The sequence below is a fragment of the Rhinopithecus bieti genome, unplaced genomic scaffold, assembly GCF_001698545.2.
Source record: "Rhinopithecus bieti isolate Rb0 unplaced genomic scaffold, ASM169854v2 scaffold_12653, whole genome shotgun sequence".
Lineage (NCBI taxonomy): Eukaryota > Metazoa > Chordata > Mammalia > Primates > Cercopithecidae > Rhinopithecus > Rhinopithecus bieti.
Genome location: NW_016807437.1, coordinates 1,875,823 through 1,941,611, shown reverse-complemented (window position 1 = coordinate 1,941,611; position 65,789 = coordinate 1,875,823). Strand labels below are relative to the sequence as shown.

Below are 65,789 nucleotides of genomic sequence, written 5' to 3'. Positions count from 1 at the left end.
GTCTCGGCCTCCCAAAGTGCTGGGATTACAGGCTTGAGCCACCGCGCCCGGCCGTTAATCTGTATTTTATCATTTTAGTTTGCAGGCCCCAGCTCCTGAATCTAAAGAGTTGTAGATTTTGCAAAAATCTTTGATATGAAAAAATAAAAAATAAATTAAAAAAATAAAAGAGTAGTAGAAAAAGTTTTCTACCTCATGACAAAAAGGATCCGTAGAGATCTGAGACCTTCTTAGTGACCAAAGAGGAGTCTCTAGCCTTTATAGGACTCGTTGAGTCTGTGAAGTAAAACCAATCCGGTTTCTCTAGAAGATGCATTGCTTTTCCTGCTGGAAAGACCTGGCGCCATGGGAAATACTCCCACGACTCCTCATCAGAAAGCCTTGTTGTATGCAGTGTGGAAGATGGTCCTAAACAATACCCCATAAAAACTACCATAGGATTTTGCCCAGGGCTGCTTTTCGTGATATTCCACAGCGGAGAACAATTGCCTACCCTTGGGCAACTGTTCAGTAAAAGTTAATCTATGGGCATCCAACTTATTGGTCTAAGAGCACAGCTATTTCATGACCTAGTTTGATCCAGTGATAAAATTCATAATATGTAGATGAATGAAGAAATAAGAAATTTTTATTCATTGCTCCATTAACTTGATTTTTCATAAATCAGGCTCTTATAATGACTAGAATGTGGAAAACCTCATGGTTGTAGCCTTTGGCAGGACCTTGAGGTGTAACTATTAGAAGTGGCTACAAGGGGTAAATTCCTGTGCTTTGCCAATTCTTATGCTGCCTGGAGAGTGCAGGGTTAAATTTATCCTTTGAACATTAAGGGATTGAATTAAGACATGTGCCTGGAAGGGCCTTATGTGCCTGGAAGAACCCATAAGCACGAAATCTGCATTTACAGGAGATGTGAAATGAAAGAAGGGGGAAGGGAACAAACCTTAGCCAACCTCACTACTGCAGATCTGTTTGGGGTTACAGTGAACCTAAGGGTAAAAATGATATTTGGGTACCTAAGGCTATGAATTAAGCATTGTCCCACTGTCATTCATGATGTAGGAAATGGTTGCATTGCTCTCTCTCATGCACCCAAAATATGAAGAAACCAAACAGAAACTGATGCAAATTGATCTTGCTTGTGTCTTAGTCTGTTCTGTGCTGCTATAAAAGAATATAACAGACTGGGTAATTTACAAAGAATATAAATTTATTTCTCACAGTTCTTGAGACTGAGACGTCCAAGATCAAGGTATCAACATCTGATGAGCTGCTGCTTGCTTTCAAAATGGTGCCTTGAATGCCATGTTCTCTTGTGGGGAATGCTGTGTCCTCACACGGCAGAAGATGGAAGGGTAAGAAGAGGGGTCAACTCCCTCTGTCAAAGCCTTTTTAAAGGGCATCTAATTCCATTCATGAGGGCAGAGCCCTTATGACTCAATCACCTCCCAAAGGTCACATCTCCCAATACACTGCTTTGAGGATTAAATTTCAACATGAATTGTGAAGGGAGACAAAAACATTCAAACCATAGCAGCTTGCTTGTTTTTTGTTTGTTTGTTTTGAAAGGGGAAGAAAGTATGTAATCACTTGCCATATTCAAGCAATTAATCAAACACTGAGGACCCTCTATTTTTCTTAGGGGTGGGAGGAGATGAGAATAAATAACACTAGGACTCTGTGAGAGGTCAGGGGCTCATAATGTGGTATGGAAGAGTTAGACCCATGAGATCCCTGATACACCAAAAAGAGAAAATACTGTGGAAATATGAAAGGAAAGGTGCTGATTGTATAATTGGCATCTAAGAAAGTTCCTGAGAAGATAATAGATTTAAGCTGGACCATGGAGGAATGAGCATAACTTGGAAAGACAGTTTGGGATGAGTGAAACGGCAATCAAAGGAGAAGGAATAGTTTGAGTGAGGTCAAGAAGCAGGGAGAGTGACAGAATACCTGAGAAACTACAAGCAGACCAACATAGGGCCTTAGTTAAATGGCAGTATTATTATCTTGAACAACATTATTGAGGAAGCAGGGAATAGAGAGGCTTGGAATAAGCCACAGGTTTCAAACATTGGCCTCTCTAGACAACTGTTCCTAATGTAGCAGGATTCTCAAAATCAAAGCCTTTAGGGTTGAAAGGGGTAAAGATCCTCTCTCCCCTCCCCAGCATGCTGCACTTGAGTGCCCTCACCCAGAAACCCCACCTGAAACCATTTAGCCCACAATCTGATTCCTCACCAGCACACAACATTGCCTCCCTGCCCCTTGACAGCCCTGCCCTCAGATGGTGCTTTCTCCCCCCAGGCTGAAATCTGTCTTTAAGTCCAGACTCATCAAGGCTCATTGCCTGTCCACACAACAGTCTTCCAGACAGATGAGTACAGGCATCAGTTCCCTTCTAGCCAACCCCTGAATATTCTGTTTTCTGGATTAAATATGGGGTTTCTTCAACAGCCCCCTAAGTGGTAACATTTTAAATCCATTCTCCATTCTTCTTGTACTTTCTAATTTACTTATTTATTTTTAAACTTTTATTCAGGCCAGGTGCAGTGGCTCATGCCCGTAATCGCAGCACTGTGGGAGGTGAAGGTAGGAAGATCTGTTAAGACCAGGAGTTCAGGAGTAGCCTGGGCCACAGAGTGAAACCCCAACTCTACACAATGTAAAAATTAAAAAATCAGCCAGGCATGGTGGCATGGGCCTGGAGTCCCAGCTACTTAGGAGGCTGAGGCGGGAGGATTGCTTGAGCCCAGGAGTTTGAGGTTGCAGTGAGCTGCAATCACACCACTGTACTCTATCCTGGGAGACAGCAAGACCCAGTTTCTTAAATTTTTTTTTCTATATTTTACTTATATATTAGAGACCTGGTTTTGCTCTGTTCCCCAGGCCAGAGTGCAGTTGCTATTTGCAGGCTCGATTATAGCTCACTGCAGTCTTGAACTCCTGGTTTCAAGGGATCCTCCTACCTCAGCCTCCCATGTAGCTGGGACTATAGGCGAGGGTCATCACACCCAGCTTCTTGTACATTCTTGTTCTCCTCTGAATATGTTCATTTATTTCTTCTAAAGTGCAGCTTTACTATTTGACACTCTGCCTTCCTCCTACATGCTACTTTGCACTCCTTTAAGCACTGGGAATACAGCAGTGAAGAAAGAAGATAGGGCTATTGTTAATATGAGGGATGGGAGTAGGTGGGGTGGAGGCAGGAGTGAACTAAGATTTGCTGATCATTTACTAAATACCAGACAGTATACAGTATGCAAATAGCTGTATATATGTTATGTCTTATTCTTACAAAGATGGGATAATTATACTCATTTTGCAGATCAGTAAACTGAGGCTGAGGGAGATGAAATAGCTGGGCCAGTAAGTGGTGGAGCTGCGACTTGAATCCACCTCTATTTGATCCAAGACAGGCTGACAGTCATGTCAGAAGACAACATTATGTCTTAAACATCTTAGAATCCCCACATTTAGCATATGGTGTCTTGCATATAGCAGGTGCCCAGTTTTAGAACACACTTTTAGGCCTGCCCTCTAAAGACAGTGGTGACTCACTGTTATAAGCAAAGCCCCATTCCAACTGCATTTCCTCTTTCTCCTGCTGTCTTCCTCTTTCTCCCTCCGTCTCCCTCCCTCCCTCTGCTTCAAAACCACAAACTTTTCCACACAAACGATCTTTTGCTTTTCTTGGTATGCTGCTGGGCCTCGATATTCTTAGCCTTCTGACAGCCTCTTAAGTTATTATGTTCTGCCTTCACATGTTTTATGAGCTTTTTTCCAACGACACAGTTCGACAGATAATGGGAGGATGGATGTAGTTGTGTTCATCCAGGGCTGATGGATGGGTCTGCTAGTCTTCAGTAATTTTCAAGTGTAAGAAAAACAGAAACTCAAGGGAACCTTTTTATTTTCTTCTCCGATTTAGATGACCTCAAACAACTCTATTTCCTTCAGCCAGGCTACAGTCCTAAGCTGCATAATTGCCTCCAGGCTGTTCTGACCTGAAGTGCCTTGTTGCTGGTGGCAAGAGAGTCAAGAGCCCAGTCTGCTTCTCACTACACATCCACATCATCGCCTGACTCATCTTGCCTCTCACTTGAGTCTCAGTCAATGACAAAGTGGTAAAAGGTATCAATTCTGAGTGTCACTTTCCTCTCAAGGCTCTCACACTTGGTTTAGCTGTCTAAAGAACATTTTTTTACCTTAATTGCCAGCACATTCTCTTTGATAATTCTATGAACTTTTTTCCTAAATTGAGGGTTTTCTTACTTTAGAAAGGAAAGAAGAAGGAAGGAAAGGAAGGAAGTGAGAGGGAAGAAGGGAGAGAGAGCTAACATGTGCGGAACACCTAAGCTTCTTAAATGCATAAGATCATTTAAATCCCCACAAAAATTCATGTTCCCAGGAAAAATACAAATGAAGAAATGGCAGTGCTGCCCAAAGTCACGGTACTGGATGGAGAGATGAGGGGTTATATTTTGGAGATGTTTATTGAATTTTCAGGGCTTTTGGGCCATAAGTGGAGATGCTCAGTAGAGATTTGGAAATAAAGAATAAGAGTTTGGAATGTAGATCTGGGCTGGAGACATAGAGATCAGTGGCATAAAACTTGTGTCATCGTCTTCTGAAACAGCTTAAACCAAGTGGATAAAACTTCTTCCCGTTTCCACTGAACCTCCTTGTCACCCACAATTCCCTAAGTTGCTGAATTTTCTTTTATTTATTTATTTATTTATTTATTTATTTATTTATTTATTTATTTTGAGACGGAGTGTCGCTCTTGTTGCCCAGGCTGGAGTGCAATGGTGTGATCTCTGCTCACTGCAACCTCCACCTCCTGGGTTCAAGCTATTCTCCTGCCTCAGCCTCCTTAGTAGCTGGGATTACAAGCATGGGCCACCATGCTTGGCTAATTTTTCTGTATTTTTAGTAGAGACGTGGTTTCTCCAAGTTGGTCAGGCTAGTCTTGAACTCCCAACCTCAGGTGATCCACCTGCCTCGGCCTCCTAACGTGTTGGGTTTACAGGCGTGAGCCACCGCGCCCGGCTGGTTGCTGAATTTTCAAAACCCAGGGGACTGTGACCTGGCTATTCTATGTGGATCTTGCTCACAATGTTAAGGGTAGGGGAGGCAGCCTAGGGAAACAGGCAGGAAGGGCTTAAGTGGAAGAGGCAATGAAATGAAAGGTCAACATCATGGAAAACCCTCATTGGAAGTGTCCATGCAAGGCATTCTCAAAACTTGAGGCAGCAAGTCCCCTTTTTTGTAGCATGCAAGGGAACAAGAAGGTTGTCGCAGCTGGCGGTGATGCCTGGCATTCCTCTGTTCTCCTGTCCAGCCAGTACTTTGGTGACTGCCCAAACCTCTTCAGTACAGCACTGCTCAAATCCTCTTTGAGTTTATTACCGCATTGTTCATATGAGGGGGAAACAGAAAAGAAATAGAAAAAAGAAATAAAATGAGCACTTACTCAACAGGTGATTGCTTGTATAAATTATTGTAAACTTGCACCAGTGATATACCGACTCCCTGAAAAAACTGAAGACCCTGATTTATAGTATTTTCATTATATAAAAACTGAAAAGCAAAAGGAAGGTGAAGGATCTAAAGCTGAAGAATATAATGCCAGGAAAGGATGGTCTGCTAACTTTAGAAAGACATTTGGCTATAAAATGCCAAGATAACAGGAGAAGCAGCTTCTGCCTGCCAAGAGGCAGCAGACGAGTTCCCAGACCCCGTTTAGAACATCACTGAGGGCCGGGCACGGTGACGTATGTCTGTAATCCCAGCACTTTGGGAGGCCAAGGCGGGAGGATCACCTGAGGTCAGGAGCTCGAGACCAGCCTGGCCAACATGGTAAAACCCCACCTCTACTAAAAATACAAAAATTAGCTGGGCATGGCGGCAGGTGCCTGTAATCCCAGCTACTTGGAAGGCTGAGGCAGGAAAACTGCTTGACCCCAGGAGGTGGAGGTTGCAGTGAGCCGAGATGGCGCCACTGGACTCCAGCCTGGGCAACAGAGCGAGACTCTATCTCAAAAAAACAAAAACAAAAAACCCCCCCACACGTTTAAATGGACTATAACATTATTAAAAATACATTTGTAGACGTGGGGCCGGGCATGATGGTTCATGCCTGTAATTCCAGTACTTTCAGAGGTCAAGGCAGGTGGATCCCCTGAGGTCAGGAGTTGGAGACCAGCCTGGTCAACATGGCGAAAACCCATCTCTACTAAAAATACAAAACTTGGCTGGGTGAGGTGGTAGATGCCTGTAGTCCCAGCTACTTAGGAGGCTGAGACAGCAGAATCACTTGAACGGTGGGGCAGAGGTTGCAGTGAGGCGAGGTCGTACAATAAATCACTCCAACCTGGGTGAAAGAGTGAAACTCCGTCTCAAAAAAAAAAAAAAATTCTGTAAATATGAAAAATTAATCCGCATAGTCACAAAATCACTAAATTCCAGAACTGAATTTTTGGGAACAAATCACTTAGTTACCTTAGGTACAACGTTAGTGAGAGAATGCAGAAGCAATACAATTTTCCCCTGACCTTAGAACATTGTCTCAGGGTCAGAAACATAGATCTCCTAAGGCCTTTGTGCCTCTCTGTGGATCCAGAATTACCACACAAAATGTAGTTAGTGTACCTCTGGACAAGCTATGCTTGGGGTTTAACCAGTGAATTAACTTTGAAGAACGCCTCAGTGTGAGTTAAAAATACATTCAGGACCTATGTGTTTTCTTTTCTTTTTTTTTATTTGAGATGGAGTCGCGCTCTGTCACCCAGGCTGGAGTGCACTGGCGCGATCTCGGCTCACAGCAAGCTCCGCCTCCCGGATTCACATTCTCCTGCTTCAGCCTCCCAAGCAGCTGGGACTACAGGCACCGCCACTGCGCCCGACCGGCTAAATTTTTGTATTTTTAGTAGGGACGGGATTTTACCGTGGTCTCGATCTCCTGACCTTGTGATCCGCCCGTCTCGGCCTCCCAAAGTGCTGGGATTACAGGCGTGAGCCACCGCGCCCGGCCAGGACCTATATGGTTTTCTAACATGATAGAGCATCTTATCCTTGCTGTTCTAAAAAATGCATTATAAATACCAAAACTGCATGAATTGCTGGAGGGAAAGGCAGAGTTGAGTTTGGTTTTCCACCGTGCCAACTCTAACCTCACCATCCTCCCTGGGATCTGGGGAGTCCTTTCTGTCTGTCCTTTCTTAGGGAGTAGTTAGTGCAGCCGTGGCATCATGCCACCTCCCAGATCGTGGAGAAACAACTGGGATGGTAAGATCTTCATGCATTGTGGCAATTTGGGATAGGCTGAAGAAAACAGATTGTGTATGTATGTGCATGAATGTGCAGGTGTGTGTGTGTGTGTAGAGAGAGAGAAGCAGAAAACAAGAGGATATATGCATATGGGTGTGTGTGCCTGACTGTGAAAGTATTTCATGATGTCTCCTTTGAACCCAGACTAGCCTGTGTATACTTGCCCTGGTATCTAGACTGAAACATGCAGAATTCAATTTTTTTTTAAAATGACTTATGGGTAAAACACAGTGCTGGGAACTTTAGAAGGATAACACGCAATTTCTTCTTTCGAGAAGTGAGAAATACGGTCTACTATATGACAAAGGCACAAATAAACTTTTATAAAAGATGGAATATATATGTTAATATATGTATTGTATCTGAGCCAATGACATCCCATTTCTGGGCTCCATAAAGAAAGTTAAAATGAAAACCAAAATGTTGACGACCTCACTTCAAAATGAATAATTTATTCAATAGATGTCTTGGTTTAAAAATAATGACCAAGCACATTTATCTCCTCTTTCTAATAAGTAATGTGAGAAAGATTTTTTAAAGTTACATGTCTAAACCCAGAACTGAAATAAGTTTGAATTGACTGAGACTGCATTTCTTATTTTGAAGAATAGGGGTAGGAAGCACAAATTAAATTGAATTATGGTAAAACAAAAGTAAATGTATTTTTGCATGCCTGAGTGTGTGGCCTGAGAATTAGTTACTACATAGAGGGCAGGAATTGTGTTTAAACAGATTTTAATTTTATATATGTATAGTATACACATACGCATACACACACAATACTGATTAAAAAGATTTTGGTAGTAGGTCTAAACCATAGGCAGAATTATGCAAGTTTTCAAACTAGGAAATGATGCAGTGGTTTCAAACTAGGATAAGTATTAATATTAACTGGAGAGCTTTAGAAAATATTGATGCCTGGGTCTTATCCCCAAAGATTCTGATTTACAACTGACCCCCTCCCTCCCCTGGGCAGTTGGAAATCTGCATATAACTTTAATTCTTCTAAAACTTAACTACTAATAGCCTACTCTTGACTGGAAGCCTTACCAATAATGTAAATAGTCAATAAACACATATTTTATATGTTATATATATTATATACTATATTCTTACAATAAATCAAGCTAGAGGAAAGAAAACCATAAGAAAGAGAAAATATATTTACTGTTAAGTGGAAGTGGACTGCTATAAAGGTCCTCATCCTTGTCATCTTCATGTAGAGTAGGATGAGGAGGAGGAAGACGAGAGGTTGGTCTTGCTGTCTCAGGGGTGGATGAGGCAAAAGAGTTGGAGGAAGTGGAAAGGGAGGCAGGAAAGGTAGGCACATTAGGTGTAACTTTGTGGAAATACAGTGTAATTTCTATCTGACTTTTTTTGCTTTTGTGTGTCTTTAAAAATGTTTCTATGCCATACCGATCTTTTCACTGTTTGCTTTAGTTTTGGTACCCACATCATAGAAGGGTCCACGTTGTAAAAGAAGTCAAAAGCAGTCTTGAATAATCAGAACCCTGTTGACAGATTGCTTGATGTCAATTTACTTTTTGGCTCTGCCTCTTCTATGTCTTTCTCATCATCCGGCACTAGTTCAGAAGCTCTCATCTCCATCAAATTGTCTCCTGTTAATTCCTCTGGTATCCATTAGCTCTTGAAGTGCCCCAAGATCCACATCTTGAAACCCTACCCACCCTGCCCCCAACCTTTTTTGCTATATCCACAATCTCTTTCATGATTTCCTTGATTGGCTTTGTCATAAATCCTGTCATGCACAACATCTGGACACTTCTTTTTCCAGCAGGAATTTATTGTTTTGGGCTTAATGGTTTTCATGCTTTTTTTTTCTATAAGAATAACATCTTCAGTGGTATAATCCTTCCAGATTTTCGTGATGTCCTCGATCAGGGTTTTCTTCCATAGTCTTGCCCGTCCTTTCGATACTGTACCATGTGACATGAACCTTAAAGGCCCTGATGACCCCCAGTTTAAAGACTGAATGAGAGATGTTGTGTTTGGGGGCAAGTAGACCACTTCCGGTGTTGAACTCATGGAGTTCTGGGTGGCCAGGGGCAGTGTCTAATATCAAAAGAATTTTAAAAGGTTGCCCCTTACTGGCAAGGTACTTCCTGACTTTAGGGACAAACGTCGATAGAATCAATTCAGAAAAAGGGTTCTGGTTGTCCAGGCCTTCCAGTCTAAAAGACTGGAAACTGGTGTTCATCTTTTCCCTTCAAGGCTTGGGGGTTAGCAGCTTTATAGATAAGGGCAGTCCTGATCATAAACCCAACTGCATTTGCACAGAACAGTAGAGTTAGCCTACCCCTTCCTGCCTCAAATCCTGTTGCTAGCTTGTTTTCCTTACTGATAAATGTTCTTTGTGACATTTTTTTTTTTTTTTCCAGAATAGGGCACTTTTGTCTGCATTAAAAACCTGTTCAGGCAGATATCCTTTCTCCTCAGGGATTTTTTTTGTTTGTTTGTTTTCTTTTTTGAGACGGAGTCTTGCTCTGTCACTCAGGCTGGAGCGCAGTGGCCCAATCTCAGCTCACTACAACCTCCGCCTCCTGGGGTCGAGCAGTTCTCCTGCTTCAGTCTTCCAAGTGGATGGGATTACAGGTGGCTGCCACCACACCCAGCTAATTTTTGTGTTTTTAGTCGAGAGAGACAGCGTTTCACCATGTTGGCCAGGCTGGTCCCAAAATTCTAACCTAAGGTGATCCGCCCACCTTGGCTTCCCAAAGTGCTGGGATTACAGGCATGAGCCACCATGCTCGGCCCTCAGTAATGTTCTTAACAAGTCTGGGAACTCGTCTGCTGCCTCTTGGCAGGCAGAAGCTGCTTCTGCTGCTATCCTGACATTTTAAAGCCAAATCTCTTTCTAAAACTATCAAACCATCCTTTCCTGGCATTACATTCTCCAGCTTTAGATCTTTCAGCGTCCTTTTGCTTTTAAGTTATCACATAATGACTTTGCTTTTTCTCAAATCATATTAGAGTCTATATGTATGCCTTTCTTATAGCAATCCCGTATCCACATAAAAGCAGCATTTTCAATACAAGATGAAGGAGTACTTCACAAAAAGTACAAGGCTGTTGCACTTGGTGTCATAGCAGCAGCCATGACTTCACAAATCGCTCTTTTTTTTTTTTTTTTTTTTGAGAAGGAGTCTTGCTCTGTGGCCCAGGCTGGAGTGCGGTGGAGCGATCTCGGCTCACTGCAAGCTCCGCCTCCCAGGTTTACGCCATTCTCCTGGCTCAGCCTCCGGAGTAGCTGGGACTACAGGCACCCGCCACCAGGCCCAGCTAATTTTTTGTATTTTTTTTTTTTTTTTTTTTTTAGAGACGGGGTTTCACCGTGTTAGCCAGGATGGTCTCGATCTCCTAACCTCGTGATCCGCCTGTCTCGGCCTCCCAAAGTGCTGGGATTACAGGCTTGAGCCACTGCGCCTGGCTCTTTTTATGGTACCTACTCTGTATTCACTCATCTTGAAATGACTGATACAAGCAGCTTCAGACCTCAATCTACAGTACATATCAAAAAATTCAAACTTTTCTTGTAATGTCATCACTTTGCTTCTTGAGAACACTTCCAGCACTGTTAGTGGCACTTCGTATGGGTCATATATTCAAGCTTTATGGTACTGCACTAAATATGATGAAAAATATTCAAGAACTGAGAGATTACTTTTTATTGCAACCTGCAATTTACTGGAGACATGAATTGCTCAAGAGAAAATGATCAGCATCACACAGCACTTTAGGTGGATACTAGCAACATTTGAGCTCTCTGCAGTAGCAGCAGGAGGTGACTAAAAATTATTACAGTAGTTCAGTATGTACTACAGCTAATTTTATGCAGCTATAATTTAATACTACATCTTTATGTTTGTTTACATTTCTCTTAACTGTGAATGGCATAACGTATGGTCTGTTTGTGTAAGTTTTGATCAATTTTATCTTTTTAAAATAGATTCATGTACAATTTTTGGTAGTAATTTATAAAATAGACTAGTTTTTGTCTATATTTTATGCATTTATGACACACATGACATTTTCTTAATTTTTTGCTATTTCTAGGCTATACAGTTCATCTGTGAGTTTTTTCAGGTTGTTACATGTCTCTACAATTTTTTCCAATATATTTATTGAGAAAAACCTGTGTATATATGGACCTGTGCAGTTCAAACCTGTGTTGTAATCAGTTGACCTGGGGTGTGGCCTTAGCATCAGAATTTTTTAAAGTTCCCAGGTAGTTTAAGTATGCAGCCAACGTTGAGAATCACTGGAATAATAAGAGAGGTTCAAAGAATAAGAAAGAAGTCTTGACAGTTTTAAATCTGAGTACAAAAGTTAATTGAAATAAGTAATTAAGTGCAATAACTGGAATAATTAGAAAATACCCTAGAAAGTTGAACAAAATTATCGAGACCAAAACATGAGGAAAAAAAAAGACAGATGTTAATCTACAAACCAACTGAAGTTCTGAAAGAGAGAACAGAGGAAATGGAGGAGATATTATCAAAAACATGAAAATTTTTCCCAGAACTGAAACCTATAAATCCTTGAAGAGCTTACTGGGAACCAAACATAATAAGTGGTAAAAGACTCACGACTAAAAAAAAGAGATGATCCCAACAGATTACAGATTCAAAACAAAACTAGAATATATATATATATATATTCTAGGAGAGCATTAAAGGCAGTTGCATAAATGACACTCATCCCTAGGCCACAGCTTAGACTGGATGGTTCTGGAAAAGAGAGGACTTGAATATATATAGAATATACAAAGAAATATAAAGCAGGTTGACATCAGCTTTCAAGAGCAATCCTGAAATTTAGAAGAAAACATAGCAAAAGCTTTCAATAATAGGATAAATTTTTTTTTAACCTATATTCAGGAAAACTACCGTGTGTGTGTGTGTGTGAGATGGAGGAGGGGTAGCAGAATAAACTTAGATGTACACATACAAGGGCTCAATATGTTAAGTCTCCTTCATTCTTTCTTAGAAAGTTATTTTAGGATATACTCCATGAAAAGAAAGGAGCAAATCAAGAAAGAAGAAAACATGGAGTACTGGAAATTTAGGGGATTCTACATAGGAGAGCATTAAAGGCAGTTGTATAAATGACACTCATCTCCAGGCCACTGCTCAGACTGGATGGCTCTGGAAAAGAGAGGACTTGATTGTGTATCTGATATAATTTGATTTGTTTTTCTAAGACCACCAGAGTGGGCACAAAAGAACCAGCGAGTAGGCAAGTGTAGGAGCAAAACTGCAAGTTTATTTTGGTCACCTAAGATGTGGGGAAGAGGTCTGTTGGCCTCCTGGCAAAGAAGGCCGACAGAGTCCCCCGGTGGGGCTCTCAGAGGGAGTTCCTGCAGTCCCGACATCCCCACAGGAGTGGAGGACTGAGGAAGGCCGCGCGTGGGGTCGTCCCGAGCGGCTTTTCTAGGAGTGGGAGGGCAATAGGCGGGGCACAGGTGTGTCGGGGGGCGTTCCGCAGGTGCGACCAGGTAAATCTTGGTCTCTTCGGATTGACGTCACCTGGCGCATGCTTGGTTGGTCTGCACCCTACCTGGGCGCTGGCTGCATTTTCGCGCGTGGGAAAAGTTGGTGAAGAAGAACCCGGAAGTGCACCATCTTGCCTCCGTTCCTCCAAACATAATTGTCATGTGCGTCCCTGTGAAGAGACCACCAAACAGGCGGGCTGAGTCTGAAAAGAGAGTCAGCGAAGGGAGATAAGGGTGGGGCCGTTTTGTAGGATTTGGGTAGGTAAAGGAAAATTACAAAGGGGGGTTGTTCTCTGGCGGGCAGGAGTGGGGGTCACAAGGCGCTCAGTGGGGGAGCTTTTGAGCCAGGACGAACCAGGAAAAGGAATTTCACAAGATAATATCATCGCTTAAGGCAAGGACCGGCCATTTTCACTTCTTTTGTGGTGGAATGTCATCAGTTAAGGTGAGGCAGGGCATTTTCACTTCTCTTGTGATTCTTCAGTTACTTCAGGCCATCTAGGCGTATCTGTGCAAGTCACAGGGGATGCGATGGCTTGGCTTGGGTTCAGAGGCCTGACAATAATGAAACAATCTTTTAAAATAAAGAGAAATATATGAACAAATTACAAGAAGAAAGCCAATCAAACATTTTAAGAAAAAAAGCTGAAAAGGAAATTTAATCATAATACTGGCATTTTAAATTCTTTGATCCACAAAATCTTTCTGTGTAATCAATTTACCTGTTTGTTTTTCTCTTACGATTTCTGCTTTTGATACCATGCTTAGAAAGGCCATCCCAGCTCAATATTAACACATATTTACCCATTTTTTTTTCTCGAGTACATTTCTTTTCCTTCAAAATTTTCAGACCACATGCAGCTTATCCTAGAGAACTTGTGAGGTAGCAGTAGGGGAACAGCCCTGTGCTGGCACCCATGACTTCATAGCCATCTCTACAGGCTGCATAGGCAAGATGTGAGCTACAGCTGGCGTGAATTTTGGCAGAACACTTTGTATCTCTCCTGGACCCTAAGAACATAGGATAATTAGGAGGAGCTGCTGCAAGGGGCATTACTTTACTTGCTCCCCATCTCCTGGTTCTGGCCAGGTAGGAGGTGTTCTTCCTCACCACCCTTAGGGTACACCTGGAAGCTATAAAACGTTAGCTGCAGTGTCACACTAGGGCGTCCAATCATTAGAGTCACTGTCACTTGGTCCCTTTTGTTTCTGTGTTGCCCTATACCAGAGTCACAGGGACTAGCACATTTGGCTACTTTCTTCTGAGTCTGACAGTACCGAACGATCTAAATCTAAAAGGGTTTTGTTGTTTCCTTATTCACTGAATCTGTTAGCCTTGCTTGGCCTTGTGCTTGACAGTAACAACCTATTTTCTAGAAAATTATTGGTAAATTTTCCTGATACCATTTACTAAATAGTTCATTCTTTTTTCCATTGTTTTTCTCATTTCTTCTTTTAGAATTTTTTTCCTATATACTAAATTATTTTGTAGCTGTGCTAGTTTCTGACCTTTTATTATGGTCTATTTTTCCTTCATCTCTCTATTCTGGGGACAGAACCACACTATTTTTTGTACGTTTATACTGCATTTAAAAATTGGTAGGGAAAACCCCTCTCATTATTCTTGCTTGCAAGATTTTTTTTTTCTGGATGTTCTTACAAATTTATTCTAATGAAAAATTTTAAAAGAATTTGGTCAAAACACCAATCATGTGGGTTAAAAAATATCCCAACCTATTTCATAATTTCTTCTGGATAGAGAACTGGTATCTTTATATCACTGAGTCTTCTCATCCAGACATAGGTATTCCTCCACATTCATTAAAGTCTTATTTAATGCCCCATCAGAGAGTACTGGCGTTTTCTTCAAAGAGGTCCTGTACATTTCTTCTTCAGTTTATGACGATGCATTTTACATTCTCTGTAGCTATCATGAATGGGATTGTCTGTCCATTATATTTCCTAAATGGTTATTGTTTATTGAAGGGTCTACAGGGATGGTGGGGTCAGGGTGGCCTAGCAGGAGGCACAAGGCCAGCTCAGGAACTGGGGCATCTGTGCCCCAGGGAACATGCTTGGATGCTCTGCAAGCTTTGCCATGTCTGCTATCCCAGTTTTCTTCTCGTTAGCAGCTTTTTCCTCCCTTGTGACTTCTTTGAAGTAAACTCTTCAAGAGAGTGACTCACCTCTCAGTTCTTACTGAAAATACTCTCTGGAAATAGACCTCTGAGACCAAGAGTTAGACTTTGAAGGTGTGAGTGCTGAGGAAATCTCAAGATGACATTAGAATCCTCTTCTCTGAAAAAGTCAAAATATTATTTGAGCCCCCACCCCTCTTTCCCCTTTTCTTGGGCTCCAGCACATATGGAGATGGCTGAGCTCCCAGGAAGCTGCTTGCAATTAGTCTAGGACTTTTAGGAACCATTTCTCTGCCTCTTTCTGAAAAGGGAGGCTGTTTGAGACCACCCTGGAGAGGAAACCTAGCAGACACCTCTCTCAGGAGTGTGAACACATCAGGTTTCTTCCTTCTCCTCTTCTCACCTCCTAAAGTGCCTTTGAGAGCTAGGTCAGGTGAGAGAGAACAGGACATTAAAAAAAATTCAAAACTCCTAAAAGGGCCCTGTATAAAGATTTCAGGAGCATAGATGTATGTGGAGGCCCTGTGGGAGTGTAATTTAGGAAATATGCTAGTGACACATCTACAACATCACCACAAATAACAACAGCACCACAAATAAAATGACACCAAGCATTTATTAAAAGATGACTCCAAGGCGAATCCCATTTCTTCCATGCTTGACCTTGGTCAATATCCCACCTTTCCGAAGCTCCCAGCTGTCTCCTCTCCCAACATGAGTGGCTCCATTTAATTAGTCCTATTTCTTTTCTTTCTTTCTTTTTTTTTGTACTTTTAGTAAAGACAGGGTTTTACCATGTTGACGAGGCTGATCTTGAACTCCTGACCTTGTGATCCGCCCGCCTTGGCCTCCCAAAGTGCTGGGATTACAGGCGTGAGCCACCGCATCCGGCCTAATTAGCCCTATTTCTAAGGTGCTCTAAAGACAGGACAAGCCCTCCCCAGCCCACTGGTGCCTGTGCTTCCGGTATCCAGCAGGAAACTGACCCAGCAGGGCCTGCTCCTGGCAGGAATCCCCAGGCCTCTGCTGTTTAGGTTGCAGCTTTTCCACCCTGCCTGTGTGGATACCTGCCCCTCCCCAAGCCTATGCCCAGGCCTGCACCAGAAGTAGGCAGTAGAGAACCTGTCCTGGGGAGTCCAGGAGGCAGGACCTCATGTGACCCAAGCCTCCACGCCCTGACATATGCTCCACTGTTCCATAACATTTTATTTACAAAGCACACATTCAAAGATAAAATTATGAACAATTTTAAGACAGTAGTGGCTGAGCATTGTATCTGAAGGTGGACTCCTGAGTGTGGGGCCTGAGCAACTGCACTGGAGCCAGGATGCTGATTTGGATCCTCAGTTAACACTTTTCCTCTGTGTTTTAGATGATTGGAAATTTGGGTGAGGAGGACAAGGGAATAATCACCACCACCCTCCAAGAGCCCCCAACAATTCTATAAACTAGGTACTTGTATCACCTCTAATCTTCAGCTTTTGGGGGGAAGTGTTGTTACTGTCACTGTACAAAGGAGGAAACGGGCTCAGAGATTTAATTTGTCAAGGCCATAAAGCTATCAAGTGGCAGAACTAAAATTTAATCTAGTTTCTTCGGGCTCTTGTGCTGTTTCTACTCTATGCTTCCTCATAAATACCAAACATTGAAGCCATCCAGTTTTTAGACAGGCCTTGCTGTGTGCCCAGCATGGTGGAGAAGATGCGGGTACTGCCCCTGAGGAGTCCGGATTTACAGAGGCAGTATCTTTGGTTTCCAGGTTTTATGTAACATGTGTACAGCTGAGTATGTCAAGCCATGTCTGTACTAGAGATTGTACCATCAGTGTCTTCCTGTCCGTGCCCACATTTGTTCTAGGTAACCGGGTTCCTGCCCACTGCCCACAGGACCAGCTTTGTCTCAGGATACAGAGGCTCTATTGGCCAGTGGAGCTATAAAGACATGAAGTCCTCCTATCAAGGAAGCCAGGAGCATGAATGAGTGACCTCCACTTTTGTGGTACAGAAACCAAGTCTTGCAGAAAAAGTGGAACAGACAAATAGAGGGAAGCCAAGAAAGAGCTGAACAGAGGAAATGCCTTTTAAGTTTTTTAAACATAAGCCTTGATTTTACTTGAGTTGCTATGACTGAGTTTCTAATCCTAGTGACCAGGAAATGCCTGTCTGGGCCATCCCTATGGCCCAACACAAGTTCTGAGGGGTCAGGGAGCCTCTTAATTCAGAATCAATCTTTATGACAGAACATAACAATAGGCTTTTGAACTTTTACACAGCCTCTGCTAAATGCTACTAGAGATAGGTGAATAGACATGCATGAAGTTTACTATGTGCCTGCCGGATATTTAAACCTTGTTATTATTTAATCCTCACAAAACTCCCTCATGATTGTCCTGTTACTATTGTTCCATAGGAGAGAAAACAGTCAGAAGGGCTCATTAACACAGAGAAGCAGTCAAGCAAAGCAGTAAAGAGGATGGGCTTAGAATACAGTTCTAGGTTTCAATCTTCGCCCACCTCCCTTATGGGTTTATGACTTTGTTTTTAAACTTCTTACAAATGTCAGTTTCCTTATCTATAACATGGGGAAAATAATGTCAGCTACCTAACAGGGAGTGGTGTCAATTAGATGAGTAAAGTACAAATACAGTTGGTGAACATTCAATAAATATTTCTTAGTTCTTTTTTTTTTTTTGAGTCTCACTCTGTCACACAGGCTGGAGCGCAGTGCCACCATCTCGGTTCGGTGCAACCTCCGCCTCCCGGGTTCAAGTGATTCTCTTGCCTCAGCCTCAGTTGCTGGGATTATAGGCACCAGTCACCATGCCTGGCTAACTTTTTTTATATTTTTAGTAGACATGGGGTTTTGCCATGTTGGCCAGGCTGGTCTCGAACTCCTGACCTCAAGTGATCTGCCCGCCTTGATCTCCCAAAGTGCTGGGATTACAGATGTGAGCCGCCACACCTGGTCAATAAATGTTCGTTCTAATAAAGCTTGAAGTGGCACAGTTAGGCTTCACACCAGGTCCTCTTGGCTTCAAATACCTCTCTTTCCAATCAGCATCAGCTTTTGAAGGGATAAAACAGATTCCACAACCACTCCAACAAGAGGTATTTTACAAGGAGGGTGCAAGGCAATTTAGCTAAGTATGCTGTTACTTGTGCTGTAAATCTGAAAGCTAACAACACATTTATGTATCTCCTGGGGCTGACTCATGTTATAGGATGTTTTACATTGAGAAACCACAGGGAAAGGAAGAAAGAAATCAATGAAAACAGCTTTACTCTGATTCTTCCTAAACCGTTCAGGCTCAAATAGGGAATCTGAAACAAGTGGACCCTGGAGCAATAGTGCACCTCAGACCCTTGGCCCTTGAGATGCTAAAAAGAGCAATTTCAAGAACTACGGTTTTAGAAGTCTGATAATGCCCATTACATCTATAAGCATATTTTTACGTAATTGTAAGGTGCTCATACATGATCCACCATGTATTAATCCTCAACGAGTTACTTGGCTTGAGCTTCATTTTCCTCAACTCTGAGTAACACAGCACTTCCTAAGGTTGCTATGAAGATAACCAAAAATAAACGTAAATTTTCTTTTAAAAATTTTTATTATTTTGAGATGTAGTTTCACACTTGTCACCCAGGCTGGAGTGCAATGGCATGATCTCGGGTCACTGCAACCTCCGCCTCCTGGGTTCAAGCAATTCTCCTGCCTTAGCCTCCTGAGAAGCTGGGATTACAGGTGCCCACCACCACGCCTGGCTAATTTTGTATTTTAGTAGAGACAGGGTTTCATCATATGTAAATGCACTTTCTAAGTTGTAAAGTTGGAGATAAAAGGTTTTAATATTTTAAAAATTTTTATTATTTTGAGATGTAGTTTCACACTTGTCACCCAGGCTGGAGTGCAATGGCATGATCTCGGGTCACTGCAACCTCCGCCTCCTGGGTTCAAGCAATTCTCCTGCCTTAGCCTCCTGAGTAGCTGGGATTACAGGTGCCCACCACCACGCCTGGCTAATTTTTGTATTTTTAGTAGAGACAGGGTTTCATCATATGTAAATGCACTTTCTAAGTTGTAAAGTTGGAGATAAAAAGGTTTTAATATTAAAAGCTTCTTAAAAACACTAGCTGAAGTATCCAAGTTTGTTTAGGAGCTCAGTTTGAAAAAATGTAGAACATAAATGTTGAATCCAGACCTGGGCTCTATTTCCAGCTCTACTCTGGACTCAGGATAGATATAACCAACGTCCAAGCTTCCACTGGGAAAAGGGAACTTTCCATTTAATTAGGAAATAAGGTATTGAAAAACTTAAATGGAAACATATTATTTTGCTTTAAAATTTCTGTCTTTAACTTTAGGAACCTCAGTATTTTTCATGGCTGAGGAAGCCCATGAATGGCTCTCTATCTATAAAAGGCTCAATTTCTAGTCTCAAATTTTCTATCAAAAGTGGCCTTCTGAAATCACAGCCTAGGTTCACAAAAACTTCATTTTCCAGAATTACTGCTTTTAGTATAGCCTAGCTCTTCCTCTCACTTCCCACAGATATATCCTCCAAGATAACAAAACATTATTTCCAAAGGTTTTATTTTATATATTGTTTGAAGCTTTCTCAGGCTTTGCACTAAGTGCACGTCAGTGTGCATATTCAATCTCTTTCAAAAGAAACATGGCGGCTGAGTATCCAGGAGAACACAAGTGAGTACCGTATACTTTTTTTTTTTTTTTTGAGATGGAGTCTCGCTGTCGCCCAGGCTGGAGTGCAGTGGCTGGATCTCAGCTCACTGCAAGCTCCGCCTCCCGGGTTCACGCCATTCTCCTGCCTCAGCCTCCGGAGTAGCTGGGACTGCAGGTGCCCACCACCTCGCCCGGCTAGTTTTTTGTATTTTTTAGTAGAGACGGGGTTTCACCGTGTTAGCCAGGATGGTCTCGATCTCCTGACCTCGTGATCAGCCCGTCTCGGCCTCCCAAAGTGCTGGGATTACAGGCTTGAGCCACCGCGCCCGGCAGTACCGTATACTTTAAAAGAATGCTTATAGAGCTCTCCTCTTGGGCCATGAGAAAAAAACAAGTGCCTGCAGAAGCGAGCGATACCCAGTGCTCTCCCAGACACACGCTTAGGGTGCTTACTGTCGATGACACTTCTCCACACCAACATGTGGTTCAAAATGGAATCCCTCTCATCTTTCATTATACTCTTTTAAAAAGTGTAGAGAAAATATTACGGATTAACTCATCTTAAATAAACGTGAGAGAAACGGGGAAAAGGGCAAGTTAATGCACAACCACAATACACAACGGTAATTTTTCTTTTCAGAAGAAATTATGGAACGTATTACTAGCAGTATAAATTCCAACAAAAAGTTGGGCACCCAGATTTGGTTATTTAGATTAAAAATATTACAGGCAGGTTTGCTTTTCCCAAGAAAACATACCACTGGAAACATTCGGAGAATGCAAATTGGGTTAAACCTATTCCCAAGTCCATTCTCAAGTAAGGTGTCACTAAAGAAAAAGATAGGAGTTTAAAATTGGGGAAGCCCACACACAATTTAGACAGGGAAAAGAAAAAACTCATAAAAATAAGTCAGAATGATCCTTTACGTTTTACAGTCTTTAATTAAGCACATAAAACTGTACTACTTAATATATTTCTCCATGAACTTTTTGTGAAATTCAGATCGCAGTGTGTCATTTACGAATCTTTTGTCTTTCTTCTGGTCATCTACACCTTTTGCACAGTTCTTGAAGACAACATCATCATCCCACCTGAGGGAGAAAAAGCAAACAAAACGTCTTAAAATGTTTGTATCAGGTGACAAGAATACTACGTGCTCTGCAAGTCTTAGTCAGTTACACAGAAAGACGCTCAACATGTGTATCATTTGATGCAGCAATTACACTCAAAAGAATAATGTCATCCTTAATACATAATCTTGCTTTCTTATAGCAAGAATGGCAATTCCTACTTAGAACATGTAAAACATTCTTACTATTTCTCCAGTAAAAGAAACTTTTGAGTTAAAAAATAGAAATACATAGATTTTAATTGCATAAATATTTAATGCTTTTAGGTCTAATACAAAGAGGCAGCACCTAGGACTACCCTAATATTAGTATAGGCATTTGTAGATGATAGTAGCCAATCAATTTAATGTAGTTTAGATTATGTGATTTTGAGGACTGTAGATATTCCTCTTTTATCAGTTAATGTTTAGTAATCATCTACTGTAATATTTGCATTATAGGCCAACAAAAGTAGAAGCAATCATTGGGGTATAATAATTAAGGCTCAGATATGGCGCACATGTATGTTAACCACAGAGAAGTACCAGCCGAAGAGCTCAGGGCACAACTCTGGTTGGATTCCATAAGGTATAAGCGTGATAAAAAAATATCGATAAGTAAGTTATAAAATACATGTGTTATAGAAAATAAAGAGCATGATTTCAGAATATCATCTAGCGTATAAAATAGCTGCCCATATACATAATATAGATACCCTCACAAATATACATAAAACACAAACCCATATCGTGTGTATGTGTGCATGCGCACATACAGGAGAAACTGCACATGGGAACAAATGTGGGAAACTGCACAACGAGCAACAAACGTGGGCACCTTTGGAAAATAGTGCAGTAAAGTTATCACTGATGCAGTATACAGAGAAGCATAAGAAGCTGAGCAGATCAATATGACTGGGATATAAGACATGTTTCTATCTCTAATTCCATTTGCATTCAAAAAAAGCAAAAAAAAAAAAAAAACTATATAGCTTTATTTTTATATATAATCAGTACAGTTTTTTCTGTATTCAGTCTTTCCTCGACTCCAAACAGGCTTTTTGTCCCTCCTTCCCAACACCAAAATGCTCTTTCCTGACATTAGTATTTGTCCTCGATGATCACTCCTCTCCTCCTGAAACACTGTTTCACTTCTTTCAGTTCTCCTCCCTTCCTAACTGGCTGCTCCTTGTCAGCCTAGACTTTTTCATTCAAAATTCATTCAATCAATATTTATCAGGCACCTGTATAATGTTTAGAGGTTGGGTAGATGATTAGAACAGGTATTGGTAACTAATCATCTACCTAACCTCTAAACATTATACTAAGCTCAGTTCTGACTTCTCCTCTCTAGCTATACCCTTCCCTAGGTGATTTCATCCTGTGTTATGGCTTTAAAAAGTTTATCTGAGCTGATAACTTCCAAATCTACTATCTCCAGCTTGGACTAATTCCAGAACTGTATCAGCGGTACTGCATTACTCCAGAGAGGAAAGCGGTCAGTAGTACTGCATCACTCCAGAGGGGAGGGCAGGTAGCAGTACTGCATCACTCTAGATGGCAAATAATAGCAGTAGAGGTGGTGAAAAATAACGAATATGGTTTAAAAGTTAAGCACTGTGTTTCCTTGATGAATGCATATAAAATAACAACCATTCTTCCTCCCTCAACATTTCCTATAAGCTTTTCTGTTTTATTTTACATATCACCATCCGAAGGATTTACAGTATTTACAATTTATACTTCCTCCCTTTTCAGCCCTCCTTTGTACCCCTCCAAACACACACCCTGTACAGAAAGAATTTAAAAAGCAGGCCTGGGACCACAATCCTTAGAAATGCCTGCTTCCAAGGTTGGCCCCTGGCTGGCATTTGAAAATTTGGATTTAAGAAATCTTCTCACCGTCCCTTGCCTACAATTTACAAATAATGTGGTTTATGCTGAACACCTACTATCCTTTTACGAGTCTGGATTTTGCTATGTGCTAAGCAAAAGCTGCACACATGACTAGCCACCCCCAGTAAAAACCCTGGGCATGGGATCTTTAATGGGCTTCCCTGGGCAGAAGCATTGCACACGTTGCTGCACTGCGGGAAATAATGTGCTGTGTGACCACTCATGGAAGGGATAGAGCACAGTGAAACCTGCATATGGATTCCTCCATTCTCCGTGTCTGTCTTTTCCCTTTATAATCTAGCTGTGTCTTTATTACCTTAGCCAAGCATGTAACTATACGCCAACTCCCCTGAGTTCTTTTAGTGAGTGTCTGAATGTAAGAGGCCATCTTGAGAACCCTTGATATGCACACCTAAAATGCAAGGGCCTCAGTTTATTACTCTGTCCCTAGTGCTTACATAATTATCTAGTACACAGCTGGTTATTGCAACTATCTACTCAAAATAAGTACATAATTATCTAGTACACAGCTGGTTACTGCAACTATCTACTCAAAATAAGTTAATTTTCTTTCATCTAGCTTCTTCCATTATTCCTAATTGAACAGAGAAGAGTATCAGTGAACGGACAGTGGACTTTTAGAAGCTTCATATAATGCACCTTGCTATCCAACTTATAATCTGCATGCCTGTGCATATAGACACACACACACACAGACACTTCATTACTCTGTTACTGTATAGTACCTTCTTTTAACTTTGAAGTTGGCCTGAGGCTGGGATGGGCCAGTGAGATTAAGGAGAGGGTTTCCGCTCAGAATGTTTTCCATACGAATCCTCTCTTCTTCAGCTTTTTGTTCTTGTTCCTGTCAATAATAAAGGAAGATTAATATTTACTTATTTTAACTCTGGGTTCAATTTTTTTTATATTAGCTCACTGAAAAAAAAAACAGATCATTAGGATTTTACGGCAAGAAAAGCAGCAAGGCAGGCTTTTTTTTTTTTTTTGGTTTTGGGGCATACTAGAAAAGTCTCCCTCATCAAAATAAAGTAAGTTGGTATTTTTATTATAAATATTTCATGGTTGATATCACAGTCTCTTCCAACTGCGAAATATTAGAGATTCATATTTAAATCTATTTTCTTTCTTGAAGTACATGTAAAATTAATAGCTTTAAATTTTAAGCATATATCAATAAGCATATTCTAATAATTTAAGAACATATTAAATATCAAAAAGACACATTTAACAAAACTATTACCTCAATTTTAAAGGGTCATACATAACTGTGATTAAATTTAATCTTATTTTGAATTACTAACAATGTAAACTTGCATCTCTAGGTTTGGTGACAAGTTATTAATGAAGAAAACTCCTAAAATAGGAAAAACTACCATGTACAAAATTATATCCAGTTAACAAGAAATTCTACTAATTTACCTGAGGTTGATCTATTTTGTTTTTATTGACTTATTATTGAGTTTCTTTTCTTTTTCTTTTTTTTTGAGACGGAGTCTTGCTCTGTTGCCTAGGCTGGAGTGCAGTGGCGTGATCTCGGCTTACTGCAACCACACCTCCCAGGTTCACATGATTCTCCCGCCTCAGCCTCCGGCATGCGCCACCATGCCCGGCTAATTTTTGTATTTTTAGTAGAGATGTCATTTCACCATGTTGACCAGGCTGGTCTCGAACTCCCGACCTCATGATCCGTTCACCTCAGCCTCCCAAAGTGCTGAGATTACAGGCGTGAGCCACCGTGCCTGGCCTCAGTTTCTATTTTTATACCTCCCATCCTTTATCAGTTACAACACTGTCTTTCTTCACTTTTATTTTAGCATCAAATTCTTCAGAGTCAAATCACCCTGAGTTTTCTTCTCAGAATTTGGAATATAAAATGTCTAAAATCCTTAGCTATCACTTCTAGATCTACCTGTTAACATGTTATCTTAAGCTAAATATAAATCCCATTTTGCTGTGTTTTGGGGATGACAGAAATTGATGACTTAATAGATCAAGGAAAGAGATGGTGTGGAAATCATTTAAAAAAAAGTTATTATTTTAATAACCTAATTTTTAATACAGATTACTGATACTTCATTTCAATATTCAAATGTAAGCAATGAATTTCATTTTATGGAGAAAATAAAATGAAAATAGGAGGTGAGAAGATCTAACTTGTAAGGAAATAGGAAAATTCCTTTACATCACTGGTCAGAACTTAAATAAAATCAGGAACTATCCATCACAGATTAAGTACAAGTAGCTCTCTAAAAGCTATATATTTATTTGTAACAAATTATACTGATGCTTAAAGGGAAAAGATGTTTCTCTGAAATACTAGAAAAATAGGAGCTTAGGTATACGATACATCCAAATTTATAATATAATGTGTATGACATATAAAGGTCATGGACATTGTATGTTTGGAGTATTATTTCCTTTGGAGTTACTGAATGATTGTCACACACAGCACTGGGAAAAAAGGCATAAACTCTTTCAACATTCAAACAGCAGGCACACTATGTTTCATAATATAAGCTAGTTGTCAGATGGCATGTAGGTCAAATCCTAACTATCTGTTTTTGCAGGTATTTTATTGGAACATTGCCACACTCGTTCATTTATGTACTCTGTGGATGTTTTTATGCTACAACAGTGGAGGTGAGTAGGTGCGATAGAGGCTCCATGACCAGCCAGCCTAAAATATTTACTACCTGGCCCTTTACAGAAAGTGTGCTGACCCCTGACAAGAGTTAAATGGTTTGAAAATCTTAAATTTGGGGAGTGGCAAAACCCAGCCAATAGAAAGGGAAATGGGGGTAAAAGAAACAAAACTATCATTCAACTCCAAGAAATATCAACACGTTTTATTAGATGAAACTCACAAAACTGCAAGGCCTTCTGTCTAAAATGCTTATCCTCCCTCAAGGTCAACCAAAAGCATTTAAATTGCTCATCTCTTTATGTGTCCAGAACTATTAGGCAAGCTAAAAGAATTTGGAACAACTGCCCTCTAGTGGTATGCAAGTGGGATTGGGAATGTTTTTATAATTCTTTGACTTAAAAACTACATGCAAAAACTCTTAAGTTATTATAGGAGTTATGCTCTCTTATAGTACAAAACTTTGATGAGAATTGTATTTTAAAATGCCTTCCTTCTTCTAATCTGAATTCTAAGTCTTCAAAGTCTATCCCAAATTCTACCTCTTTTCTGAATTCTTCCCTGGCCCTCCTGATTCCCATGAACTCACTTCCCTAGATTCCTGGTATTGACCTTGTAGTATCTTTTCTTACTTTCTTTTTTAAAAACAGAACAATTCTTGCATCAAATAAAATTTTACATAGAAATCTACAAAAAAGCTGTGCTGCTCTGGTTGAAAACACCCCTACCTGAATGTCTCATAATGTGTCAAATTTAATATGTTCAAAACAGAACTCATCAACTACCTCTTCTCTCTGCATAAATATGGCAATTCTTTTGCATTCCCTGTATTGATGTATGGCACCAACATTTACCTACAAAGTGAGGGTCCTCTCTGCTGCCACAATCAATCAGTCACTTTATTTGTCAACTCTACCTCCTTTGTTTTTTATTTTTTCCTGCTCCCCTTCCCACTTTGACCTCCTTGATAATCATTTCTATCAGCATCTAATTACTTATCTTAATTCCAACTCCTATCATACAAGCTAAGAGTCCCTTAATTGGTAAGATTACTGAAACAGCCTCCTAACGCAGTTTTTTTCCAATCCGTCCTCCATATTTTTGCCAGAGTAATCTCTCTAAAATGCATATCCAGTTTTATCAATGTCCTGCTTAAATCAAACAGCTCCTCATGTCCTTTAGAAAAAAATCTAGACTCCTTCAGCATTGTTTTGCAAATCTCTAATGCTCTGACTTGCACTTGCCTCCTCAGTTTCACCTCTTATTATCACTCTGGGTAATGCATTCAGAGTTTTAACTACCTTTGAGTTTTATATTTTTTCCTCATATTGTGTAACCGGAAAGACTGTGGGGGCTCAGAGAAGTTAGGTAGCTTGACCTTGGTTATATAATATCTACTGACTAATTGCCTTAATAGTACCTAGGCAGGAGACAGAGATAATCTTTGTAGACCATGACTATATCTTGACCATCTTTGATTCTCCTGTCAATTAACAGATATTGACTAAATGTTGAACAAATGAATAAACAAGTGAATGACTAGCAAGCTGGTGAATATTACTCAATGTATCTGAACTATTTGGAAAGAATTTCTTACATAACCAGGATACCTAGGATGTCACAAAAATAATAAGATTTATAGATCTACAAGTGCTATAATATTTAGACATGGTAAGGGAGATTTCTAATATAAGAAGATATTACTTATATTCAAAAAAATTTCTACTTTAGTATATGTGAGAAGAGAGATGTAAATATTTAACACTTTGGTTTTACCTTCCTGGCCTGCTCTTCAGCTCTTTCCTTTTTAATTTTTTCCAGTTCTGCAAGAAGAGCTGCAGTATCATCATCATCACTTTCTTCTTCAAAATCTTCATCTTCTTCCTAAAAGAACAGTGAGAGCCCAGAAGATTGGAGGGAATATATACATTACCAAAACACAGTACATATATACAATGTATCACCCTAAGAAAGTCAAAACAATTTTATGTAGCTCAAAATAACTTTAAGCTAGCAAGTAATCAAAAGTGAAAAAACTGTGCTAAATTCTCAGAAGAAAATAATTTCAAATAAATAATCATTAAATTTCACTTGAAATTAGGTTTCTTGTTTTAATTATTATGAGTAACTCCATCATTTAACTCTAGAATTAACTGCTAATATGTATACATAGTTAGATATTACTCATTGGATGCCACTCAGGTTTTTCCCTGTCCTGTATGTAGAAAACTGCAAACTGATTATAGGCTCTAGGGTCCCACAGAATTTTAACATTAACTGATGTGCTAATCCTTAAAAACCTTCTGCTTAGATTACTTCCCTCACTAAGCACAGAGGGAACCATTAAATGTACTTCACTTATAGAAGGGGGCATATCTAATGTGGAAAGGCCTCCAGGTACAACTCTAGAGGGCACTGTTTATAGGAAACCCAGTGTGAAGAGTGCCCTGTAGAGGTGTGTAACACACCATAGTGCAGTAATTTAGTACAGGACATTATTTTGCGGGAAAGCATGTCCTTTAATAGATTCCTTCCATATTTGGTTCTCTAGAGACCAAATTTGTTCTTAAAAGTCCCACAAAATAATACTTTTTGTTTTAAAATCAACTATGAAGTTTAGCACTGAGGTCAGGGTTATATTTGCATAACAGCAAGCAAATATATGTCACTTCTTAAAGCCAAAGGCGTAACAAGTATTTTAGAAAAACACGGTAAATCAGTTATTAGAGATGAAAGGAGAAAACAAAACATACATCTGTTAGAGGGTCATCTGCATCAAGGTTGGCAGCAGGAATCTGGTCTAACCGTGGCTTTTTTGACACTGAAGAGGAGGTTGTATGTTCTGGGGGGAAACAAAAATCACTTAACTTAGTAAAATAAATACTGCATTTCTTAAAATGTTTTAGGGACCTGTGGGCACGAGGAGCCCACATTGAAAGCATTATCCACAGTGAAATCATATCCACAGTGCCTGGGCAAATAAGCCTTTGGTAAATATTTGTTATTGTTATCTCTAATGACTTAAGAAAGTATTACAGTTCACATCAATCTGTAAAAGCAAACAAATGGTTAATATTTTCCAGTTGCTACATAAAAGAAAAACTATCAACAACATAATTTTAGAGACAAATGTCTTGGATAGTGTTGGTACCTCGGGTTGGACGATCTCTATTTTTCTCTCTTGCAGCGGCTCTCTCTCTTTCTTCCAACTCTCTCCTGAAGTCACGGTTACGAACCTCTTCAGGGGCATCCTGAGTAGTTTGTCTAAAGTAGAAACAAACCAGGGCAAAAATGTTACTTAAACACACACACACACACACACACACACACACACGACTGTGGTAATGGAAGACAATTCAGGAATGAGACTTTGTCCTTCAAGCATAAAAAAGGGAAGTAGATAAGATCATAATCTAATCTGAAGGTTACTAACAGCCACTCTTGTGATGTTCCCAATATTTCAAGAAGTCCAAATTCAATCATGCATTTTCCTATAATAAGGCCTTACAGTGATTAAAATGTCTTTAATTTTTATTGGTATTATCAACTCAGAACTTAACAGTAATACTTTTAATATATTCACTGGTGTTGATAGTGCATAATCTCTCTGAGGCATTATTATTTCTGTTATTTATTGTATCTACATACAAAAATTTCTGGTTAGTAGGAATTTTGCATTTTAAAATCACAGGGCAGAATTTTAGTGTTAAACATCCTATTGCATTCTAATCCTATGATAATAGATAAGTGACATAACTCGAACATACTACTATATCATGACCATGCCATTTAACAGATTTGGTCTTGTTTTGTGAACAAGAAAAAAAAGAAAGTCTTACTACCTGTATTTTATCTTTGTGTGAGAGGGTAGGTCTCTGCTTGAATACTGCTTTGAAAGTTGGCTCAAATCACCTTCTCCTTTTCCCCTTCCACCTCTTGCAGGTTCAAAGGTTGGCCTGGCTGCTGTTGTCATCTTTTATGCTTTGAAGAAAAATATAATCAAGTTATTTCCAACAATACAAACACTCATTTTACAGAGTATTAACATCCATACTAGTGAAATAAATTCTAAAACTCATTCCCCTAAACCTGCGTAATCTTCTTAAACAAAAGTTTTCAGGAAAACAAATTATGAGGCTTAGGCCGTACAAGGAATATGGCTTCTTAGGCTTGTCTTAGTACAAAAAATTCTGTCATGAAGATTTGAGTTTGCATCCCTATTCTCCTTCTGACTATATGGGCTTGAGCAAGTCACCTGGCTTAACTTTCTGTCATCTGTGGAATGGAGATGTTCCTCATAGGATTACTATAAGAATTATGACACTTGACATGTCAAAAGCCTTGAAAAATACAGTACTACCATGACTAAGTTTTAAAAATTTCCAACTCAACCTCACTCTACCAGACTCTCTAAGGTTTGCATTTTATGTAAACTTCACACAATAGCAAATAGGCTAGTAGAAACAAAAGCTAAAAACAAACAAAAAATATCACTGACAAAATTACTAAGTGTCTGAGAAAAAAGCTACCAAGGAAAGTGTGTTAAACTTCAATGACAGTTACATAGAAAAAAATTCTTAACCTTTTGCTGAGCCAATTTTCTCCTACAACAGGCATCACATTATAAATCAGATCGTTTGTGAGTTATAATTTAAGGACTGTTCAAAAAAAAAAACAAAAACAGGAACCTCAGCCCCAGAGGATTCTGATGCCAAAAATCAGGGACCCATTCCTTAAGTTACTTTCTGCTTGGAGCAGTCACAAGAATACTGTCTAGCAGATGCAGTCACTAAAACCCTGTTAATGTCGGAAAAGCAAGGGTGTGGGGAGGGTTGGCGAACTGGGAGGATTGTTTTTTGGGGGAAGGTGCTTTCTCCTAATTTTCAAAAAGGGTAAGAGACATGTATACAAAGAAGAAACGGGGTTATCTGGAGCTAGGGATCCGCCCCTTCCCACACACCAAGGGAATTATCACTCCGGCCTCTCGTGAGCTAGTCTTTGGCTATAATCAGAAACTCGTTGCCCCTTAACCCGTGCCCAGCGCTGCAGGGGTGCGAGGGGTAGTGAAGGGAGGACCTGGGGTTCGCTTTACGCGGTAGGCGAGCTGCCTTTATGCTGCGATCTCCTCTGCGGGCCCGAGAGCTCCGGACACGCCTGACAGGCACTCGGTTTCGCCCCTAGCCCGCTGCTCCAGGTCCTCCACCGCCCGCACTCCGCACTCTGCACTCTGCCGCCGACTCCGACCCCAACTGCCCTTTCCCGTCCCACTGGGATGAGGAAGATAACCTATCTTCCTGCCGCTCACACTGGCCGAGGTCGGATGCAGCAATCTCCGAAGATCATACAAACGCCATTACGACTCCGGGCTCCCAGAAACCTCTGCGCCCAGGGCTAGCGCCTACGACCCGGAAGCAAAAGCCAAGGGCTTCGGAGGCGGAAGCAACGACCAATCCGCAGTGGCCGAAGTGGAAGTCGGCGTAACGGCACTAAGGGGCGGGGCCGAAGCGGCCCAGGGGGCGGGCGTTTGAAATCAGTGTCTTAGAGTAGACCCTAAACATCATTTTATACCTTCAAGAACCAATTACTTAATGTCTCTTCCGTCTTTTCCGTCCCCGACCCCCTCCCAGACTCCTTCATTCCGGTACTGCGTGGACGGAAAGCCCCGGGTAGCCGACACCACGTCCCCGGCTAGCGGGAGAGAGCGTGGAAAAGGATTATACCAAACTGTTTAAATCCAACGACTCCTGCTTCCATCCTTTCTCCTGAGCTAGAACCAACAAACCTAGAGAGTTGAGCTTCGGAAAAACTAGTGTTTTCATTTAATTGGATATGAAGAAAGAACAAATATGTACGGGGCAACCACGATCTTTACAAAGGTACCATTCCTGCACAAATATTAACACTTCAAAGCAAAGGTTGTATTCGTAATGTTTGCTGAAATTTTTTTATTTAAAAAACGTTAGTTTTAGTGGGAGGGAAAATGTCAATATTTACGACAGCGTTCAGAACGGTGGGCCCAACTGCCAGGAGCACAAGATGTAATTACTAAGATGGCTACTTAAGTGTTAAGTTTTAATAAGACAACGAAAAGGAGAAAACCCAAAACCCCGCCAATCCTGTCTCCTCCCTTCCATAAAAAAACATCCTGAGAACAGAGATCTTGATTGTTTAGCTCATCTTAGTATCTCATCACATAGAGCTTGACATATAGTAGCTGCTCAATTAATATTTGTTAAACAAATGAAAATTCAACTTCCCCAACTTAGTTTAAAATGTAAGGAACTCACAAAGTTGAATATTTAAATGCTTTCTTACCCCTAAATTCTTTGCAACTTTTAAATGAAGAAAGAAAAGCAGAAAAAGCCCTTTCACTCATAGATTTCAAGATGAAAATCTTGATTTTTCTTACTAAAGGTATCCCTCCTCCAGTCTTACACGTCTCACTAAAGGACATGAGCATCATAGTAGTTACTCAAACCAAAATCCCAGAGTGCCTACTTAAATTCCTTTTCTTTCACTCTTCACATACGGTTCATTTACAGGTCTTAACAATTCTACTTTTAAAACTTACCCGAAATTTTATTCTACTGCCACTACCCTTGTCCTGGCCAACACCATCTCCTACCTGGATTGTAATTGTTTCCTATTGTATCTTCCTGCGTCATCTTTTATCCTACAGTCAGTGCTGCATATAGCCAAGAGAGTGATCTTTTAAAATTAATCAAATGGTGTTACTATCCTGTGTAAAATTTCACTGCACTTAGAATAAAAATCACATTTCTTAATGTGACCTGAGACCCCACAGAGTCTGGCTCCTGCCTAACTTCCAGACTTCACTTCCAATCAGTCACTCGCTTACACACTAAGCTCTAGACACAGCCAAGTGGGCATTTCTGTTTTACAAAACAGGGCAAGATTCTGTCTATTTTAGGGCCTTTGCACTAGCTTTTCTCTGTTGCCTGTGCCCCAAGATAACTGTATCACCATCCTTCATGTCTCAGGTATCACAGTGAAGTTTTCCTACCCCCACCCCTCCAACACTTGTGTTTGTACACCATCACATCACCCTGTTTCATTTTTTCATACCACTGAACATTACCAGAATCTATTCATTTTTTATTTCGATGTTTCTTGTCTGAGAGACAGCATAGGAAAGTCATTAAGAGAAAAGGATTTTCAGCCTGCCCATTTTTGTTCTAAATTCCAGTTCTGCCCTTTCCTAGCTCTAACCTTAGGCAAGTCATTTTCCCTTTCTGTGCCCTCAGTTTCCTCATGTGTAAAATGGGCATAACTCTAGTACCTAACTTATAATACTACTCTAAGGATTAAGTGAATTAATACTTGTAAAGTGCTTAGAACTGTCTCAGCAAATAGTACTTGCTAAATAAATGTTAGCTATTATGGTTATTAATATTATTTTTATTATTATTGTCTATCTTCCTATATTAGAACATAAGTTCCAGGAAAGCAGGAACCTTGTCTCTCTTGTTCACTGGGTGTATCCTCTGCATATAGAACAGTGCCTGGCACATAATAGGTGCTGAGTAAGTATTTGTTGAATGAATGAATGAATGAATGAATGAATGATGCACTACGAAGTAGAGGAATGAAGTAACAATGGTAAGATGGTAACACAATTATAGGAAATACCCACAGTTTTTATGTTCTAACTGTTCTCATTAGCCTGGAGTGAATCACCTTAATGGATTTAACTCCCAACCCACTAACTCAATCTTTTGGTTGCCAATGGTTATCAAATAACCACCCTATAATTTCATTAACAGCAATATGCAATATAGTGAATCCACAAAATTAAAAGCTTTTGACTTAAATGGTCTGAAAGTGCTAATAAGAAAGTGAAACTAAAGCTTTTGACTTAAAAATGGTTTGAAAGTATTAAGAAAAGGAAACTTAAGTTTACTAAAATCTTGAAATTCATCCAATCAGTTAACTTAGCTGGCAAAAATCGTATAACCTCCCAAGAATTCTTATTTTAAACCTGTTACCACAAAATCTAGTTTGGCCCTTAATTCTGCCTGCCAGTCCTCTTACCCTCTCCTAATTGTTTATTTTCCCCCTCTGCAATAATGTAATTTCCCACATTCCCCTTTCTTCAAGTCTACATGCCGCTTTTACTCCTTTTCCCTCCCCATTCTCTTTCCTGGTAGTAGATCTCAGTTCTCTGAGAAAATAGAAGCTCTTAAACAAGGACTTCTTATCTCCTCTTTTCTGCAGATCTATTGAGTTGCCTTTGGCTATTCCTGTATCCTCAGATTCCCATGGAGATGAGGTGACCCACACTCTCTGTTGTGCTCTGGGTCCTAATTCCTCCAGATTTCTTAGTGACTGGCATTTTGCTCTATATTTTCTGTTTCTTATGATCTATGAGACCATCCCTTTCAGATCATTTTTATCAGCTTTTCGACATGGTATAGTATATCTTAACCTTTAAAAAGGCTCTTTCATTTTAATATGCCAAAGGTAGCATTTAATTAAATGTGAAAGGGATGTAGTTTGGCCCTTTATTGCAAAATGTATATTCTTATGGCAGGAGTAACACAGGAATTCCAGTTTAAAGCTTACGCAAAAATCGACATCTAAAAGGGAAAATAGAAGCCATAAAAACCTAAGGAGAAAATTTAAGAAACTATTTATAGAACCTAGAATTTGGAAAGACCTTTCAATCGAAGCAGAACACCTTAAGAGCTTTATAAGAAATACTTTAAAAAATTCATCTATCCAAAATTAATTTTATAGCAGAAGATGCCAAAACAAGTCAATAAATGCCAGATTAGCAAATTTTGTAATTCCTATAACATATAAAGAATTACTGCTACTACTAATGATACACATAAAAATCACAAATTACCCAATTAAAAAATGGACAAAAGATATAAACAGGCCATTCAGAAAAAGCAATTTCAAATAGACAATAGTCTATAAACATGAAAGACACTCAACCTTCTAATGAGGAAAATGAAAGTAAACTAAAAATGGATTATCACGTTACAGCATCAGATTGGCAACAATTAAAAAATTAATGACATAGTTGGATGGGATTGAGAGAAAAGGGGATCCAGTCAGACAGTGGGGGACATTGGTCCCCCATTACCCTCACAGGAAAAGCCAAGGTGTTCACAATGGTTTCCAAAGTTTTCTGTGGTCTATCCTTTCCCCTACCTCTTTGACCTCATAATTTGCTCATGCTTTTCATGGCTACCTCCTTCCTATTGTTGCTTGGACACGCACACAGCTGCTCCTGCCTTAGGGCCCTCACACTAGCTGTTTTCTCTGCCAAGGCTATTCTTCCCTGTCTTATTCAAGTCTTTGTTCAAATGGAGGCCAACCGCCCTTGGGCATCTCTACTTAAAATTGCAACTGTTGGCGGGGCGCGGTGGCTCAAGCCTGTAATCCCAGCACGTTGGGAGGCCGAGACGGGCGGATCACGAGGTCAGGAGATCGAGACCATCCTGGCTAACACGGTGAAACCCCGTCTCTACTAAAAAATACAAAAAACTAGCCGGGCGAGGTGGCGGGCGCCTGTAGTCCCAGCTACTCGGGAGGCTGAGGCAGGAGAATGGCGTGAACCCGGGAGGCGGAGCTTGCAGTGAGCTGAGATCCAGCCACTGCACTCCAGCCTGGGCGACAGAGCGAAACTCCATCTCAAAAAAAAAAAAAAAAAAATTGCAACTGTTCTCCCTCTCTGTCCCCTAACATTCTGTACTCCATATCTCCCTTCCTCTGCTTTCTTTTTATTTTTAAAAATTATATTATACATAATTACATGCCATGTATCATCTTCCATGACCCGATATAATTTAGTTATGTTACATTTATTGTCTCTTTCTCTACTTCTCCCATGTAGAATGTAAGTTCTAAAAGGGCACGGATCTTCTTTTTGCTCAGTAATATAGGCCAAGCATTAAAACAATGCCTGGCACCAATAGCTACCCAATAAACAGTTTCCATGTGAGTGAATAAAAGAAAGAAAGAATGAATGAGCGAATGAATGAATGAATTAGTTTTAAGAGGAAACAATTATGTTCTGTTGTAAAAAGTTGTTGCCTTAATCTATTTTATATTTTAAAGGAAAAAAAAATAACTTACATTGTACTAGTCTGAAATCTTGATTTCAAATGAAGATATGATAAGACTCAGAAATAAGCTTTTCTTTCGGGAGAGAATCTCTAAATGAAAAAATCATATGAGATCAGGCTTTATATGTACCATCAAAATCCTAATTAAATCAGCCCTAATCCAATCACAACTCTAATCCAGCTCTCTCCATCTCTTCTAATTGAATCACTCTCTCCAATTCTACTAAACTCTCATTCACCAAGTTATTAGCCCACAAAATGTGAACATTTTGCTTAAAAATGTTTATTTGTGGCTTTTAAATAGGAATATGAAAAAAACCAATGCCCACATGTCAGAAATTACATTTTAAAATAAAGTAATATAAATAATGAAATCTTTAAATTTTTAACCTGAAAATGACACATTTTCTAATATGAAAAGCTTTCTTTGATGTTTTGACAAGTGAGAATATAAAAATACAGTAGCTAGCCCTCTACCAACAAAATCTTCATTTTTAAGTGAAGACATTCTAGGGCTTAGAGAGATCGTTTCCTGGAGACAGCCTCAAAATGAAATCTCACTTGCTGATATTCCAGGCCAGGTTACTGGATAATATCATAAGTTAACCACCTCTCATCTAATACCCGCTAATAATAATCTAATAATCACATAAATACCCGCTGACCAGTGTACTACTGGGAAGACAATTAAAATCAAACATATCAAAAATAGTTAAAACTAAAAAACTAAAATACAGAAAACAAAGAGATAGAAAAAGACATGCCAGGCAAATTCTAATTTAGAAACCTTGTTGTAGCAAAATTAGTTAGCAAAAGTATTCTTTAGGTTGAATAACACTAATAGGGACAAAGAAGGGCATTTATTACATTATGAAGAAAAATCCACTAGGAAGATTACTATCAGGGACACGTATGCAGCTGACAACATAACTTGAGAAAATATGAAGCAAAAAGAAAAAGTGACAAATCTACAATCATGGTGGGAATTTTTAAAGATAAATTTCTCTCATACTAGTAGATCAAGCAAACAACAACATTGATCTACTATATAAGTTATATGTGTATACATATATATGTACATTATATATGTATGCTTATTGTATTTATATGTGCATGTAAAAAGTTCACTGTAATCAGCAGATTATATATTCTTTTCAATAAACATTGAATATTTACAAAAAGTAATCATGTATAAAGCCCCCCCAAAATTTCAACAAATGCCAATGTATGCATTTCTTTTTTTATTTTTATTTATTTATTTATTTTGAGATGGAGTCTCACTCTGTCGCCCAGGCTGGAGTGCAGTGGCGCAGTCTCACCTCACCGCAACTTCCTTCTCCCAGGCTCAATGGATTCTCCTCCCTCAGCTAACCGAGTAGCTGGGATTATAGGTGCGTGCCACCATGCCTGGCTAATTTTTGTATTTTTAGTAGAGACGGAGTTTCACCATGTTGGCCAGGCTGGTCTCGAACTCCTGACCTCAAGTGATCCACCTGCCTCAGCCTTCCAAAGTGCTGGGATTAAAGGTGTGAACCACTGCACCTGGCCCAATGTGTGCATTTCTAAATGATAATAGTCTTGTCAATTTTTGAATTTTATATAAACGTTCAAAGTGTTTATATAAATGAATATGTATTCCTTTGTGTTTTTGCTTTATTCCTCCCACTTAATATGTGCTATCTGTAGCTCTGATATACTATTTAGAGTTTCATTGTATAAAAATACACACTATAACTTGTTAATTCTAGTAATTATCTTTTCATTGTAGTGATATTGCAAATAATGCCACAATGAACATTTTTGTAAATGTGCAGAGTTGCATGTGTGTGCATTTTTCATATCTATATATTTCATCAACAGGATGAGAGTTCTTGTTCTATAATCTCACCACACTTGATATTGTCCAGCTTTTCAATTTTAACTCATTTGGTGGGTGTATAGTGATATATCAGTGAGGTCTCACTTTGCATTTCTCTGATTATTAATTCACATGTTAATTGTCAATTTGGATTTCTTCGTCTGTGAGGTATTTGTTTAAATCTTTCTATTGAATCATCTTTTCTTTATGGATTTCTATGATTTCTTAAATTTAGGCATAGTTCCCTGTCACTTACTTGTGCTGCATATACAATTCGCTACTTCTCTGCTTCTCTTTTTGGTGTATTTTGATATACAACAATCTTTAATTTTAGAGTGGTTCAGATTATCATTCTTTTCCTTTTTGCTTAATGCATGGTATTTCTTGATTATGAATGTCCCCACTTTGGAAGTCATAATTATATTCTCAGGTATTATCTTTTAAAGGTTTCATAGCTTCCCATGAAATTCATTTTTGTGCATGGCATGCTGGAAAAGAGGCCTTGAAATCTGATGGAGCAGATATTCTTACCTTGTTCCTCTTTTATAAGAGTGGCTTTGCTATTCTTGGCCCTTTGGACTTTACTATAAAATTCAGGAGCCAATTGTCAAGTTCCACAACAATACTTTTGGAATTTTAATTGTGATAACATTTAATTTACAGATTAAGAAGACATTCTTAAAATGTAATGACATTTTACAATACTAAGTCTTCAAATCTATTAACAGGTTATATCTTTCCATTTGTTGAGGATGTCTTTAGTTTATATTAATATGCTTCTCTAAGTACATTCATATTGTTGCCTTCATAGAAATTTTGCAAATTTTTGTTAGCATTAGTCTTGTTACTTAATGCTTAATGTTATTATAAATGGCATCTTCCTTAAATTTTGTTTGTCTCATTGTTGCTGGTGTATAGAAATATTATTGATTTTTTATATGTAGCTATTTTAAATTCAGAGAACTTGCTAAGCTCTCTTATTAATTCAAATGGTCTATTCAGAGATCTTTTGGATTTTGTCACATGTACAATCATGTCATCTGCCAATAATGACAGCTTTGTTTCTTCCTTTTCTGTTTTCCTTCTTTTTTCCTTGCCTTCTTATGTTGGTTGGGACTTCCAAGACAATGTTGAATAAAAATGCTGATAGCAAGCATCCTTATCTTTTTCCTGATCTGCAAGGGAAAACTTATAACTTTCATTATTAAGTATGATTTGGCTGAAGGTTTTGGATAGATGCATTTTATTATATTAAGATTTTGCCTACTATTTTAATTTGCTGAAAGGATGATGAATTGATGAATTTTATCAAATACTTTCTCTGCATCTAATGAGATTCTCTTTAGTTTGTTAATATGTGCTATTATACTATTATTTTTTAAAGTTTCATCCTTTGATTACTGGAATAAACCCATCTAGGTCATGATGTATATATTGCTGGAATCAATTTGCTCAGATTTTATTTAGGATTTTTTCATCTATGTTCATAAGCGATATTGACCTATTTTCTTATAGTATCCCTGTTGGCAATTTGTACCATAAAATGAGTTGGGAAGTATTCTTTCTTTTTCTATTCTCTGAGAAAATTTATCTAAGATTGGAAGTATATCTTTCTTGAATGTTTACTAAAATTTCTTGGTGTGGCCATCTGGGCCTAGAGTATATTTTCTGGGAAGAGTTTTACCTATTGCTTCAGTGTCCTTGAGGGTTATGGATATATTTATTGTTCTGTTTATTCTTTTGTCAGTATCACTGTTATATTTTTCTAAGAATTTATTTACTTCATTGAAATGTTAAACTGTATTGGCATAAAGTTGTTCATACTTCTTTGTTGTCTCTTTTATGTCTGCAGCATCTGTAGTGATGACTTCTTTATCTTTGTTGATATTGGTTAGTTGTGCCTTCTATTTTTGTTCTTTCCCATTTTCACCAGTCTTTTAAATTTTACTAGACTTTTTTTGAAAAGCCCAACTTTTGGTTTTGTTAATCATATTTTATATTGGCTTTATATTTTATCAGTTTCTGGTCTTTTATTATTTCTCTTCTTTTTCTATCTTTGCATTACTTTTTTCTGACTTCCTCAGATGGATGCTTAGCTCATTTAGTTTTCTTAACCTTTTTCCCTTTCTTAAATATTTATTTAAATTTATAAATTTCCCTTTTAATGCTATTTAGCTGCATCCTACAAGATTTGAAATGTAGTATTTTCATTTAGTTCAAAGTATTTTCTAATTTCCATTTTTTATTTTATTCTCATTAAAGGTTTATTTAGAAATACACTTTTATTTTATAAATTTGGGAAATTTTAGTTATCTTTTTGATATTTCTCACTTCATTGTGGTCAAATAACATATTCTGACTGTTCTTGACTGACATTTGTTAGAACTTGTTTCATGGCCACAGTTATGGTCAATTTTGTAAATTTTTATAGAACTTGGAAAAATATATATTCTGCAGCTTGGGAGTACTGAGTTTTATATGTCTGTTGCTTTTTAACTGCTTAATCAGTAGGGTCCTGGTTTATGCCTGTCATCCTTGGGTCTCGTTTATTCTCACAAGTGTCTCAGCTTAGATGGTAAATGGTAGGATATAATTAATGTCAAAGTTTAGAGCCACTTTTATTAAAAATCTTAAATGAGTATAGAATTTCTACCAACTCAGTCAACATTGAACATTTTGCTAGAGATCATTACTTAAGACTTCCCTATTTTTAAAAAAAAAAAAAAAAAGTAAGATACGTGACTATTAAAAAAGAAGAAATATAATTTTAATGATTTTTTCCCTAGGAAATATTATCTACATGGAAAATTCTAGAATTGATGGCCAAGCTAATAGAACTAATAGGAAATAAGAGGTACAAGGTTTGAAAAGGGATGTAAGATCAATACATAATAAGAAAACTTAATAGAAAAAAATTTCCATTTACAGTACACTCAAAAAATTATAAAGTTCCTGAGGTTTTATTTAAGAAAACAGATTCATTATCTTTTTGATGCAAATCTGAAGCTTCATTGATATACACACAACAAGATCTGAATAAATGGATAAATATACCAATTAATAGGTGGGAATGATCAATGCAGGAGGTATGAAAATATACCTCTAATTTTCCTTTAATTTCAATGCATTCCCAATTTAAATTAACAGTATTTGACAGAACCTGACAGATTTATTCTAAAATGAATACTGAAGTTTTACTCTATAAATATACCCAAGATAATTTTGAAAAAAGTTGAATAAGTACATGGAGACTTGCCTTAGTAATTATCCTAAGTGTAAAGCTTTAGTCATTAAAACAATCTAACATTGGCATAGAAATGTACAAATAAATAAATGGACCAGATGAAGAGTTTAGAAAGACATTTATCCTTACATTGTAACTTAACATATGTGAGAAAAGGATTCCAACTGAATGGGGAAAATGGTGGCAAACAAGTGGATTTCTTTTTTAAAAAACGTTCTCTGTCTTACAGTAACAACACAATATTCTAAATGGCCAAAACAAATACAAGTGAAAAGTAAAGAAAACAATGATAAGAAAAATATCTTTTTGACCCCAAAGAATACATGAATTACTTAAATAGTACGTAAAGGCACAAATTATAATGGAAAAGATCAATAAATTTGATTACATTTAATTTTTTTCAAATATTAAAAAAATCATAAACAATAAATGGAGGTGGTGTGCTGAAATAAGTTATTTGCAACAATACAATAGACATAGAATTATCCCAAACTTTTAAAGAACTTTTAAAAATCGGTAGAAAAAGAAAACAATCTAACAGAAAAAAATGGGCAAAAGATATAACTGGTAATTCAGAAAACTGAAACCTACAAAAGAAATAAATCGGTGAAAAAGTACTTGACTTCACCAGTAAACAGGTCATACAATAACAACAACAACAACAACAACAACAGCAATAATAAAATAAAAGGAGATAAATCATTTTACCAAATTGCCAACAACTGAAAAGTTGACATTATCAAATGCACCTGGAGGTGTGGAGAAACAGAAACTCCTGTTAGTACATAAGTTAATTAGGATAGCCACTAGGTAGAGCAATTTGACATTGCCTAGTAAAATATAAAATGTTGTTTCTTCATCATTTAGAAATGATAATTCAAAGTATCTAGTTTAGATAAATTGTCACATATAAGAAAGAGAACACACACAGCACTGTTAAGTAATAGGAAACACTGGAAGTAATGTAAATACCCACCAATAGGAAAGTGCATTAATAAAATATATTTTTATAACAGACCATATATAGTGTATGTATGTGTGTATGTATATATACATATGTGTATCTATGTGTATGTGTGTGTATATATGAATATATCTTGAAACTGTTAATGTTGAATTTAAAAATTGCAGAAAATGAGGCCAGGCATGGTGGCTCATGCCTGTAATCCCAGTACTTTGGGAGTCTAAAGCTGGCAGATTGCTTGAGCTCAGGAGTTTGAGACCAGCCTAGGCAACATGGAAAATCCCTGTCTCTACAAAAAATAGAAAAATTAACTGGGCATGGTAGCCTGCGCCTATGGTCCAAGCTACTCAAGAGGCTGAGGTGGGAGGGTGGCTTGAGCCTTGGAAAGGGAGGTTGCAGTGAGCCAAGACTGCACCACTGCACACTGAGGTTGTGGTGAGCCAAGACTGCACCACTGCACTCCACCCTGGGCAACAGAACCAGTTCCTTTCTCAGAATAAATGAATAAAAATAAAAATTGTAGAAAATGAGCATACTTAGCATAAAATTATTTATATAAAATAAAAAGAGCAGGCCGGGCATGGTGGCTTACACCTCTAATCCCAGCACTTTGGGAAGCCAAGGCGGGCAAATCACCTGAGGTCAGGAGTTCGAGACCAGCCTGACCAACATGGTGAAACCCCATCTCTACTAAAAAAATAAAAAAATAATTAGCTAGGTTTGGTGGCAGGCACCTGTAATCCCAGCTACTCGGGAAGTTGAGGCAGGAGAATCACTTGAACCCAGGAGGCGGAGGTTGCAGTGATCTGAGATTGTGCCATTGCACTCCAGCCTGGGCAACACAGCAAGACTCCGTCTCAAAAAAAAAAAAAATAGCAGATACACAAAACAGTATTATTGATGGATACACAACACATATACATACAAAAAGATACCCAAAGATGGACAATGTAGCCAATTCATGACTAGTTGCTTACAGGCAGGGGGAGAGAGAAGAGGATTTAAGATTTGGATCAGAGAGGGAATCCCACTTCATCTGAAATATTTATTCTACTTAAAATACTTGAAGCGGGAGCAAGATTTTTAAGGGATATCTGTTGTTACTACTTTATTCAGCATTACAGTGCCAGGGTAATTAGGCAAGAAAAAGAAGATATTCAGACTGAAAAGGAAGAACTAAAACTATCTTTATTGACAGATTGCATGATTTTATATATAGAAAGTCCTAGGTAACTTGCTAAAAAGCACTAAAACTGAAAAAGAAGTCCAGCAAGGTTGCAGGATATAAGATCAATATACATAAATTGATTTCTGTGCATTAGTAGTGAACAATACAGAAACAAAATTTAGAAAACACTTCCATTCACAATAGTGTCAAAAAGATTAAAATGCTTAGGAATAATTTTAACAAAAGAAGTGCAAGATATATACTGGGAACTAGAAAATATTGTTAAGCTAAATGGAAAGACATTCCATGTCAGTGGATCAGAAAACTTATTAAGATGGTAATGCTCTACAAATTGAACTCCAGATTGATGCAATCCTACCATAATTCCTGCTGGTTTTTTTCCCCCAGAAATTAAAAATCCATCCTAAAATTCATATAGAAATATAAAGGAACCAGTATAGCCAAAACAATCTTGAAAAAAAAAAATTTTGGAGGGCTCACACTTTTCTATTTCAGACCTTACTACAGAGCTCTAATAGACATTGCTATAAGGATAAACATGGTTCAATGGAATAGAATTGAAAGTCCAAAATAAACTCTTAGGTTTATGGTTAATTGATTTTCAACAAAAGTTTCCAGACAGTTCAATGGAGAAAGAATAACAAATGGTGCTGGAACAACTCGATATCCCCATACAAAAGAATGAACTTGGATTCCTACCTCTCAGCATACACAAAAATTAAGATTGATTGTGAGCCTGAATGTGAGCTAAACCTATAAAACACCTAGAAGAAAACAGGATAAATCTTTGTGATCTTTAGCTGGGCAATAATTTATTAAGATACAAAGCCAAAAGCACAAGCAACAACAAAAATTGATAAGATGGGCTTCATCAAAATTCAATACCTGTGCTCTTTGAAAGACATAGTCAAGAAAGTGAAAAGAAAACTTACAGACCTGGAGACCACATTTTCAAATCATATATTCAGTAAAGGACTTGTAACCAGAACACATAATGAACTCTTACAACTCAGTAATAAGAAAACAAATAAAGAATAAGCAAAGGATTTGAATAGAAATTTCTCCAAATAGATATATGAATGGCCAATAAGCTTAAGAAAAGATGTGCAATATCATGAGTCATTAAGGAAAGGCAAATGAAAACCACAATGAGGCCAGGCATGGTGGCTCACACCTGTAATCCCAATATTTTGGGAGGCCAAGGTGAGAGGATTGCTTAAGCCCAGGATTTCAAGACCAGCCTGGATAACATAGTGAGACCCTGTCTCTACAAAAAAATTTAAAAAAAAATTAGCCAGGCATGGTGATGTGTGCCTATTAGTTCCAGCTACTTGGGAAACAGGCAGGAGGACTACCTGAACCTGGGAGGTTGAGGCTGCAGTGAGCTGTGATCATGCCACTGCACTCCAACCTGGGCAACAGAGTGAGACCCTGTCTTAAAAAACTAAAAATTAAAACCCACAAAATTACTACTTTTTACCTGCTAGAATTGCTATGATGAAAAGACATAAGTATTGATGTGGATGTTGAGAAATTGGAACCCTCATATATTGCTGGTTATAAATGTTACATTTACTTTGAAAAACTGTGTAGCAACTTCTTAAAACGTTAAATATGGAGTTATCACATGGTTCAGCAATCATACTCCTAGGTATCTACCCAAGATAAAAACACATTCACACATAAACTTGTACATGAATGTTCATGACAGTATTATTTATAATAGTCCCCAAATGAAAACAACCCAATTATCCATCAAATGATGAATGGATAAGTAAAATGCAGTATATCCATACCATAGATTATGATTTGGTCATAAGAAACAAAATACTGATACATACTACAACATGGTTGAACCTCAAAAACATGTTGCATGAAAGAAGCCAGACACAAAATATTGCATATTATATTTCATTTATATTAAATGTCCAGAGTGGGCAAATCTATACAGATAGAAAGTAGATTAGTGGTTGCCTGGAGTTGGGGGTGGAAATGGGCTGTGACTGCAAATGGAACAAGGTTTGTTTTTGAAGTGATAGAAGTATTCTAAAATTAGGTTTTGGTGATGGTCACACAGCACTGTAAATATACTAAAAACCATTGAAGTGTACACTTAAAATTGATGAATTTCGTGTTGTGTAAATTATATCTCAATAAAGTTGTTTAAAAACTACTTGAAGCAGATTGATAAAATATTAAGGTTTCAGTTCTGGCTGGTTGGAATGCAGGTTTTTGTTTCTCAAAACAAAAACTCAGACACCACAAATTCAGGCCCCAATATCAAAGGAGATGAACACATAAATGTCGAGTCTTTTCATTATAGTCTTACCTTCAACTACTGACAGGTGCCCCCATTTTCAAAGGAAATGAATAGGTTCCTGTCGGAGCACTCTCAGTGATGCCTACCAGTCATATGTAGCAAACGCAACTCTTTAGTGCCTGACTCAAATCCAAGCCAAGAATAACTAGACATATGAGGAAAACGTTTAACCTGAAAGACAGAAACCAAGACATCGTGGAAGGGTGAACTCAGAGGAAACAGACACAATGTAGAGAGCAAATAAAACTTAAAAATTCTTATAGTACTTAGAGAAGAGAAAATCTGCAGCCATGGAAATTTTCAGAAATATATAATGAAAGGAATATTCAGAGAACAAAAAAAAATTCCTGGAAATTAAAAATAATTTCCAGAAGGTTTGGAAGATAATAACAAAAGAAAAAGCATTAGGAAATGGAGGGTAAAGAAAATTAGAGAATCATTCAAGAGGTTGCTGTCTAATGATATTTGCTGTCTAATGGTATTTCCAGAGAAGAAGAAAACTGAAAATGTAGAAAGGAATGTCAAAGGAATGATGTAAGACAATTTCACATCAAGGAACAACATGAGTTTCTACATTGAAAATTATAGCACAATAATTGACAAAGAAGACTTAACCAATTATATCTTAATGAAATCTTAGAAAACAAGGAACAGAAGAATACCCTAACAGTGTTCAGAGAGTAAAGACAGATTACAAAAAAGAACAGAAAACAGGTTTTGGATTTTTGGAAGGTGGAATTCAGCAGAACAATGTCTTGAAAATCCTGAAAGAAAAGCACAAGGATAGAACAAAGACATTTTCAGACTCAGACATACATACTTTGGGAGAGATATGTGATATTTGTGGCCATCCAGTAACTTTAAAATTCCCTTTTTATTTTTTGGTAAACCTCCAACTTTATGAACCCTGCCTCACCAAGCTCAGAGCCAGAACTCAATTATCCAGAATCTATTGCAGTGAAGACATAGAGATATGACCTAGACTCTTCCAATCAGACATTCCCATGGAGGACTATAATGTAAAGAAATATGAGTAAGTAGATTTCGTGAAGGATCTGTTCCTGGAGAAGGGTAGTGACAGACGGTGACCTTTCAGAGGCAGCAGTAGCTTAGACTCTAATTGGAAATGTCCCTTGCCCAGAGTCTTTGGTGCCTTTGACCAGAGGATGTATAGGAATGCTTAACTATTGTTTGTTAGATAATCTGGATATTGTTCCTGGATACACAGGCTCCAATCCCTAGTCTCTGGTCCTGCTGAAGATTCTGTGAGCTACTTAATAATCTCTAATGAAGCTTCTAAGGATGCTTCTGGTAGATATGCTTTACCAACACAAGGGAGTAAACCAGAAAGGAGACTTGAGATGGGGGGAGTCAGGATCTAACATAATAGACAGGGAAAGGGAACCCCTAGGATTACAATGACTAGAAACCTCAAGATGCAGGTCGTGCAACAGCCTGAAGACAAGAATCAATCTAGACTCAAGTAAGCATCTGAGGGCTTCAGTAAGAATATTTCTGAGAAAAGAAATCTGATTCAGTACCAGTTGTGTTTTATGCATTTAGAAGAGATTTACCTTTCTGGAAATGAATCTGGGAATGAATTAATATAAAGTATAAAGCCAAGCAAATGAAAGAATGAGACAATTATTAACTACTGGATAAATAAAAATTTATACACGTATATAGAATTCACTTTAAGCCAAAGGGGATTTTTTTAAAAAGTTAAAAAAGTTACTGACTAGTTTACAGAATCTCTGGGAGAGTCCATGTAAGTCCAAACTTACATGCTACTCAAGACATGTATTTAAAATGTATTGACAGTCCAAAGAAGCATATATTAGATAATCCTTAAAACTCAATAGAGTAGTATGTCCTTGTAGATGGATTCAGGAAGACTTCTGCCTCCTGCCTCTCTCTGCTGCCAGATAGCACTGTTACTGCTGCAGTATCCATGCAACAGATGAAAATAAAGATGATTTGAATGAGGTTAATAATCCCATGTTCAATTTATTATATGTCACAATGAAATAATAAAGCTGCCCTTAAGATGCTGGATTTAAAGGCCAAGTCCCAAACTTTGGATTTTAGGTCACAATTTAATCTATGCAGTCTGTGCCTGATACTTGCTGCCGTGTGTCTTTCTCCTTAATATCCAGACTCCTCTACATGTTCATAAAAAGAAGTCCACACCAAATATTGGCATTTGTAGGCATAAAAAGTACAGGAAAAGTTGCCTTTAACCATCTTTTTCTTCCTTTCCTCTCCTTTTCCTCCCTCCCTCCCTCCCTCCCTTCCCTTTCTTCTTCCTTTTTTTCTTTTGGACTGAGTTTCACTCTTCTTGCCCAGGCTGGAGTGCAGTGGCACGATCTCGGCTCACTGCAGATCAGATTCACTCCGCCTCCCAGGTTCAAGTGATTCTCCTGCCTCAGCCTCCCAAGTAGCTGGGATTACAGGCCACCACCATGTCTGGCTAATTTTTGTATTTTAAGTAGACAGGATTTCACCATGTTGGCCAGACTTGTCTTGAACTCCTCACCTCAGGTATCCTGCCCACCTTGGCCTCCCAAAGTGCTGGAATTACAGGCATGAGCTACCACGCCCACCTTTACCTTCCTTTTCTCATGCAGCTTATCAAGAAGGGTCTATCAAAGCATTTGGGTCAGAGACGTGTAGATATTTTGGAGAGAGAAGCAAGCACATCTCATGGAAGAGACGTATTCCCTTAAGACAAGTGCCTATTAGAAATGAAAGCTGCTTGTCAAGTAAGACACATTCTGGAGAGCTGCCACCTCAACAGCTTGTATTAAGCACCAAATAAATGTAGCACTCATGGAGTATAGAAGATAGAATTCTCACCAAGGTCTGAGGTTGGTATAGAAAGATCCCTGATGTAGGAGAGCCTCAGATGGGTCTGGAAGGCAGAGTTTATAACTTAGAAGAAAGAGATAAGTGAAGCAAGGGAAGAAAAGCATAGAGTCAAGGACAAGGATTAGGAGTATTTGACTAGAACTAAGTTTCTATAAGAAAATTGAGAGATAAATTTGGGAAACAAGAAGCAATAAAGATGTGGTTTAAACACAATCATTTACTTTGTTCCTTTCCAAACCTCACTAAAGTGACAGTAACAGGGTTTTTGTTTTAAGAAGTGAACTTACAAAGACAGAAAATGGTAAAGGAAAACAGGTAGTGGCCAGTTTTGGAAATTGGAAAGCAGATGGACAAGTATAAACTGATTTATCAAACACCAGAAAGTTGAGTCCTAAATTGCCAATGAGGAAAGCCAAGAAGCAACACAATTGTCTCTACAGAATCCAAAAGGCTTAGGATGTCATGGCATTGGGTACCTCTGGGAGTGACAGTTAAAATGAGGCTAAGGAGAATTTGTTGAAAGTCTGTGTAACAAAACAGAGCCCTAAGTTCCCACCCTCCTCTAAGCAGCTGGATAAACTGTGCCTCTTACACCCTGGCAGAAGACTGAGCTTCATTTTCTAGAGTAGGAAAAAAGGTGGCCTCTGGAGTGGGAATTTCCAGATACTTTTGAGAGTGTGGTTGTCATAGGGAAAATAAGTTGATAAAGTGAACTGTACAAGTAGGGTACTTTTAGAAATGTGTAGCCTCTTGTGCCATTTGGTAGGAAAGTCAGACCTGTACCCTCCAGGAGAAAGATTGAAGCACCTTTTGTGTTGAGTATGACCAGCTCTAGAAATACCAGTGTTAGGAGTTCACCTAGGAAACAGCCCAGTTAGAATATCATGCAGGGAAGCATAATCAATAAAACCATTCATGTACCCTGAGCTTCTAATCTGCCTTTTTTTGTGCTGTACTTTTATATATAAGGCAGTTACTAAAGGTCAGCAGACATTTGAGGAAAGCCTTAAATATGAAAGAGGTGAAAGCAAAAAAAGAAAGATAAAACGGACAAAAGGCAATTTCAAAGAAACAGACCATGCAGGGAGAAAACAAAATAGAATTTCAAAACCATTGAGATTTTAGTATTGAGAGATAAAAGAAGAAATGCTCCCATGAAGCAAGAATAAGACAATAAGAAAGAAAGGAATGTACATACATGCAGAAACTCTCAGGTAACAGAAATGATCTCTGGAAATTAAAAATTTGGAGAAATGAAAAAGACAAAGAGAAAGGAAGTTTAGAGATAAAGATGAAGAAATTTTTTTAGAAAATAAAATGTAGTGATAAAGCAATAGAAAATTTTGGGGAGGGGAAAACAAAGAAGTAAAAATCAGAGGTCTAATCCATGAGAGGTCCAGTATCCAAATAAGAGGAGTAATATACAGATGAAAAGGAGTAGAGGAAATCAAAGAAAGAACTAAAAAAAAAAAAATCCTGAAATTAAAGAACTTCATTTTTGAGACTGATAACATTTAAGAATATGGGTTCAAAAAAAGCTTGTATAAACATTGATAGAGAGAGAGAAACAACCTAAAATAAACAACACACACAATGAACAGGTCATCTGTAAAGAACCAAGAGTCATATTCATATCCTCTTCATACTCATGCTCACACCATACCCACACAATAATTTCAAAAGTTAATAACCACCCTCTCCAAAATACAGATTAAAGGTATAATTAAAGTCAGAATTATAGGTATAATTAGCATATACAAAGGAAAAAAACTGTAAGATAATGTCTCCATCTAGATGAAGGAGTATTATAACTTTCTAAACATGAAAAGCATGAAAAATATTACAAAGGAAAATAAAACATTGTATGTCAAAACATTTTTGTTAAATAAATTTAAAGAAATACAAGTTAAATGACAAACTGGCTAAAAATAACATATCTAACAAAAGGGTTTAGTATGTAAAATATTGATGTAATTAATATGTAAAATGTTTATATAAGTAGGTAAGAAAATACCCTGGGACCCTATTAGAAAAAAATGGTCAAAGGATGTGAACCAATACATAAGATAAAATCCAAAAGACTAATATTTATGAAAAAAATTAAAATCAACCTTAGTGGTAGTCCAAGAAATGTAAATTAAAACTTGATCTAACTTTTTAACTACCAAAATTAGTAAAATATGTATTTTTTCCAAGTAAAGTTGGTCAGTGTTCATGATGTAAAATATGTTTTTTCTTTAAAGTTTTGGCAACATGTATTAAAGATCTTAAAATATTTAAATTCTATAATAAAGTAATTTCATTTTTAAGTATCTAATCTAAGAAATTTCATTCAACCAATATTTTACAGGATGTACTGTTTTAGATACTGAAATACGGACTACATATTTAAGTAAAAGTGATTAATAATAATCGTGGAAAAGTGAAAACAAAATAGCTGTCCAATAATAGAGGAAAAGTTTAATCACTTGTCTATATAATAGAGTAGAATTTTTTCAGTTATCAAATATATTATGCTTATAAATTATTTTAAATAAGTAGTAGATTTTCTAACTGAGACAAAAATTTGCTTAAACGTAACATTTAAATATTGACTGTCAGAAGAAACAATGGCTGATGTCTGAGGCATTTTGTCAACAATCCCCCACTTGAAGTAATAGATTTGAAATACATAAGCAGCAAGAAAGACAAACAGGCTCTCCTGTTGTCCTACAGTTTGGATAAGGGCTGCAGTGAAAAGGACTTTAAACTTACTCAGCTTCACTTCTTAACTTCCCCAGTTTAACACCCTCCAACACACACACACACAGCAAGAAGCTTAGGAGGCATTATTTCTAAAAGATCCAAAGAAAGACTTTCTAATTTCCAGAAATCCATTAATTTTAAGGGATCAAGTATTATTTTTTAAATTATTCTGATAAGAAGAAAATACTTTTCTTTGGTTGTCAGAACTGTCAAGTTTTCTTAGATGATGAATTCTGCCTTATTGTGATTACTGTGGGTAGGGGTAAAATGGACGAGTATCAAGTGACAGTGTAATTATTCTCTACTGGTAGCTATGGCTCGAGTTGAAAGAAGCAAGAAGTAGTCTCACAACAAAAGCAACCACTGAAGACTCATAGAGAAGTGACACATTTGGCTAGAACACTGAAGGATCACTCTGTCATTGTACCTGGCAAATTCTAAGCAGTTATTTTATTTTATTTTTTTTGGAGCACAGTCACACTTACAAATTGTAGTATTTCCTTTTGATATGCAACATCTGAAGACTATATGTATAAGAAGACATTGCATCATTCTTCCTAGAATCCTTAGAAATGTAGAAAAGAAATAATGTAATTTATAAAACAGATACAAAGTGCTCGATCCAAAGCTTATTTTACTTGTATATTCAAAAAGAAATATGGATTTGTGTGATTTTTCATAGTCAGCATTTTGTTATTTCTTGAGGGAGAGACCCTCAGCATGGTATTTAAGTTTCTGATATTTAATTATCCTTCTACATTGTCTTACTTTTCTCTTTTCATTTTTTTAGAGCAAGTTTTCTAATACAAAGAATGAAATGTTTTATTTTATATTCCAAAAATATAAAGAATTTATAATAAAATCATTGTCGAATAATTTTTTTGTTTGTTTGTTTGTTTGTTTGTTTTTGAGACGGAGTCTCGCTCTGTGCCCCAGGCTGGAGTGCAGTGGCCAGATCTTGGCTCACTGTAAGCTCCGCCTCCCGGGTTTACGCCATTCTCCTGCCTCAGCCTCCCGAGTAGCTGGGACTACAGGCGCCCGCCACCTCGCCTGGCTAGTTTTTTATATTTTTTTAGTAGAGACGGGGTTTCACCTTATTAGCCAGGATGGTCTCGATCTCCTGACCTCGTGATCCACCCGTCTCGGCCTCCCAAAGTGCTGGGATTACAGGCTTGAGCCACCGCGCCCGGCCCAAATAATTTTTCAGATTAAAAAATTGGGATGAGATTGGGAGACTATCATATGATACAGGTAATCTTGTCACTTGCACATCCTCAGTGTCTCGCTTGAGTAGTGACAACTTTAAGTAGGAGAGGAAGACAAGCTGGATCCTTGGGTTCTTCTATAAGGAAGATAAAGAGAGCACACCCTGTGGTGTCTAGATGTCCTTGGGGCTTCACTGTAGACTCTCATTGGACCCTCTGACAGGTACTGACCATATGTCTGGGAAAAGGGAGATGTAATATTCAGTGGTGACTGTGATAGCACAATATTGCCCTTGGTAGAAATAAAGACATATAAAGGAGTAACTTAGTTTCAGGAGAACGATCATCAATTTATATTAAACCAGTTGACCTTCAGGGGCTCAGTGGGCCATCCAAGATGGAGAAGGAAAGCAGAAGCTTAGGAGAGAGTCAGGTAGTGGAGAAAGCTATGACAATAAATAACATGTTTAAAGGGAAACAGCGTGGTACTAATGGAAGCCCTGAATAGAAATAGGAAATGTTAAGAAATATAGATTACTACACTTGATCTTAGCCAAAAGGCCAAGAAGCGATTCAAACATAGATTACTTTGCCTCCTTTTCATCTTTATATAAATGGAATTATGTAATAGGTATTCTTTTGAGTCTTGATAATTTTACTCAATATTGATCTTTAAAACTGCAGTTTCATGTGACTTTTGTTTATCTTCATTGCTACATGGTATTCTGTTGTGTGAATATACTGCAGTGTACTTATTCATTCCATGCTGATGGACATTTGGGTTGTTTACACTATTTGGCTACCAAAAACAATGTTGTTATGAATATTATTGGATGTGACTTTCAGCTCACAACCATACATATTTCCTAAGGATGTGGAACAGTTGGATCACAGCACATGTGTATGTTCAGTTTTAGAAGATACTGTCTAGGCCGGGCGCGGTGGCTCAAGCCTGTAATCCCAGCACTTTGGGAGGCCGAGACGGGCGGATCATGAGGTCAGGAGATCGAGACCATCCTGGCTAATACGGTGAAACCCCGTCTCTACTAAAAAATACAAAAAACTAGCCGGGTGCCGAGGCGGGCGCCTGTAGTCCCAGCTACTCGGGAGGCTGAGACAGGAGAATGGCGTGAACCCGGGAGGCGGAGCTTGCAGTGAGCTGAGAAGCCGGCCACTGCGCTCCAGCCTGGGCGGCAGAGCAAGACTCCGTCTCAAAAAAAAAAAAAAAGAAGATACTGTCCAAACAGTTTTCCAAAATGATTATAGTGCTTCATATTCTCTGTAGTAGGGTATGACAATTCCCACTGTTCCACATCCACACCACCACTTGACTTATCAATCTTATAAAATTTTAGCCTCTCTTTTTAATATTAGTATTCTATTCTGGTATTTAATTTGTGGATGCCTAATACTTTTTTCCAAATATTAATTTTTAATCTCTGTGTATTCTTTCTTTTAGATTTCGTTCTAAACACTGAAGACATACTCTGCTATGTTTGGGTCACACCCCCAGCTCTGAGTAATTTAATAGACTTTAAGAAGACAGAGCCCAGCAGCAACTGAAACATAACAGAGTTGCAGGGTCAGCTAACATTAATGCCTGGGCAAAGCTGTTGCCCAGAGTGGAATCTCAGTAGTGAATAAACAAGCCCAAGAAAAATTATTGTCTCATTTGCAAGAAAAAGTAGGCTGGTAGACCCTCCTACCTCATAGATACACCAACCCAATTTTTTAAAAAGTAGCATTTTCCTACATTGTCAACTATCTAGAACATACCTAAACACTGAGAGTTTACTGCTTATTAAATGGAAACTATGAAGTCTAAGGCCAACTGTGCCCAGAATCCAAATTGTAACATAATGATATTTCATCCAACCAAAGAAGAGTTTAATGATTTTGATAAATATATTGCTTACATGGAATCCCAGGGTGCGCACAGAGCTGGCTTGGCTAAGATAGTTCCACCCAAAGAATGGAAAGCCAGAGAGACCTATGATAACATCAGTGAAATCTTAATAGCCACTCCCCTCCAGCAGGTGGCCTCTGGGCGGGCAGGGGTGTTTACTCAATACCATAAAAAAAAGAAAGCCATGACCGTGGGGGAGTATCGCCACTTGGCAAACAGTAAAAAATATCAAACTCCACCACACCAGAATTTCGAAGATTTGGAGCGAAAATACTGGAAGAATCGCATCTATAATTCACCAATTTATGGTGCTGACATCAGTGGCTCCTTGTTTGATGAAAACACTAAACAGTGGAATCTTGGGCACCTGGGAACAATTCAGGACCTGCTGGAAAAGGAATGTGGGGTTGTCATAGAAGGCGTTAATACACCCTATTTGTACTTTGGCATGTGGAAGACCACATTTGCTTGGCACACAGAGGACATGGACCTTTACAGCATCAACTACCTGCACCTTGGGGAGCCCAAAACTTGGTATGTGGTGCCCCCAGAGCATGGCCAGCGCCTGGAACGCCTGGCCAGGGAGCTCTTCCCAGGCAGTTCCCGGGGCTGTGGGGCCTTCCTGCGGCACAAGGTGGCCCTCATCTCGCCTACAGTTCTCAAGGAAAACGGGATCCCCTTCAATCGCATAACTCAGGAGGCTGGAGAGTTCATGGTGACCTTTCCCTATGGCTACCATGCTGGCTTCAACCATGGTTTCAACTGCGCAGAGGCCATCAATTTTGCCACTCCACGATGGATTGATTATGGCAAAATGGCCTCTCAGTGTAGTTGTGGGGAGGCGAGGGTGACCTTTTCCATGGATGCCTTCGTGCGCATCCTGCAACCTGAGCGCTATGAGCTGTGGAAACGTGGGCAAGACCGGGCAGTTGTGGACCACATGGAGCCCAGGGTACCAGCCAGCCAAGAGCTGAGCACACAGAAGGAGGTCCAGTTGCCCAGGAGAGCAGCGCTGGGCCTGAGACAACTCCCTCCCCACTGGGCCCAGCATTCCCCTTGGCCTCTGGCTGCCCGCAGTGGGACACGCTGCCACACCCTTGTGTGCTCTTCACTCCCACGCCGATCTGCAGTTAGTGGCACTGCTGCGCAACCCCGGGCTGCTGCCGTCCACAGCTCTAGGAAGCCCAGCTCAACTCCATCATCCACCCCTGGTCCATCTGCACAGATTATCCACCCATCAAATGGCAGACGTGGACGTGGTCGCCGTCCTCAGAAACTGAGAGCTCAGGAGCTGACCCTCCAGACTCCAGCCAAGAGGCTCCTCTTAGCAGGCACAACATGCACAGCTTCAGGCCCAGAACCTGAGCCCCTACCTGAGGATGGGGTTTTGATGGACAAGCCTGTACCACTGAGCCCAGGGCTCCAGCATCCTGTCAAGGCTTCTAGGTGCAGCTGGGCCCCTGTGCCCTAAGCCCACGGGCTGTCTTTATATCCCACTGCCCTGCTGTGTGGCAGTTTGATCAAACTGGTTACATTTACATCCCAAAACTTGGAGTTTGCAGGACTCTGGTCATGCATGAAAGAGCCCCTCTGGTGATGCCCTTGGATGCTGCCAAGTCCATGATAGTTTTCAGTTTTGCAATACTTTGTTCTTCCTACTGGACCCTGGAATGTCTTTGGATATTGCTAAAATCTATTTCTGCAGCTGAGGTTTTATCCGCTGGACACATTTGTGTCTGAGAACTAGGTCTTGTTGAGGTTAGCATAACCTGGTATATGCAACTACCATCCTCTGGGCCAACAGTGGAAGCTGCTGCACTTGTGAAGAATCCTGAGCTTTGATTCCTTTCAGTCTACCCATTTGTCTCTTCCCCTCCCCCACCCTCTTTTCTTATAAAACTAGGTTCTTTTACAGATAAGGTCAGTAGAGTTCCAGAATAAAAGATACGACTTTTCTGAGTTATTTATGTACTTAAAATATGTTGTTACCAGTATTTGTTCCCAAATATATTAAAGGTAATCAAAATGTTAAAATCTGATTTTATTTCAAATATTGTGTTTTCAACCTGTGTGTGTATGTGTGTGTGTAGATAATTCTTTATGTACTTCATGATTATTTGAAAACATGGCATTGTGTGGTGGTAAATGAGCTCAGGGGATGTTGTCGCATTATGGCTGTCTAGCTGGGTAGCGGGGCTGGGTTGCATTCATGCTTCAAGGATGGTGGATTAGTCCGTTCTTGCATTGCTATAAAGGAACACCTGAAACTGGGTAATTTATAAATAAAAGAGGTTTAATTGCCTCCCAGTTTCACAGGCTATACAGGAAGCATGATGCTGGCATCTGCTCAGCTTCTGGGGGAGCCTCAGGAAACTTAGAATCATGGGTGAAGGGGAAGCAGACATTTCATGTGGTTGGAGCAGGAGAAAGGCGGGGGGGTGGTGCCACACACTTTAAATGACCAGATCTCATGAGACCTCACTCACTATTGCAAGGACAGTACCAAGAGGGATGATGCTAAACCATTCATGAGAAACCCAATCCCATGATCCAAGTACCTTCAACCAGACTTCACCTCCAGCACTGGGGATTACAATTTGACATGTGATTTTGTTGGGACACAAACCCAAACCATGTAAGATGGCTTGGTAGGGTCAACCTGGTGCTTAGCTAAATAGCAGGACCCAAGTTTCTGGGGAAGATGAGCAGCCCTAAGATAAAAGTACCATCATCTAACTATTTTTTCTCACAGGCTCCACTGCCTTTTCAAAGCTGTGTGTATATTTCACACTGGTAACTCACCTACTCAGCCCAGTAAACAAGTCTCCAAACAAGTGAACAAGACCATTTCAACCACTAATGTGTGCTGTGTAGAAATTAAAGCAGAATTGAATGGCAGAGCAGAATGAGTAGGTGCTGGCCCAGTTGCTGGTCCCAGAAGGCTTCACAGAGGTGGAGACCTTTCTGAGACCCAATTGACAAAATGAGAAGATCCAGAGCAGAGTTTTCCACCTGCAAGGAAGAGTAAGTGCAATAGACCTGCCTTGGAACTTGGGGATCTTGTTTTTCCAGGAATACAAGAGAAGCTCGTTTGTTTCTGGGGCATAGAGAGGAAGGACAGAGGCGGGGACAAAGCATGTAGGGCCTTGTGTCTCACGTTAGATACATTATTTGATATTCTTCAACTTGAGAAGGCACTGGAAGTTTAAAACAGCAGTTGATAAAATGTGACTTACACATTAAATAATCAGCTTAGTTGTTCTGTGGAGAATGTATAGACAAGAGAAGCAGTTAGGCCATCTAAGTAATAATACAAGTGACAGTGATGGTTACTTAGACTTCTGTTTCCATATTGAAAATGTACACAAGTTAACTTGTAAATGGCTTTTATCACATTGAGGTACTTTTTTAATACCTAATATGTTGACAGTTTTTAATCATGAAAAAGTGTTGAATTTTGTCAAATGATTTTTCTGCATATATTGTGATCATATGATTGCAATATAGTATACAGTGTATCACACTGTGTATCATATAGTGTATCAATTAACATATAGTATATCACATTGATTTGCATATGTTGATTAATTTAATGTTCTGTGAAATTCAGTTTGGTATTATTGCGTCTATGTTCATCAGGAATATTAGCCTGTGATTTTCTTTTCTTGTTGCGTCTTTGTCTGGCTTTGATATCGTGGTGGTGCTGGTCTTGTAAAATGAGTTTGGAAGTGTTCTCTTAAATTGTTTGGAAGTGTTTGAGGAGAATTTTTCTTAATTGTTCTTTAAAACTTAGGAAGAAGTTATCATTGAAGACATTAGGTAATATGCTTTTATTCAATAGGAAACTTTTTTATTACTCATTTAATTTACTTATTAGTTATTGGTCTGTTCACATATTCTATGTCTTCATGATTCAGTTTTAATAGGTTGTATGTTTCTAGGAATTTATGCATTTCTTCTAAGTTACCCAATTTGTTATATAATTGTTCATGGTAGTGTATTATCCTTTGTATTTCTGTGGTATCAGTTGTAATGACCCTTATTTATAATTTCATTTTTGCCTCTTCTCTTTTTTTCTGTATCTAGCTGAAGGTTTGTCAATTGTGTTGTCTTTTAGAAAAACCAGCTCTTAATTTCATTGATCTTTTCTATTGATTTTCTAGTCTTTATTTCATTTACTTCTGCTCTGATCTTTATTAGTTTTTTAATCTGATGACTTTAAGCTTAGTTTTTTTTCCCTAGTTCCTTGAGGTATAACATTAGATTTAGAGATCTTGCACTTTTCCTAATGTAGGTGTTTATCAATTAAGCTTCTCTCTTAGAACTGCTTTTGCTATAACTCCTAAGTTTTGTATGTTATATGTTCATTTTCATTTCTCTCAAGATATTTTTTAATTTCCTTTGATTTATTCTTTGACCTGTTCAAGACTGTGTTGTTTAATTTTCACATAATTTTAAAATTTCCAATTTTCTTCCTGTTACTTCTTTCTATGTTTATATCATTGTGGTCAGAAAAGATGCTTGACATGATTTAATCTTCTTACATTTGTTAAGATTTGTTATGTGGCCTAACGTGATCTATCCTGGAAAATGTTCCTTGCTGTTAGATGAAATGTTTTGTATATGTTTGACAGGTCCATTTGGTCTATAGCACTGTTCAAGTCCTCTGCTTCTTTATTGATTATGTTTGGTGATATATCCTTGGTTGAAATTGGGGTAATTAAGTCCCCTAATATTATTACTGTATTGCTATATACACATATGTATGTATAAATAGTAAATATTAAAAGAACTGCAGGATATATATATTATTGTGTTGCTATATATATATGCATATATACATATATTTGCTTTATATATATAAAGTAGGTGCTCTGATGTTGGGTGCATATATATTTACAATTGTTATATCCCTCAGTTCTGTTAATATTTGCTTTATATATGTGTATATATATAAAGTAGGTGCTCTGATATTGGGTACACATGTATTTACAATTGTTATATTTTCCTGATGAATTGACTACTTTGTCATTATATAATGACCTTCTTTGTCTCTTGTGATACTTTTCTTAAGTTCTATTTTATCTGCTGTAAGTGTAGCTACCTCTGCTCTCTTTTAGTTACTGCTTGCATGGAATATCTTTTCTTCATTTCTGCACTTTCAGCCAAGTAGATCCTTAAAAGTAAAGCCTCTGCACTTTCAGCCTATGTAGATCCTTAAAGGTAAAGTGAGTCTCTTGTAGGCAGCATATAATTGGATCCCATTTGTTTAAAACCTGTTTAGCCACTCAGTGTCTATTCATTGGGGAATTTAATCCATTACAGTTAATAATATATGATAAGTCCAAGCTCATATCATACTCAAAGGTGAAAAGCTAAAAGCTTTTTCTATAAGATAAGGAACAAGACAAGGATTCCCACTCTTACCAATTCTTAGTTAAAAAAGAAAGAAAAGGCATCCAGACTGGAAAGGAAGTAATGAAATTGTATCTGTTGGATCTTACCAAAATCAACATACAAAAATTAGTAGCATTTCTACACACTTAGAACCAACAATGCAAAAAAAGAAACAATTTCATTTACAATAGCATTAAAGACTAAAACATACCTAGGAATAAATTTAATCAAGGAGGAAAAAGATCTAGACAGTGAAAACTGTAAAACATTGAAGAAATTAAAGAACACAAATTAATGGAAACATATCCTGTTTTCATATGTTAGAAAAATTAATATTGTTAAAAGTTCTATATTAACCAAGTAATCTATGGATTCAATGCAATCCCTATCAAAATTCCAGTGGCATTTTTTATAGAAATAGAGAAATACATCTTTACATTTGCATGGAAACACAAAAGACTCCAAATAGCCAAAGAAATCTGGAGCCAAAAAACACAAAGCTGGAGGCATCACAGTACCTTACTGCAAAATCTACTACAAATCTGTAGTATCAAAACAGCGTGGCAGTGGCATAAAAACAGACACATAGACCAGTGGAACAGCATAATGAGCCAAGAAGTAAACCCATGCATTTATGGTCACTTGATCTTTGTTAAAGATGCCAAGGACACACAATGGGGAAAAGACAATCTCTTCAGTAAATGATTCTAGGAAAACTGGAAAATCCACATGGGGAAGAATGAAATTAAATCCTCATCTCACACCATATACAAATATCAACCCTAAATAGTTAAAAGAATTAAAACATAATACCAGAAGCTGTAAAACTACTAGAAGAAAACGGAAAAAACTTCCTTTTTTGGTGTGGTGCAGATTTTTTATTTGATTTATTTATATTTTAAAATTTTTAATTTCCATAGGTAATTGGGGAACAGGTGGTGTTTGGTTACATGAGTAAGTTCTTTAGTGGTGATTTGTGAGATTTTGGTGCACCCATCACTCAAGCAGTGTACACTGCACCCAATTTGTAGTCTTTTATTCCTCACCCCCTTCCCACCCTTTCCCCTTGAGTCCCCAACATCCATTGTGTCATTCTTGTGCCTTTGCATTCTCACAGCTTAGCTCTCACTTATGAGAACATATGATGCTTGGTTTCCCATTCCTGAGTTATTCACTTAGAATAATAGTCTCTAATCCAATCCCATCCAGGTTGTTGTGAATGCTGTTAACTCATTCCTTTTTATGGGTGAGTAGTATTCCATCATGTATATATATACCACCGTTTGTTTATCCACTCGTTGATTGATGGGCATTTGGGTTGGTTCCACATTTTTGCAACTGCAATTTGTGCTGCTATAAATGTGCACATATAGGACCTGAATAGATATTTGTTCAAAGAAAACATTAAAATAGCCAACAAGTATATTAAAAGGTGCCTAGCATCATTAATCAGGGAAATGCAAATCAAACACTTTGAGATACCACTTCACACCTGTTAGGATGGCTATTATCAAAAAGTCAAAAAAGACAGCAAATGTTGACAACGGTATGGAGAAAAGGGAACTCTTATACACTGTTGGTGGGAATATAGATTGGTACAGCCATTACACAAAACAGTATGAAGGTTTCCAAAAGAAATTAAAAATAAACCTATTATATGACCCATGAATCCCTCTCCTGGGCATATACCCAAGGGAAATGAAATCATCACCTTGTAAAGATATCTGCATTTCTATGTTCATTGCAGCACTATTCACAGTAGCCAAGATACGGAAACAGCCTGTCTGTCAACTGATGAATGGATAAAGTTTTTTAAATTTTTATTTATTTTTTTGAGATGGAGTCTTGCTCTGTCACCCTGGCTGGAGTGCAGTGTCACCATCTCAGCTCATTGCAACCTCTGCTTCCCATGCTCAAGAGATCCTCCAGCCTCAGCCTACTGAGTAGCTGGGATTATAGGCATATGCCACCATGCCCAGTTAATTTTTCTATTTTTAGTAGAGATGGGGTTTCACCATGTTGGCCAGGCTGGTCTGGAACTTCTGACCTCGGACCGCCTCAGCCTACCAAAGTGCTGGGGTTACAGGTGTGAGCCACCATGTTCAACCAAGAAATCCTGATACATATACATAATGGAATATTTTTCAGTCCTAAAAATGAATAAAATCTTGCCACTTGCCACAATGTGGATGAGCCTGGAGGATGTTATACTAAGTGACATAAGCCAGACACAGAAAGAAAAATATTGCATGATCTCATTTGTGGAATGTTAAAAAAAGAAAAAAGAAAAATTCAAATATACAGAGATGGAGAATAAAATGGTGGTTACCAACAGCAGGAGTGTGGGATGGAGGAAAAACGAGGAAATGGTCAGAGGATAAAAGATAACATAGATATAGGATGAACAAGTTGAGAGATTTCATGTACCACATGAAGATTATAGGTAATTGCCAGATGTGGTTGCACATGCCTGTAATCCCAGCGCTTTGGGAAGTCAAGACAGAAGGATCGTTTGAGCCCAGGAGTTCAAGACCTGCTTGGGCAACATAATTGAGATCCCCTCCCTGCTAAATAAATAAATAAATAGTACTAGATTAATGCTAAATGAATAGATTTCAACTACTCTAGTCACAAAGACACAAAACAATGAAACAATGGGCATGTGAGATGATGGATATGTTGATTTGCTTCACTGTAGTAACCTTTTTGCTACCTATATGTTCTGTAGAAGCATGTTGTATATCTTAAATATAGATAAAAAATTTTAATAAATAGAACTACCAGCAATCCCACTACCAGGTGTTAAAAGGAAAAAGCCTTAGACTTTTACATTTAACATAGTTTATTTGAACAAAGTGAAAAACAACCTTTGAGTCAGGCAGTCCCCAGAGCCAAAACAGGTTCAGGGTACTCTATCCAACAAGGTGATCCGGCAGCATTTATAAAAAATGGCATTGAGGTCTAGGGACAACTTAATTAGTCACAGCTTCATTGGTTTATTGGTTACAGAACCTCCTGCAATTAATTGAAGTACAGTGACTATGATTAAACTCTATACTGGTTTGGGCTGCTGAGCTGAGTGCAGAAGCCAAGTCTAAATCAATGGCCTTTTACAATTTTGCTTAACAATTACCCTCTTTTGGTCATGCTCTTAGCAACTAAAGTGTGACCAAAATTAGGGAAATTGGTGCTACTCTCAGTCACCATTGTGTTGGGTTTCTGGTCTCAACATGTCATTCATAGGTTATGGTGTCCCCATAATCATACATTTACTTAAGTTTTTGTCATTTCAGGCTGAAGGGAAACCATTTAGCGTTCATCAGATGGCTGCGTGTAGACATTTGAGACTTTTTGAGAAAATACTGTTCATGAGGGAGACTATTATGACTTTTAGGAGAATAATACCAAGAATTTGAAGTATGCGCCTTAGCCAGGGTCCTCATGAACCAAGTCAATTCAAATTAATTACCCAAAGAATGAACCAGATTAGTCTATTCATTTTAGCTTAATAGCCTGTTCATTGATATTTTTGGTAACTGAGTCCCTACAATGCTCAATGTATTTATTCACATGCAACAAAAAGTATTAGCGACTAGTTAAAATCCTCCTTGTTCAGCTAGTATGTATTCTAGCATCCCAAGACTTGGTTAAATTAAAACAGAATGAGAACAAGTGAGTCTAGAAGTCTGATTACAGTATTATCCTATGAAGGGAAAGAGGTAGCCATAGCAAAGATAAGAAAGGTAAGAGTCCCATTATGATTAGTCTTGTTCTTGCATTTTGGGAAAGGCTATTCACATCTAAGATGCTGTCTACTTCTGGGGAAGCTTGTCCCTAGTCAGCTTTACCTTAAAGTCTCCAACAAGTATACAGTTCAAGAAGTCTGGAAGGATTCTATTGAGTTGTGAGATGAAGACCAAAGACTTGAGGCAACAAAGATCCACAGTAGTGTGGGCGATGAGAAGAATCTGGCATAATTCCCTCCAATGTGGTTCAAAAGAAGTCCTTTTCTGATATCATTTCCAGAAGACCCAGTAATCAGGTTTCTAGATCGTGAAAGATCTAGTTATCTTCAGTTGATAAGTCATGAAGGGCTTCCTTTACCTGGTGAAAATATTCTTTGGACAATGCATTGAAACCTTGCAGTATTTACTCATAGGAGAGTTTAAGAGAATTGAAGATATATGAAGTGAAGTTTCATCACCAGTACATAGGCCCTCCAGCAACCATTCCATAAAGGACCAATCCATGTTTTCCAGTGGAGTGGGTCTGATCACTATTGAAGCCAATAAGAGTGCCTTTGGCCAAAGTAATCCAATTGATTCAGTCAACTGATTCAGTTAAGTTCCATTGATTCAGTTAACTTCATCAGTTGATTCTCTTAACTGCCATTATGTTTGTAATACCTTATTTAACCATCCCACAACTTTTGTCCAGTAAAGCAAACACCTCCATCACTGGAGACCCCTCCAAGAATGCCACATAAAATAAACACAAATTTTTTTTTTTTTTTTTTTTTTTTTTTTTTTTTTGAGACAGAGTCTTGCTCTGTCACCCAGGCTGGAGTGCAGTGGCATGATCTCGGCTCACTGCAACCTCCACCTCCTGGATTCAAGCGATTCTCCTCTCTCAGGCTCCCAAGTAGCTGGATTACAGGTGCATGCCACCATGCCTGGCTGATTTTCTGTATTTTTAGTAGAGACAGGGTTTCACTGTGTTAGCCAAGATGGTCTCCTGACCTCATGATCCGCTTGCCTGGGTCTCCTAAATTGCTGGGATTATAGGCATGAGCCACTGCACCCGGCCAGGAAACACATTTTTAAATGACCTTTCACCTACTGCCCTAGTATTCGCCCTTCTGCATATGGAAACTTCTACAAAACTGGAACACAGACTACCGGAAGAACATATTCATATTTCATTAACACTAGCAATCAAAATTTCTCTGTAAATGTTCCAGTGGTTCATCAGATAGCAGGAGTATGCCACCTGAAGCTTTGATTGTCTCCCTAGGATTATGGGCTTGACAACCAAACACTGGTTATAAACAATTTTAGCAATTTTAGAAGAGTCACCATGCCAATACTTTTTAAAATTTGTATTATTTTGTCTACTCCATGACGAGTTATGGAGGGCAGAACTTTCAGCAATCGAAACTTTAAAGACCTGGGAAAGACCAGGTGGCTGTCCAGGCCCTCCATGAGTCCATACACATTGAATTTACATTGATTTTACTTCCCTTCAAATATCAGTCTTGTTCCTCCAACTCAGGTACATAGCACTGTCCATTAAACAGGCTACTACAGGCAATTCAATTTGAATCTGTCTTAAGAAGTTCATTCAAATTGCATATCTTTACAATTTCAGCACTGGCTGACCCAGCATGAAAATCTGTTAAAGCATTTCCCTGGTTTCAATCAACTTCTGTTCCGCCTCATATTCGACTAGCAATCTTATGAAACACTTAGTTTCTTCATAAAACTTCCTGGAATTCTTACCTAGTGTATTTTTGAAGTTACCAGAAATCTGTACTTGTCAGAATTCTTTCCACAAAATTCCCTGAAGATGAAACACTTCAGGCCATAGTAAATAAGTAACCATTTGTGCATGACAAGACTTGAAATGTCCGTAAAGATCTGATGAGAGTTCATTACAATCATGATGCAATTGACATGGAAATTCCATTATTTCTATTGTATACAACATCTTAAGATAATAACTGGAATTATGATGGACAGCATTACACCGAGATGATCAGATTTATATAAATTTTATACTATTTCTGAAATACATATGAATAACACATCCATACAAATATAACTCAAAGAAGGTCTAGCATCACTTACTATTTGAAAATGCTTTCCATACAGTTTAATATATCAAATAATCCTAATTAGTTCAATATATCTCTTTCAGATATTTCAGGGGCCCTTCTAGAATGCAACAAAGTCAATCAAAGTCAAAAGACTTATAATTAAAATTTAATTTTGGGAAGTTTGTCAAAATATCAAAGTTTAAAACACTTGATAAAATGAAGACACAGGTCACTGTGAATAATACTAGTCATTCTTTTAACAAAAATTACAAAATATTTCAAAGGCAAATACAGAAGGCTATATAGTCACAGAAAAATCTCAGCTCTGTTAAAAGAAAACTGTCTTCTTAAGTGACTGGAAACCAAATAACATGAATCAGAAGAAATTATCTTGGTAAACATAGGATCTTTGTTTAACTAGGCCAGTTTCCCAAAATGTAAATGAAAGCTCTCACAAATTTTTATTTACAGCAGATCAATATGCTGATGAAAACTTTAACACAGGGACCAAATTCCAGTTTTTCATTGATGTACTTTTGATAATAATGCTCAATTATTAGAAAAACTTATAAATAATTCCCTTCTAATTGTAGCCAGCTTGATTACTTATAAAATTCCTTTCACAAGATTCATCTTCTCCAGCCTTCTTATGCATCGATTTTATCTATAGCTTTCCTTCCTTCCTTTATTCATTCTGAAATAAGCTTTAAACAACTTCCAAACTAGACATAATTACTCTTTTCCTTGACAAGAACACATCTTTTATGACTTATAGCTTCACTTACCAAAACATGTCTTACTTTCTTCAAATAAGGAATTATTTGAATATATATATATATATATTATTTT

The 65,789-nt window shown here is 38.3% G+C and overlaps 2 protein-coding genes across 4 annotated transcripts; one reads left to right on the top strand and one right to left on the bottom strand.

Annotated features, from left to right (window-relative positions):
• Positions 1–20,373: 20,373 nt before the first annotated feature.
• On the bottom strand, positions 20,374–30,747 carry CWC15 (CWC15 spliceosome associated protein). 3 transcript variants are annotated; one of them, XM_017882011.1, is made up of 7 exons: positions 30,638–30,747; positions 29,175–29,313; positions 28,484–28,596; positions 28,086–28,174; positions 27,109–27,216; positions 23,417–23,535; positions 20,374–20,757 (listed from the first exon to the last, which is right to left on the bottom strand). In XM_017882011.1, exons 2-7 carry the CDS (start codon positions 29,303–29,305, stop codon positions 20,628–20,630), a joined length of 690 nt encoding a protein of 229 aa, XP_017737500.1. In that variant the 5' UTR covers positions 29,306–29,313; positions 30,638–30,747; the 3' UTR covers positions 20,374–20,627. The 3 variants fall into 3 exon arrangements, with proteins under 3 accessions (XP_017737500.1, XP_017737501.1, XP_017737502.1); XM_017882012.1 differs by having other exon boundaries at positions 30,619–30,704; XM_017882013.1 differs by having other exon boundaries at positions 30,409–30,679.
• A 35-nt stretch (positions 30,748–30,782) lies between these two features.
• On the top strand, positions 30,783–55,762 carry KDM4D (lysine demethylase 4D). Its single transcript, XM_017882010.1, has 3 exons — positions 30,783–31,208; positions 32,782–32,876; positions 53,282–55,762. The coding sequence occupies exon 3, from the start codon at positions 53,628–53,630 to the stop codon at positions 55,197–55,199; it is 1,572 nt and encodes a 523-aa protein (XP_017737499.1). The 5' UTR covers positions 30,783–31,208; positions 32,782–32,876; positions 53,282–53,627; the 3' UTR covers positions 55,200–55,762.
• Positions 55,763–65,789: the final 10,027 nt, after the last annotated feature.

Excerpts from the sequence above, each read along its gene's own strand:
- CWC15 (XM_017882011.1), bottom strand. The coding sequence starts at position 29,305 with ATGACAACAGCAGCCAGGCCAACCTTTGAACCTGCAAGAGGTGGAAGG. Across the intron at positions 27,217-28,085 it reads CAGATGACCCTCTAACAGAT|GAAGAAGATGAAGATTTTGA; the intron begins GTATGTTTTGTT and ends CTGTTCTTTTAG. Across the intron at positions 23,536-27,108 it reads CTGAAGAGCAGGCCAGGAAG|GAACAAGAACAAAAAGCTGA; the intron begins GTAAAACCAAAG and ends TATTATTGACAG.
- KDM4D (XM_017882010.1), top strand. The coding sequence starts at position 53,628 with ATGGAAACTATGAAGTCTAAGGCCAACTGTGCCCAGAATCCAAATTGT.